The following is a 62914-nucleotide window of genomic DNA, read 5'->3' on the forward strand; positions in this document are numbered from 1 at the left end:
GGGCTTGTGCTGCAGGGAGGGAGGGGCTGGCAATGAGAAATACCAAGATGGGCCACGTCACCAGCCTTGAGGGAGCTCAGAGGCTCAGAGCCATCGAGCACCAGCTGGGAACTGAGGCGCCTCGGGGAGAGGAGGGCAAAGCCCGTCACACGAGCAGGTGGTCAGCAAGGTCAGGGAAAGACCCTCGCGGCCTGACTCGAGCCCAAGTGTCTGGGCGAACTCGGCGAGTATTCAGCGAGCCCAAGAGGTGGGGGGCAGAGGTTTGCTCTGGGGGCTCCTATCTTGTTTTCTCATTGGCCTCGTGAAGAATTCTCTGTTTCAGAAAGACCCCAGACGGGCCCGATTAGCCGGGGCCAAGGCTAGCACCGCATCCGGGTGCTGGGGACCAATGACAGCCCCAGAATCATGCCGACTCCTTCTCAGTCCCCTCAGAGGGAACCGCACGGGACGTGACCGGGAGACCTGCCAGCACCAAGCCGGAACACGGCGGCGAACAGACTGACACACAGATTTAGGGAGTGAGCGTGGAAGTGGGCGAGGGCGCCCGAGTACCAACCTGCAGCTCTCAGCCCGCTTTGCATTCTCTAACTCCTGAATCTGCCGCTCAGCCACCTGGAGCTGCTGCCTGAGCTTCTCCATTCCCAATTGACCTTCTGAACTGGCCTTCCAGAGCCCATCGAGCTGCAAGAGCTTCTGCTGGGTGGCCTCCAGCTGTGCCGTGGCATTGGCCAGGGCCTGGGCTTGCTGACTACACACGGCCCGCAACCCGTCCAGGTGCTTTACCTTAGTCTCCGCCTCCTGCAGCTTGTTCAGGGCATCCTCCATCTCCACCAGGTGCTGGTCCTCGATCTGGTCGAGCTTGTCCCATGCGGCCTCCAGGCTGTTCTTCTGCTCCTGGGCCGTCCTGAACAGCCACGACCTGAGCGTCTGCAGCTCGGAGGCGTGCGCTGCACGCTCAGCCGCATGCTGGGCCTTCAGGCTCTCTACCTCCTGCTGGTACTCGAACTGTAGGCTCTCGATCTGCATCTTGAGCTCGGCCAGCTCGGCCGCCTCGGCGCCCACGCCCTGGCTCACGGATGCCTTCGGCTCGCCCATGGCCTGTTGGTGCGGGGTGATGGCCGTCTCCAGCTTGGACTTCCACAGGGCGATCACGTCCGCATTCTCCTTGTTGGCATGGTCCAGCTTGGTCCTCAGGCACTCGTTCTCCCTGGCGAGCTTCTCAGAGGCCACCTGCAGGGACTTCACCTCCTTCTGGTGGGAAAACAAAATTTCCATGAACTTAAAACAGGAAGGAAAAGAAGCAGAAATAGAAATTTTTCTTTTCCAAACTGACTCTTTGCTTCTTCTTGTTTTAAGGAAAAGCTTCTAAAAAATGGGGTTCTAAAGGATTTGATTTGTGCTGCTCGACTGAAAATCAAAGCTGAGGCAAAGGCATAGACCCGACTGTCAGAACGAGAGAAAAACGCTCATCAAGAGCAGCCTCCAGCCCCAAGGAGCAGAGATGTGTCAGCCGGGCCCTGCCAGGTGCATGACCCCAGGTATCCCTGTCTGATTCGGAGTCTCCAGCAGAAGTGGTCCCGGCGGGGTTGGCCAGGCTGCCCCGCATCCTTGCCTGCACCCTGCAAGGCTCCGGGACCTGCCCGGGCTTTACCTCCAGGTCGCCTTTGGTGATGGACTCCTCCTCGACTCGGAACTGGAGGTCTTCCACTTTCCTGTGGGGGAGAGGGAGACGTTGTGAGGGGCGTCACTGCTGCCCCCCATGAGGGCCACCATCTTGTAGATGCGCCTGAGCCAGCCCCCGGCTCCACACACAGGAGGGCTGAGAGAGTCGGGGAGGGCCAGAGCCAGAGTACAGCAGGCAGGGCGTTTGTCTTGCACGTGGCCGACCCGGGTTCAATTCCCAGCATACCACTATGGACCCCGGAGCAATGCCTGGAGTAATTCCTGAGTGCCGAGGCAGGAGTAACCCCTGAGCATCGCTGGGTTGACCCAAAAAGAAAAAAAAAAAAGTCAGCGAGTCCCCTCAGCTTCGAGCACTGGGTGGGACCCGCAGGCTACAGGAGGAAGCTAGGCCGAGCCAACGCCATGTGAAGTGTCATATCAACCCTTTCTGCCTCGCAGCTAACAGAGGTGGTTTAAAACTGACCCGCGGCGCCTGCCAGTCCCTCCCAGCCAGCGCCTGTCTCCACATTGGGACAACAACTGAGCCCTGGGGGAGAAGCAGCCAAGGACTCGCGGGCGGGGGGCGTGGGGAAGGGGCTCCCAGTGACTGTCGAGTCAGCATGTGGAGCTGAGGCGCTGAGCCAGGCACTGGCAGTGCCCCTGGGCACCACACTGCCGGGAGCCCATCTGAAAAGGCGGTCTCGGCCAGCACCCCGTGTCCATCTGTCTGCAGCCAGGCCTCAGCCCCGCGTCCGTCTGTCTGCAGCCTGGCCTGAGCCCCATGTCTGTCTGTCTGCACCCCGGCCTGAGCACCACGTCTGTCTGTCTGCAGCCTAGCCTGAGCCCTGTCTGTCTGCTGTCGTGCCCCATGAGTACTGTGGGTTTCCTCCCGCCTGGGACTTAACCACAGGTTCTCCCACAGGGCCCCACTGGGTTAGGACAGTTCCTTGCCACCCAGCACAGGCCTCCTGAATACCAGGTCAGGTGGACACAGCAGGGAGGGCCGGGGGTGGCTTGGCTCCACTGAGCTCCCCCCCCCAGCCCTCCCGGTGAGGCCGCGCTCAGGACTGGGCACCCGTTGGTTTCTGGTTCTCACAGCCCTGGAAGGCCAGGAGTGCCCCACCCGAGGGAGCCCCCAGCTCCGGGCACGGCCTCACCTCTTCTCCTCCTCCAGCTGGTTCAGCAGCTCCACCTTCTCCCAGTCGGTCGCTTCCAGCATGGCCCGCAACTCGTCGTTCTTGGCCTCCAGCTCCAGGACGTGCTGTAGAGGCAACGGCCCGTGAGTGGCCTCGCCCGCCCCCAACAGCCCTCTGTGGGCTGGCATCGCCACCTGTCACCACGGCAAGCTGAATGCATCTCCCACCTAAGCTACGGCATTTCTGGAAGGCCAGAGGGGAACCACACCACGAAAGCACCGGCGCAGACAACTCGGCACTCCCTAAACCCCCACAGGGTGAGCAGAAGGCGCATGCGATCAAACCACGCGCTGGACGCCACCGCAACGACGGCACACGGGGACCCACGGCCTCTGCCTGCACCGCCTGCACCAAGCTCGCGCCCAGCCTCTACCGCAGGCGTCTCTCGGCCCCGGCACTGCCGTCTGCACAGAAGTCACCTGGTCGTGCCCGTTCCGGCCAGGGCCAGCTCCTGCTCTATCTCCCCCATGTGGCTCGTGGCCTTGGCCACCTCCGCCCGCTCTAGGTCCCGCTTGGCCAGCAGCTTCTCAATGTGCTGCTGCTTCTCCTTCAGCGCCTCCTGGAGGGCGGTGGTGCCAGAGATCTTGTGCGCGTAGCGGGAGGAGGTTTCCGGCAACTGCAAAGGAAAAAGAGACGTGAAGGGGATGGGGCCGGCCGACACGGGCATGCTCGCGGTGATCCTCGGCAAAGCACATGGAGCAGTGCTGCATCCTTGCATATGGGCCAGCGACTCTCAGCAGAAACGTCATGAAACCTTCCCGAAGATCCTTGGACGGGACCTGGGCTCCACTGACCTCGGGCCTCGTGGGAATCCAGAGACTCTTCTGCAGAGCCGGAGGCAGCCCCCTCCACAGCCCGCTCTGGCCTGAGCTTCCTTAAGGATGAGCCCTCGGCATGAGCTTGAGGCCAGCTCCAGCATCTTCAGCCTTGCAGGTCCGTCAGGGTCTCCCTGGGCAGCCTGTCCCTTCTCTCTTCCTCTTCCTTCCAGCTCACCTCGCTCTCCTGGGCACCCGCCCCATGCCTGAATAGCAGTAACCAGAGACTCTTGTCTCTGGGAATGGCCCCATGCCCCCGGGGGTCACTGGGTGTGACCCTATAAAAGACCCCTGTGCCATCTGCCTTCGAAAATGGGAGATGAGAGGCTAGAATGATAAAGTTGCGGGAAAGGCGCTGGCCTTGCACGCTGCTGACCCGAGCTGGATAACAGGTACCCACCCCAGAGGGTCCCGAGCCCACCAGGAGTGACTCCTGAGTGCAGAGTCCAGAGTAAGTCCTGAGTATTGCTGGGGCATGGCCAAAGTCCAGGGGGAAAAAAAGGAAAAAGTGGTGGGTTCGAATGTGTGAGGGCTCACGCCCAGTGAGCAGGACAGCAAGGGCAGCTCAGGGAAAGACCAAGCACAAAGGGAAGGAGAGAAGAGGCAAAGACAGTGAGGAGGGGAGGGGAGTGGGCTGAAGGGCTGCGGGGACCGGGGGTCCTGTCCGTTCTATCCTGGGCTCGTGGTCGCTCATGGTCTCTCTGCAGACCCAGATCCCTCTCTGCACAATGGCCCCTGCAGGAGGGGAAAAGGTGGGACCTGATCTTCATTCTTCGGGCACATGGTGGCGGGGGCTGCAGCGGCGATGGCCAGGAGTTCCGCTCCTTCTGCCCGGCCATCCCTGTTCCATCGCCCTGCTGCGGTCCAGCCGCAGGTTCTCTTGCCGCTTCCGCGCATCATCTGAACTGCTGCCAAACGCCTCCTGACCGACGGGCCCAGCAGGGCCCTGGCTGTCCACTGCTGCTTTGCCTGCTGGGAGCTCTCGAGCCACCTGGTTCTGTCCGGAGAGCGGGAACATCCTTGCCTGTGCGTAAGGACCTGGCCGTGATTTCCCGATACACTTAAAGTATATCTGGTCCGATTAAATGCCCTCCCCAGGGCCAAAGAGTCTGTTGGGGGGGGGGGGAAGGTGCTTGCAGAGGTTCAAGATCCAGCACCATCAGGAGTGACCCCACCTCCCAAGCAGAGAGCCAGGAATAAGCCCTGAGCACCCCTGGGTGTGGCCCCAAAACCAAATAATAACTAAAATTTGTAGAAGCACACGAGCTCTCGGGCCAGCCATGTGCAGTGGTCCCGGGAACTGCAGTCAACTCGGATTTCAAGGGGTGGCTGGGAAGAGCTTGCCAGTCTTGGGGGTCTAACACCAAGACCCGGGCTCAACCCCCCTCCACCGGGAGCAGCCCCCAAGCACCACGCCTGGAGTCCCTGAGCACTGCCAGGTGAACCCCAAAGAGCAAAAATAAAAACTAAGAAAGGCGGGCGGCGGTGTTCCCTGAGCCTCCTGGCCTGAGCAGGTAGGGCAGGCCAGACGCACGCGCTTCCTGGGCCCGAGACAGCTCCCTGAGGAAACCAGCACAGGAGCGATGGGCTTCTTTCAGCCAACTATGGAGACGAGACTGTGAGGTTCAGGCGCCGGAGCAGGGAGAAAGCAGCACCCCTAGCATGGGGGGAGGCGCGTGCTGAGGGACTGGGCAAGGTCGGGGCCACGAGCTGAACTCAGGATGCTGATGCCAAAGCCTCTGCCCTGCGCGTGGTTTGTGAGGCCCCAGGCTCCATCCCAGCAAGGCCAGGCCTTCTGTGGGAGCCTGGTACCTCAGAAGAGCAACTCAGCCAACAGACGAACAGGGAGGCCTCCACAGGGCACGCACGGACCCGTGTGCATGTATGTATGCGTGCATGTATGTTCCGGTGGGCATATCTACACGCACCTGTGTGCATGCGCGCGTTGTGTTTATGCATGTATGTGCCTGTGTGTGTATACACATAAGCCTGTGTATATACGGTATGCACTACGTGTACATGTATGAGTGACTGTGTGTATGAACGCTTGTGTGTGCACTTATGGAATTATGTTGTTGAGGTATACTTCTGTGAAGTCACACAGAATCTTTCTATATTCCTGTCATAGACGCTAACGGTGATGTTCAGTTTAGGAGTGAGCTCCACCCTGCATAAAGATATGCAAGGCAGGGGCCAAAGAGCTGGAGAGCGAAGCCCCAGCGCTGCCCAGGCTCAATCCCGGAGGCCCGCCAGGAATAATCCCGAGCACAGAGGTGGGAGAAAGCCCTGAGCTCTGCCAAGTGTGACCCCAAAACAGAACAAAACAAGATAGCGGGGGGAGGCTGGAGATACGTCTCAGGCGTAGGGCTCTTGCTTGGACGTGGGAGGCCCCGGCACAACCCCAGCACTGCAAACGGCCCCTTGAAGCTCTGTAGGGTATGGCCCACAGTCAAGCAGAGAAACAAAACCAAATTCCACAAATGGGCTGGTTCGCGAGGGAAGGAGAGGGGCTTCTGAGTCTGCTCCCCTCCTAAATGGTGAGGCGATGGAAGGAGGAGTCGGACGTGAGGATACAGGTGGGGCAGGGAAACCTGGTGGTGGTCGAGCAAGACAGGACTGGCCCCAGGCCTGCCCTCCTGGCTCCCCTTCCCGTGTCATCTGTTTTGTATCTTCCGTTGCACACACACTCACTCCCTCCTCTTCTGCATCGAGGGTCAATGCACGGAGCAGAGGCGGCGGCAGGAGGCGCAGCCCCCAGCAAAGCCAGCCCCCCGGGACACCCTCTCCATCGTGGGCCCGTTTCCCTTTGGACAATATCTCAGGGCACCCTTGCATATTCAGACACACTTTAGTGTTTATGACTCAGATAGACGTGAGGGGAGAAGCCACGAGGCCCCAGCTTTGAATTGCGGCACCGCAATGGACAGAAGTCGAGGCCACTCTGCATGTGGACAGCGTTGTAGAGGGACAGGAGGGAGCAGGGAGAGACGGAGAGAGCAAAGAAGCAAGATGAAGGGCCAAGCGTTCCCCAGAGTCTCTGGGCCCTGCTCTGACCCTCAGGCGCCCCCTTCAGCTACCCCACTTCATCCCTAAGGTGGCCTGAGGCCAGAGAGGAGCCCTGAGCACCCCAGGAAAGGCCCATCCCTGCTCCTGTCACTGGTGGTGGCTGGGAAGCCACTCGCCTGCCACCCGGAGCTGCTCAGCCCACGAGCTCCTGCTCCGCCTCTCGCCCCTGGGGCTGTGGGAGTCTGTGGGGGCCCGAGCACCCCGCAGTGGTAGGGGGCTGCTTACTAGTCCCTTTCGGCCGGATCTGCTGCTCTCGAATGAGGCCCCGGAGCTGACGGAGCTGAGCGAGGAGGCCGAAGGGCTGCGCTTCAGGCTGGCGGGGGTGGTGGCCATCACACGCCTCACGGCGGCCACCTTGCCCTTGGCCGGCGTCGTGGACGGGAAGCCGATCTTGGTGACTTTGTGAATGGGAGCAAACAAGCCATACTTGGGCTGACACTGGAAGTACCTGCGGACAACGAGGAGGGGGGAACAAAAACACCTTCGGCAAGAGACACAAGCGCCGGCCCAGAAGTCCACTGAGTCCCACAGTCTCACACCCCCACAAACGAACACGCTCCCACAGCCCCACATGCCCCACAGTCACACACTCACACCCCAACAAACACACTCACACACGCACCCCAAACAACACTCCCACACTCTCACACTCCCACCCCAACAAACACACTCACACTCACACCCCAACCAACACTCCCACATTTCCACAGCGCCACACTCACACTCACTCCCCAACAAACATCATACCCTCCACCAGCCCACACTCACACACACTCACAACCCAACAAACACACACACACCCCAACCAACACTCCCACACATAAACACCACAACCAACACACACTTACACTCACACCCCAACCAACACTCCCACACTTCCACACTCTCACAGCCCAACAAACACACTCACACCCCAACCAACACTCCCATACTCTCACACTCCCACCCCATCAAACACACACACTCACACCCCAACAGACACACTCACATGTCCACAGCCCCACACTCACACACACTCACTCCCCAGAAACACACATACTCACACCCAAACCAACACACACTCACACTCACACCCCACCGACACTCCCACACCCACACACACTCACACCCCAACCAACACTTCCACACACCCACAGCCCCACAGTAACACACACGCACACCCCAACCAACACTTGCACGCTCTCAAACCAACACTGACACGCTCTCATTCCCCCACAAACACGCTCACACCCCCACCAACACTCTCATGCCCACGCCCCCACCAACACTCTCACAGCCCCACACTCACACGCTCACATACACACTCCCTCATACATTCACACCCACACTCGCTCGCATGCCGCCCACCCCCACCACGCAAACCAAGGGCGATTCCAAGCAGCCTCCCTGGCATCTGAAGGGCGACAGCAGGCCCGGGGGGTTCCTGCGGCCCGAGCACAGCTGCATATGGGGGCCCCAGGCTGTCTCCACATCCCTGCAGGGTCCCCGAGTGCCACCGGAAGTGGCCCCGCCTAAGAACCAAGTGAAGTGGCCTGCAGTCTCCTCAGCGCCTCCCGGGCACCGTGCATGGCCCCAGGCTGTCTGGGGGGGCAGGGGGACCCACCTCGTTCCGGCCACGGCACCATCGTTCTTGCCCAGTGGCTTGTCCAGCTCTACGCCGCACCAATCCCCCTTGGCGAAGTCCGTCTCCCCGAGGAAGCGCACCACACCGGCCTCCATGCCTCCCACCTGCCGGAGGGATGGAGGGACGTGGGTCAGGCACCCTGGACTGCGCACAGCGCCCCCACCCCCGCAAACGAACATTCTGGCTTCAGAGTCGGGATTTCCTGAAGAAACCCCAAAGGTCAAAGTGCCATTTCCCCCCGCAACCCCTACAGGGTGAGCAGACGCTGCTGCTCAGTGTCCATGCAAGGCAGCGGCATTCACACCCACTCGCTGTCACCGGTGGCCTGGCTGACCACACCCCCGGGAATCTCTGACCCAGGCCAGCCACCTGTTGTGGTGAGGGGGTCGCTGCCCCTTGGGTGTTGGAGCGGAGCACTGGCAACCCCACCACTGGAGAACAATTAAGCCAGAAACCAGCTAAAGGAAAATGACTGTTCTCGTATCTTAGCAGAGTTCGATCTTCCAGTTCTCCTTCACTATGCCTTGGCTTGACGCTTGGCTCCCGGGACACAGAGCAAAACAATCACAGCGCTGGACACTGACGGGAATACTGACAAACAGGGCTGGAGCATCGGGGGAAGGGCACTGGCTTTGTGTGCGACCACCCTGTGACGCCCCAAGCAAAAACATCGAAAACCAGAGAAATAGAACCGATTTCCAACTTTGTTCATTGGTTTGTTTTTGAGTCACATTCAGAGTGCTCAGGGCTTACTCTTGGCTTGGTGCTCACGGATCACTCCGGGATGTGCTTGGGGGACTGTACATGGGACCAAGACTTAAACCCCGGGTCAGAGGCGTGCAAAGCATGACCCCTCCCCACGGCATGACCCCTCCACCCTGTTTTGGCTAAACTGGTAAAACTGGCAGCATCCCCGCACGCATCCATCACGCTGGAAACTGCAGGACCAGGCGTCCCGGCTGCTCGTGCTTCCACCCAAACCGCGAGTCTGGAGGAGCTGATGAACCAGACAGGCGAATGGACAGCCACCCGCGACCGCTGCCCTCGGCACTCACCAGCACCTGGTCCCCGAGCTTCAGCTCCCGCTCCCCTTTCTTGATGGAGCCGGCCTCAGAGAGGTTGGAGATGGACTCGCTGGCCGTCCTGGTCAGGCTGCTGATGTGAGGGGTGGCCGGTGCCTCCTTCGCGGGGGACTGGGGCACCTTCGTGGTGCCGGCAAAGGCCGGGGAGGCCGACAGGGGCGGTGTGGCCCAGGCGGCAGGCGCTGGCTGCCGGCAGTTGGTCTCATCGTCGGCCTGCAAGCTCCTACTCAGCTTGGACGGCCGGGTGAAGATGCCCTTCAGCGGCTCGCACTGGAAGTAGCGCACACCCGCCACCGAGCCATCGTTCTTGCCGATGGGCTCGTCCAAGACGATCCCGGCCCACTGACCAGGGGCAAACTGGGTCTCCCCGAGGAACTGGATGAATCCAGGCTTGTTCCCGTTCACCCAGACTCGTTCCCCGACCTGGAAGTCGCCCACAAACTCCTCCTGCATCTCCGAGGAGGGGGCGCTGGGGGTTTTCTCCCCAGGCACGGTCTTCTCAACGGGAGCAGCCGCTGGAACAGCAGAAACAGTCAAAAGGGTCAGAAGGGACAGGAAGGGCCTGTGCAGGTCCAGTTAAAGTGTGGTTGGGGGGGAGGGACACCCAGCAGTGCTCGTGGCTACTCCCAGCCAATGACGGGGGCTGCTTGTGGCGAAGCCTGGCCGGGCCAGCCGTGAAGCGGACGTGCTCACCTACCGCTGCATCCCAGGCCGCAGTCATACTTTGGGCAGCTCAGGGGAAATCTTTGGATACACCCCGTGTTACTACGGACCAAGCCAGGTGAAAGCTCGAACCCAGTGTCTTATTTCTGCTATGTCCACTGGCCCATCTTCTTTTTCTTTTGGGCGGGGAGCAACCCAGCCAATGCTCAGGGCCTATTTCTGGTTCTCCGCTCAGGGTTACTCATGCTGAGGTTGAGGGTGGAGAGTCACATGGGGTGCCAGTTGCCCTCCCCACTGTACTGTGGCTTTGGCCGGCAATGAGGCCCTCTAGTCCAGGTGAGTCCACCTCCCTAAGCCTGTCCCCAAGCCTGGCCAAGGAAGCTAGCAGTTAGAAGGGAGCGTGTTGGTCGCCTCAGCTGTCACCGGTTGCCGTGACACTAAACTCACAGAACGTGACACTCGTGTGTGAGAGCTGTCCCCAGAGCCATGGACTTGTCTACAGCTCAGGGAGCCCTTCCCGGGCGAGGACTCGGGATGGGGTTCCCGGGTAGGAATGAGTCTCCCCTGGCCTGGGCTGAGCGCACTTACCGGCCGAGGGTGCCTTCAGGGCCCAGCTCCCATGCTTGAGGATCTTGGTGGGGGCCTTCAGCCCGCTGGGCCTCAGCAGACTCATGGTCAGGCGGTCAGTCGCTGCCGCGGCCATTACCAGGCCCCGACCATCGAGCCCACTGTGGGGCCTTCTGAGGCACACTCGTTCTCAGGACTAAATCTCTGAAGAGCAGAGGAGAGAGTCTGTCTCAGGCGAGCGACCACAGCAGCTTCCGGAGCCCAGAGAGCTGCCAGTCTGGCACTCGCCACCCCGAGTGCGAACCCCAGTCTCCCGCACAGCCCCCTGAGCCCACCAAGTGTCATTCCTGCGCAAAAACTCAATCCAAAACAGACAAACAAACAACTGCCGATTCGGGGCCAGAGAGCAGAGGGGACAGGTACTAGCCCTGCGGGAAGCTGACCCTCACGCCCTCCCTGCCATCACTCCCACCACCAAACACATTCAGGAGCCAGAAATCATCCCTGAGCACCGAGAGTGTCACTGACCACCTCCCCGTCCAGACACTGACGAGCCGGCAGGCGACTCAGCAGTGATGGCTGGTCTTGTGTGTGCGTGTGTGCGTATGTACATGTGTGAGAGGCACGGGGTTACACGTAGAAACTAAGGCAAGCAACAGGCACACTTTTTTCTATGGGCTGAGAACTGCCAGGGAAAAGGGCCCAGCAAGACTGCGCCAAAGGGGGGCTGGAGAGCGATAGCACAGTGGGAAGGGCATTTGCCTTGCACGCGACCGACCCAGGTTCGATTCCCAGCATCCCATATGGTCCTCTAAGCACTGCCAGGAGTGATTCCCGAGTGCAGACCCAGGAGTAAACACTGTGCATCACCAGGTGTGACCCAAAAAGAAAAAAAAAATTGTGCCAAAGGGGAGCGAAGGAGTTTTCGGCATTTCCTTCATTCCTTGTGACGCTGCCCAGGTAGGATAACCACAGGCCAGTATTAACTCCATTTCTTAACCCACAGAACTGAGGCAGACAGGTAGATGGGGGAAGCGTCCCCATGGCGATGGAACTCCGAGAAAGTCAACAAAAGCTTCATGGCCACCAAAAGACTACCTGAGTGCACGCGACCCAAGGTCTTGTCAAAATTAACCCACATTATGAGGCCCAGAGCAGGCTGGACCCCCCGAGGGAATAGGAACAAAGGGCAGGAAAGGAATTTCTAAGAGGACCATGGACCACTCAACTCTACCCCGTTGGCAACCACCCTAGCAACAGACTCTAGGTAGCTAGAAACTCCCACCAGGGGCAGCCTGGGGAAATCCCTAGATTAGCCACCTTGAACCAAGGGAGGGCGCTCATGTGTGCCCGAGCCCAGGTACTGCTCTTGCCTATGAGGTCCATCATGTCACGGGCTTCTCCCCTCCTGAGGTGTGGACTTTCAGACCGAATGCAACCTAGCAACATAACATGTTCAGTGGCTTTCTGCACCTCTGGAGAAGCCGCACTGTCTCTCGAGCGTGTTACTCCCTCCCTCCTTCCCCTTCCTAAAGGCCTCCAAATAAAATGTTTCTGCTTCATGCTCATCTCCTGAAATGCTTTCCTGCGAGGAGGACAAAGGCCCGGGGGCCTGAGGAGGTCAAGGATCGACTCCCTTTCCCTGAAAAGGGCAACCCCTCACTCCGGCCCAAGACCCCGGGAAGGCCTAGTGGGCGTCATGGGGCTGGCGGGGCTCATTGCACTCAGCAGTGCCAGCGCTCCAGCCAGTCCCGGGGGAGTGATATCTTCTCCTGTGCTTCTCATCAGCCCCCCATGAGGGCCCACTGACTTCAGAGTCATTCCATATTTCAATAGAGAAGTCCACAAGGGGCAGAGAGGCAGGACAGTGGGGAGGGCACTTGCCTTATATCCAGTTGTCCTGGGCTCGATCTCCGTCAGCACAGGGACGTTAGCCGGCCAGGTCACCCCTGGGCACAGCCAGGTATGGCCACCCCACCCCACCCCGCCCGCACACCACCCAAAAATATATATATAACTAGTAAAAAAACTTAAACTAACTAAAGATTCAAAACTATCATACACTAAAGAACTGTTAGAGAAAAAAGCCGCCCGCACGCGGGCAGAAAGCCCAGACACTCAGATTCACCTGTGTCACACTGCACTCGCAGCTTCAGTACTGAGCTCTGCCAAACAGGCTCGTGCCAGTCTCGTGGAGAGACTGAAAATGGCAGTTGGAGTCTAGAATTTTCTGAGGTAGAACTAGAATTCAGCAAGGAGGAGGGCATCATGGGCCATTCTTAAAGGGGCAGGCGCCACCCTTCGTGATGTCAGTGTCTGGCTGAGGCTCCGGAGGGCTGCCCTGCAGACGTCAGCACTACATGGCCAACGAGCCTCTGGTCCCTGCGGGGCCCAGGTCTGGATCCCTGGGCCCTGTGAAAGTGGTTTCAGAAAACTTTTGACCAATATTTGTCAGTTACAGATCTCCAACTGAGGTCATTCAGCATCCCCCGAGTGGGACCTGGACCCAGTGACCCTGCCCAGGGCCCTCCTCAGGAGCCGGGCCAGGAAATCTGTGAGCCGGGGGGGGGGGGGGGCGGGCAGGGGGGCAGAGCGACAGGGCAGAGGCCCTGAGTTCGACCCTGACAGCCCTGCTCTCTGTGACCCCAGTGCTGTGAGCAACACCGGCCGCACCGTGGCCAGGGAGTGGCCCAGCCCAATAAGGCCTGAGAGCTGTACAGAGGAGTATGGCCTGGCCTGCTCCGGATGGGAGCACAAGCTGAATTAGTGCGGGTCCCCTTGAGGATGAGTGAGCGGGAACCGGGGAGTGGGGGGGAGGTGGGGAGGGCAGAGTGACCTAACCTGGGGGCTGAGGACGGGACATCTGACGGTGCTCAGGGCTGACTCTGATCCAGTCATGGGAGCTCATCCTGGCAGGACCTGGGTGGGAAGGGACGTACAGGGTGGGGTGGGGTCAGCCACAGGCAAGGCAGGCTCCTTGGCCCTGGGCTACCCTTCCAGACAAGGATACCTATTTTCTTTCTTTCCTTTTGTTTTTTGGGATACTCGGCAGTGCTCAGGGTTACTCCTGGGTCTGCACTCGGGAATCACTCCTGGCGGTGCTCAGGGTACCTATGGGGTCAGCCATGCAGCAGGCAAGCGCCAAGTCTTCATGTCAAGGTGCCCACGAAACACAGTGTGCAACAAGGGACTCTGCAGAGAACGCCAGGGCCAGCAAACGCTACTTGGAAATCAATCAATTCTGAAAAAAACACAAAAAGATGCAAAAGGAGGGGCTGGAGTGAGAGCACAGTGGGGAGGGGTTTGCCTTGCTCACGGCTGACCAAGATTCGATCACCAGTCCTGAGCACTGCCAGGAGGAATTCCTGAGTGCCACGTCCGGCGCTTCGGGGCAGAGCCAGGGGAGGGCCATCAGGGTGAAATCAGCACTCGAGTCACACAGGGTTGGTCATTCAGGAGATGGCATGAATGCGTGCGTTTATTCAGAGCATAAGTACAGACTTAAGTATGTTTCCACAGCCCACCCAAAAGAAGGAAAGGGGATGGGACGTGGGAAAGTGGATGGGACAATGAGCAGAGCCATGCACTGTTGGTCAGCCACCTGGTGACCCTTTCGGCATAATGCTATTGGTCAGAACGACCTGCTTTGATATAGCTTTGACATAACTGCAAAGATTGTGCTGTTCCTCATACACCATTTACAAATCATTTATGAGGGTGCATTTTCCCCAAACTGAAACCTCCTGTACTGGGAAGTTGCCCAGCTTTGAGCAGGACAAAGGGGGAATGAAAAATCAAGCATTCTTTTACTTGGTCAGTAGGCAACACTGAGCATCACTGAGTGTGACCCAAAAAGCCAAAAAAAAAAAAAAAGAGAGAAAAAAACAGCGCAAAAGAAAATGTGTTTGAGCCTCACTGTCTCCCTGAGACTTGAGCACTCAATGCTGTGTGTGAGCCTAGTAGAGTCTCCGGCCTGAAGAAGCCCCCACCCCCCCACCCCCATGCTCCTGTGTTTGGAACCTGACCCTAAATCCTGTTATGGGACCACGTGTGTCCATGACAAAGACGCTAGCAGGCTCACGCCCTGGAACGTCCCTGCTTCACACAGGCGTGGCACACGGGTCCTGGCCTGCTAGCGGCCGGCAGTGATTCGGCAGGAAGCAGAAGTGTGAGCCTGAACGTGGGTCAAGTCCGTTCCTTCAGCTTGGAGGGGAGGAATGTACAAGAGGGGGTTTTGAGCACTGCCTCACAAGCAGGAGGTCCTGAATCCAAGCCCCCGGGGTCAACCGTGCACCTGGCACAAAGCCGGCACAAACCCGGCAGCTCTGCTGTCCCAGCACCACGCAGGAAGGGGGGTGACCCCAGGGGGAGGGCCACCGAGAGAGGAGGGGGACACCACAGAAAGGAGGAGTGAACACAGGGCAGGAGTTGAGGGCTGCAGGGCCGGGAGCACCGGGCAGAGAGCAGCCCTGGGGAGCAGGAGGACACGCGGGCGCCCTTGTCACTGGCCACTCGAGGCAGTCGCACAAGCCGTGTGCAGACCCACGAGGCTGACAGGACGCCAGGGTCTGGGAATCCCCAGCAAGGATTTTTCTTTAAGTTTTGGGCCTTGGGGCCAGAAGTCTAGTACAGCGGGGAGGGCATTTGCCTTGCACACAACTGACCCGGGTTCAATCCCGGCATCCCATAGGGACCCCCGAGCACCTCCAGGAGTAAGTGCTGAGTGCAGAGCCAAGAGTGACCCCGGAGCACGTCCAGGTGTGACCCAAAAACAAAACTACAGCAGAGCAAGCCGAAGGGCACGGAAGCTCCGAGCCCCGGAAACGCCGAGGTTGGTGCCCACTCGCCCCTGCCCCCCGCCAGGTCAGGCCTGCCTGCGATCAAGGTGCCCGAGTGTCTCCAGACAGGATCTGCCTCAGCGGCTCGGTGCGTCATCTCAGCCTATCACCCAACTCGACTGGGATTGACTCTGGTTATCTCCTTGACTGGTTATCTTGGGCATCTCAGGGGCCAGCCGCCAATCTCCGTCCTCCCACCTGGCCAGGGCGGGATCAGGTGTCAGCAGCTGGGCCCTGAACACCCCACCTGCCCGTCCAAACACAACGCGAGCCCAAAGGCCAGGCTCGCCCCCAACTCGTAGGACACGACCAAGCTAGGGGCCCCGGAGAGCACTGGGCCCGAGGATGGGTCCCAGAGATCCCCAAATCTCCCTTGATCGACGGCCTGGCCCAGCAATCTGCATCAACCACCGGGACCAAGCTCTTTGCTTTCCTTCTGCTTGCTGAGCGAAACTTGGAGGGGAGGAACTCCAAACTTTTTTTTTTTTTTTTTTGCTTTTTGGGTCACACCTGGCGATGCACAAGGGTTATTCCTGGCTCTGCACTCACAGGGGTTACTCCTGGCTCTGCACTCAGGAGTTACTCCTGGCATTGCTCAGGGGACCATATGGATGCTGGGACTCGAACCCGGGTTGGCCACGTGAAAGGCAAACGCCCTACCCGCTGTGCTATCTCTCCAGCCCCGGAACTCCGAACCTAATATAGAAAACAATGTATTTCACAATGCCATTTCAGCCATTCTGATTGTTGGGGGGGTAAATTCTAAGCAATCATGGTGCATCTTTTGTCGAAATAATGAATGTAATCAATGTAGAGAAGAGTTAGTTAGAAATCATTTGCCTCATAGGCATTGGGTGGGTGGGAGGTGGGGTATATTGGGGTTCTTGGTGGTGAAAAATGAGTACTGGTGAAGGGTGAAGAAGACGGTGTTTGATCATTGTATGACCGAGACTTAAATCTGAAAGCTTTGTAACTTTTCCCACAGTGATTCAATAAATAAATATAAGAAGAAAAAAGAAAGAAAGAAAGAAAGAAAGAAAGAAAGAAAGAAAGAAAGAAAGAAAATTATGGAAAAAAATGTAAGGTGGAGTTCATGCCCAATTCCATCAGCTAATCAGTGGCTGAATAAATAGCAGTACTCCTACATAAAAACACAAACCATGAAACAAAAATCACTGTACCTGTGAGGCGAGTGCATCAGCAGCCTGATGGCGCCTCCACACTTCCAGATACCCCAAAATTGCTGTTGTACCTTTGGCCAGACCCCAAAAACTTGGGGCAAAGTTTACCTAGAAAGTAAATGGCCAAAAGTTAGGTATGTGGGAAACACACCCACAAATCACCTCCGGCTCAGCTAGATCATTGGGGGCATGGCCTCTCTGGGTCCTGATTGAACTGCTTAATGACCATGATCCCAGAGACTCAGAAAAAATCTCGAACCCCAGTGGCTTTTGGCAGAAATGCGTCTGGTCCCTGCAGTGCTGGGCCCACGGTTTCGTGCCTTGGCCTGTTCCCTCTGGTGGCCCGGTGGCCGCCATCCTCCAGAGGCCACTGGACAGTCAGGCTTGGGACCTCAGTAACAAAACTTGTTGGGCCTCACAGGATGGGGGTGGAGCCAGTCCTGTCCTCCCCGTCCCCAAGAGACCCCAAGTCATTGCCCACGAACGGCCTTTCTGGCTCCTGATCAAGCTGCTTAACGACCATGATCCCAGAGACTCAGGAGCAATTCTCGGGAACCCAACAGGTTTTGACAGAAATCCCTCCAGATTTAAGTGTTCAAATGTCAGAATTTCAAAATCGTGCGGCCAGTACTGCAGCCACGAAACATCATATGTTATTCATAACCAGCAATAGAAAACAAATTGTCTACTGTTGCCTTTTCAGCAGATCTGAGTGTTGGGGCAAAATCTCAAATAATAATGGTGGGTCTGGTGTCAAAATATTGAATGTGATCAAAGTAGAGAGAGAGTAATGTGGAAATCATCTGCCCCACTGGTAGGGGGAGGGTGTCGGATGGGGATATACTGGGGTTGTTGGGGGTGGAGAATGGGCACTGGTGAAGGTACGGGTGATTCATTGTATGACCGAGACTTAGACCTGAAAGCTTTGTAACTGCTCTCACGGTGATTCAATAAATAAAATCATAAAAAGTGAAAAAAAAAAATTAAGGTGGAGTTCATGCACAATTCAATCAGCTAATCAGTGGCTGGATAAATAGCAGTACTCCTACATAAAAAAAAAAAGAGAGAGAGAGAGAGAAATCCAGAAAAATGGGGCAAATCTGTACCCCAAGCACACTTCTCCCCAAACGATCCGTTTTCCCCCACCCGAGATAAAGCCGACACGCTATGGGTCACATCCTCCTGCCACTGACCCCCAAAACCCGATGCTCCCTCCTCCCACCCTAGGGACTGATGGCACAAACTCCATCTTTGTGTCACGCCATACATGACACATTTGTCACTAGCACCTGATGACTCATTTCAGAACCTCAACAGAAGCCACAAAGATGGGGAGCACTGCTCAGGGAGCACCATGCAGGGGCTTCTCAGACCTTCCCTCTACCTCTGTTCCCCGCCTGTTCTGGGGAAGATGTATAGACAAATGGCCGGGGGTTGAGAACAGAGGAACCAAGCTGGGAGGAAGCGGGTGCTTGTGTTTTGTTTTCTCTGGTGGCCTCTAACTACGGTTCCTCTTAAGAGACAAAGAAGGCCACAAATAAGCAAACACTCTGACCTCAGTTAGCACCCAACTCTGATTGAACGCCAAGATCTGCTCTAAATGAACTTTGAAAGGGCAAGCTAAATATCTTTCAGGGAAGCAAATAACCTTAGGGGATTATCTGTTCTGGTACTAAAAATGGGGGGGAAAAAAGTCTGTTTTGTATCTCTTGAAAATGTCAGCTTGACTCAAAGGCAGTTCGATTTCATCCCGCGGTACAAATGCTTCCTCCCAGCTAGAGCTTTGGCTCACGTCTGTCCAGCATTTTCTGGACAGGGAAACACCAGCCCTGGGAGCTGTGGCGTGATGGGCAGCACCACACACCGTTCTATGAGGAAGTTACATAAAAATCAGTCTTCTGGTCCAAACAAAATGTCAGGAGCTGCAGACACAGTTCAAGACTATATATAGCCTGAAGGCACAGGACATATGCAAACGGCATCTATTCAATGTCATCAGCCAGCCCAGTCACCCACCTCACACTGGCATTCAACTTCAAAATATCCAGATAGAGGAAATTGTCACATGTAAGGGGGAAAAATCAGAGTTAGCAAGAGCTCGAAGAGAAGAGCAAGCCGGCAAACAGGACTGAGAGAAGGTGACCGGAGGTGAGGCAGGTCTCTGGCCTAACCCAGGTCCTAGCCCCAGCTGCCCTGCAGAACCTGCCAGGGGCGACCTCACATGCCTCGGAAGACTCACGGGCACCCCACATGCTATAGAATCCCCCCAACGCCCACAGTCGCTCACTTCTGACTCACACCCACCCTTCCATGCAAAAGACCCGAAGGAACAAGAATCCCAGGCCGAAGCTTCTAGTATTGGGGCTGGAACGATAGTACAGCAGTGAGGGCATTTCCCTTGCATGCAGACAACCTGGGTTCGAATCCCAGCACCCCACATGGTCCCCTGAGCACCGCCAGGAGTAAATCCTGAGTGCAGAGCCAGGAGTAACCCCTGTGCATCACCGGGTGAAAAAATTAACAATAAAAATATAACACCGTGGAGATGTGCAGACTGGGGGCAGGGTGCAGAGGGAGACCTCCCAAAGAGTGGCCCAGAGTGAGCATAACATCCCCAAAGATTCCGTAGGATGGGTCTGCCAGGTCTGGGGTGCAGCCTCACACTTCAGTCTAAGCCACTCTGGTCAGGATGTCCAAAGAGTCCTCAGAAAACGACCTGAAACTCTGCAGTGGAGCAGAGCAGAGAGAATGATTCAGGGGAAGGAAAGCATTAGGGGACATCTTTCGAACTGCTCAAGGGCCCAGGTGACTATTCAGAGCGGGAACTGTGTCTGCCTGCGGACAGCTAAGCCGGCTCCTGCCCAGCCCTGCCCAGCCCCGAGCACCCAAACAAAACATTCATTTTGAAAAACGGCGTATTACTACAGAGACGCCTCTAACAACTCCCACCCGGCGAGGCTCAGGGGATACCCTGGCTCTGCACTCAGGAATTATTCTGGTGGTGCTTCGGGGACCATATGTGATGCCGGGGATTGAACCTGGGTCAGCTGCGTACAAGGCAAATGCCCTCCGAATGTATATAGCTCCAGCCCTTGCAATTCCTCTTTAAAAGCCCCTAGGGTCATATCTGGTCGTGTGTGAGTCCCTCCTGTCCTGAACCCGGGGCTCCCCAGGTGATGCTGGGCCTCTAGCCCTCTAAGCTATCTCCACACCACCCAGAAATCCGTAAGGAAAGTGAAAAAAGTAAAGGCCCTCCCGTTGTTCGTCCATTTGCTCGAGCGGGCCCAGTAACGTCTCCATTGGAGACTTTGTTGTTACTGAGTTTGGCATATCGAATACGTCACGGGGAGCTTTCCAGGCTCTGCCGGGCGGGCGAGATACGCTTGGTAGCTTGCCGGGCTCTCCGAGAGGGGTGGAGGAATTGAACTCGGGTCGGCCATGTTGGCTGCGTGCAACGCAAACGCCCTGCCACTGTAATATCGCTCCAGCCATAATTCCGTATTAAAAAAAAATTTGTTTACGTTAACCACAGGGGCCGATGGCACAGCGAGGCCCGGGTTCTTTCTCTTAAGGTGCTGCTGAGACCAACAAGCTGAGGGGAAAGGGTGCCCGGAAATCTGGTGATGCACCTGCGTTCTAGAAAGGTCGTGTCTTGAGACCAGCAGCAGCAGTACCACAAATCAACGCACACACCCAAGAAAGCAGGGAAACGCGGTCACATCTCAAACACACCTGCACAAGCTTCCAATGGCAGAGGGCGCAGAGGGCGCAGACAGGCACCGGAAGCGTTGGGGAAGTGCACGGGTTCAGGCTGACTCCCTGGCTTGGTACTGGGGGTGACACTTGGCGGGCTTGGGAGACCGTATGGGGTGCTTGGGAACGAACCCGGGTCTGCCAGGGGCAAGGCAAGTGCCCTACCCACCTTACTACCTCTCTGGCCCTGGTACGCTGTTTTTAGAAGACATTATCAAGCCGATGTGTTTCCCCCTTGCATCTTCCCCTTCATTCAGTATTTATTTTCCCTTTCCCTCCCTTTCTCGCTGAGGCTGAGGGTCGCACACTCTAGATGGTGGTTACCCACTTGGGGGGTGGGGGGTCTCACTCAGCCTGCCAGAACTCCAGCCATGCCCAATTTTCCCTATTTCCAGTGAAGAATATGCCATAGGAAAAACATCTGGTTGAAAACTCACATAAATCAATGCTTTTGGGTCTACAGATACTCTTAAGGGACTAAGCATGGAGAAACCTCACCGCACAGAAGATAGAGCCAGAGTTCTGGCCCGGGCGCCTCTAAGAGCCAAGCTGACACTTCGAATGAGAAATTTTTCAAAAGTGCTCCCTGTCATAAAGATAGTAAACAAAACATATAAAATCATATTTGTAAACAAAAATCCACCTTTCAGAAAAAGACAACATTTAAAAAAGAAAATGTCCCGGGGACCCGACAGATAGTTCAGTGCGAAGGTGCTTCCCAGGCATCAAAGAGTCAAATATGGACCCCTGGGGACCACCAAGAGTAATCCCTGAGCATCACCAGGTGAAGCCCCAAGCAAAAACCAAAGCAAAGCAAAGAAATAAATATGTGCTGAAAATAACCAGTAGGAAACAGGCTGGGACGGGCATGTGGGAGAAACAGAATTTCCCGCACACCCTGCACCCAGCCCTGAGGTCACACTGCAGAACCTCAAGTGTTTGAATGAAAAATGTAAGCAATTTTATTTCTAAAAATGAGAATGTAAGATTAGAGTCTTCAGGTCTTGCCAAGACTCGATCAAGGTGAAAGGCGGGTCACGAAAACAAAATCACTCACAAACCTACGTTTCTTCTGCAGGCACCTGGGCAGCGGCTGCCGCTCCTCGAAGTGGGGGCCCGGGAGGATGTGCAGAAATTCCTCGATTCTGCGCCAACCAGGCCGGGAGAGCAGCTGGGCCAGCCGCATGCTGAGGGAGGCATAGCCGAGATGTCCATGGGGTTCTGCGGAGGATTCGAGAGCGACACCTGGAGTCAACCAACTCCTCTCTGCCCAATGGGCCATGGGATCTCTTTTTGTTTGTTTGTTTCGGCGGAGGCCATACCCTGCGGTGCTCAGGGCTCCCTCCTGGTGCTGCACTCAGGGATCACAACCTGGGTTGGCCGCACTAAAGGCAAACGTCCTCCACGCTGCCATCCTGGATTTGACTTTGGGGAGGAACACAGTGTGCTCCAGCCTACCCTGCTCAGCCCTGCCATCTCCACCCTCTACCCAATTTCCCAATCTCTCTCTTCTCTCCTTCTCTCTCTCTCTCTCCCCCCCACCCCTACCCCTACAGCTTTATGGATCAGACCTGGTGGTGCAGAGCTGACGCATGGCTTTGCCCTCACCACTCCTGGCCCTGAGTCCTTCTGTCTCAAACCAATCTCAGAAAGTTGCTTGGTGCCCCTGTGTGCTGGAAGGTGCCAGTGCCCGGCAGCACGTGCAGAGGGCAGGTGCGTGGCCAAACCCCAGCACCGCTGGGTCTGAACATTCAACTGTCTGCCCGGGAAAGATTCCATCCGACCCCCACAGAAGAAAAACTGTTCATCAATTTGGTGAGAAACTTCTCCTATAGAAACTTGGCCCGCTGGGGGGAGGGAATGTGGAGAGCTCTAAGCCCAGCCAAGATACTCTCAGGCATTCTTCCAGGGGGCGAGGCCCCAGGGCACAGCCAAGCCCAAATCTCCCAAGGGTGAGAGTGACAGCCCCCAGCATCACAGTCACCCCCAGTCTGAAACACCCCCCCCCCCCACAGTGACTCTGAATCCAGCAGCCCCAACTGCCCACAGTGAGTCAGTTGTGTTGGTCCCCAATCCTCTTACTTGAGGCTGGCCTTTTCCCTGACCAGAGGCTTCCTTGAGTCCAGACCAGCCTCCCCCGCCCTGAGGCCTAAGTGGACAAGGGCCCCCGCTTCCCACCCCCCAGTCCCCATTTTCAAAGAGCATCCCCCAAAAAGCCCCTCTCAGTCCTGGCTTCTGCAAGGGCAGCGCCTTCCCACCAGCAGGATGCCACACCACTGGGGAAATGTGTGTGTGTATGTCTATGTATGTGTCTGTGTGTGTATGTTGGTCCGCATGCATGTGCGTGAAGGCTCAGCTCGCCTATTAGATGGCGTGCATGTGCATGCGTGTGCATGAAGACTCGACTCACCTGCTCATTCACATCGTCCATCCAGAGGCGCAGGGTCTTCCGGATGGGGGGGGTAGCTGTTCCTGGCCCACTGCTGGGGCCGCAGCAGCCCGGCCTTCTCCAGGTTCTGTAACGTCAGGATGTGCTCGTAGCCGTATGTCTGCCAGAGGAGTTGGGGAGCCTGCTAGATCTCCCACTTCCAAAGAGGGAGCGAACATTTTCATTCTCATTTTGATACTATTGTTTTTGAGTCATACCCGGCAGCATGCAAGACAAGTGCCTGACCCCTTTCTACCTCTTGGTTTGTTGGGTTTTTGTGTTTGTTTGTTTGTTTTGCTTTTCAGGTCACACCCGGCGATCCTCAGGGGTTACACCTGCCTTTGCACTCAGCAGTCACTCCTGGCAGTGCTCAGGATAACGTATGAGATGCTGGGAATCGAACCAGGGTCGGCTGCGTGCAAGGCAAACGCCCTACCCGCTGTGCTATTGCTCCAGCCCCTTTCTAGCTCTTTGGACCCCACATTTTCACTTTAAAGTCAGAATGCATGGGCCCAACATAAGGAAGATAGATGACAGTGTACTGAAATAACTGAGTAAGAAAAGGAGGGCAACCACACCTCCTGACGTGCTACTGTCCAGATGTCTCCTTTGTTTGGTTTGCTTTTGCCCGCCCCCCCCACTTCCTGTGCTCAGGGATCAGTGCTGGTGGGGCTCAGGGAACCCATATGGGTGCCGGGGATCGAGCCCAGGTGGGCACATGCAAGGCCAACTGCCTTTTTAATAAATTTCTTCCTTGGCAAATGAGTCACTTAGAAACACTGACCTGGAGAATTTCTCTTTTGTAATAATCCAGAACCTTCTGCTTGACCCCACTGTTGCACACCGACTGCAGGCAAATGAGCCTGAGCACCTTGATGAGTGGATGCTTCTGGGCGATGCAGTCCTCCATGTAACTGTTGACCTAGAGTCGTGGCAGATTCATGCGTGAGAGCCGGGTCTGGGCCTGCAGGCCTGGGCGTTCCCCGGCCCCTGAGAGGCCCAATCAAGGAGAGGCTGGAGATTGGCTCACGCTCCTGCCCACAATCCCTGAACAACCTAAGCTCCGGGGCTAAGGGCGGCGGGTGCAACTGTCCCACTTGTCAGCGACACCTGAGCAGCATCAGTAAAGTAGCAGGGACTGTGGGGAATTTGGGCGCTTGCTTGCTGCAAGTGAGAATGCGGGATTTATTGACAGGCAGACAGGAAAAGGGATCATATAACCCATGCTCTTAAATTATCCGTGATGGGCTTCAATAGTCTTGGGCTTCAGGGCTGGGTCTTGTTTCTCTGAGGACAGCGAACAGCAATGGAACACATGCACACACACACACAATGGAACACACACACACACACACATGCACGCACACACACAAAATGGAACACACACACACACACACAGATACACACCACCCCCGGTCAACAGAAACCTATCCCTTGGCAGAATCTCTTTCCGCACATTTTGCACTGCCCTGACAGGTATTTAGGCCAGACAGAGAAATCAAAGCGATTCCTTTCCTACCTCGAGTTCTGTTTGCCAATCTCATTAACTATCGGCTAAAACGGTTTTAGTGTTCACGTACCTGATCAGTGTCTATTCCAGACATAAACTCCTGCTCCACGGTTAACATATCAAAGAAGTCTTCAGACGCTGAAACATAATGAACACATGAGCAACTCAGAAGTGGGATAAATGCTCATTTCTCCCAAAGGCATGCAAAGTAGCAAGCAAGCACCAAGTTTAAGTCATCACCGGGAAGGCACATTCCAGAACAGAGAAGCTGACAGCCTGTGCCCCGAGGTGCGCCTAGACACAGAGCCCCGGGACCTGGGCCCTAGCAGCTTCCTCTTCACACTTCATCACTTAACTTCCCGTTAGTCGTTGATTTGCTCGAGCGGGCTCCAGTAACATCTCCATTTGTCCCTGTCGCGTGCTAGTGTAGCCCAATGGCATCTGTTCGCTCCGGGAACATGAAGGGCCTCAAACCGATCGTTCATGATCTTGACGAAGAAGTCTGACCATCTGGTAGGTGGGTGGCCACGCGGTCTTTTGACATCCCGTGGAATCCAATCGGTAACAGCTCTAGTCCAGCGGTCGTCTTTAAATCTCATTACGTGACCAGCCCATCTGATTTTCGACACCTTGGCAAATGAGACAGCGTCCCTGATTCTTGATCGTCGACGGATGTCAGAACTCCGGATTCTTTCTCTCATTTGAGTGAAACGTGATATTCCAAGCATAACTCTTTCTATTCTTCTTTGGGAGACGTGAATAGCGTTCTCATCTTGTTTGCGTAGGGCCCAGGTCTCTGAGGCATATGTTAATGCAGGAAGAACAGTGGAATCAAAGAGATGTGCCCGGAGCCGGAGGTTCTTCGTCCTCTTAGCTATTTCTTCAACGTTCTTGAAGGCTTCCAAGCCGCTCTCTTCCTCCTGCGCAGCTCGGGTGCCAGGTCATTTGTCATGTTGACCTCTTGACCTAGGTACACATAGCTGTTGAATTCGGAGATGGTCGTTCCATTGAGAGGGAATGGGGCGTCAGGAACGAGGCTGACCTCTTCACACTAATTAAAGCAATTTCCCAAGGGCATTTTACTTTGGTTACTTTGGGGGCCACTCCCGGTGGTGCTCAGGGATCACTCCTGGCAGGCTTCAAAGACCATATGCGACTCCGGGATCCAACCCGGGCCGGCTGTGTGCCAGGCACTGCAGTACCGCTCCAACTCCAGCTCCTTGCCACATCAGACTGAAACCAACCTCAGCAAGTATTGCCAGGTCTGGCGAAGCAGTGCTGGCGCCACCCAGAGCCTGGGAGAGTCCTGCTGCACCACCTGACCCCGCAGAACCCAACAGTCACACTCGGAACATTTCTGTGAGGACACAGCGGCTGGCACAGGGAACAATGCACAAGTGAAACAGTAGCCGGGGCCCCCCAGAAGTAGCAGGGAGCCAGTGACACACCCTGAGCCTGAGCCCGGGACAGGGCACTCACTCGTCACGTCCTTGATGAGCTCGGCGATGGAGGTGTGGTTGGCCAGGGAGCCCCGTGTCGCCTGCATGTGGGGTAGCTGGGAGACAATCTGCTTGATCTCGCCCACCGTCTTGGCGTTGTGCCTTTCCTGAGGGAGGGGAGAAGGTCACGACAGTACTGGGGACAGCACTCTGGGCCTCGCACATCTGTGCGTGTGCGCGTGTGCACACGCACGCACACACATACACGGGGTGTACCCCAGTCACAGCCACAGCAGTGCTGGGAACGGCACCCAAGGCCACACACACACACACACACACACACACACACACACACACAATGTGCCCCAGCCCCAGCCCTGGCTGCCAAGAGTGCATTTTTAAGAGTTTGGGTCTTTGGGTTGCCCAGGGCATGTTTGAATCACGTGCAAGGCAGTGCCCCGGGCTTCCTCCTGGCCTGGCACTCAGGGATCACTCCTGGCATGCACCGGACCACATGGAATGCTGGGAACTGAACCCTGGTCAGCTGCATGCAAAGTAAGCGCCTTACCCGCTGTGCTATCACTCCGGCTCCCCCAAATTAATTTTTTTCTCTTTTTTTTTTTTAGTATTAGTGAAGCACCATGAGGTACAGTTGTAGATTTACAAATCTTTGTGCTTGGGTTTCGGTCATACAATGATCAAATACCCATCCCTCCACCAGTGCCCATTTCCCCCCACCCCCCCTCCCACCCTGTCTCTGTGGCAGGGCATTCCCCTTTGTTCTCTCTCTCCTTTTGGGTGTTGTGGTCTGCAAAAGAGGCATTGAGTGGCAATCATGTTCAGTCCATAGTCTACGTTCAACATGCATTTCCCCTCCTGGGAGGATCCTCCAAACACCCTTTATTTGGTGCTCCCCTCTCTATCTGAACTGCCCTTTCCCCTAGAATACCCGGCTGGCCTTTAAGCTATGGAGTAATCCTCCTGGTGTTGATCTCAGCTATTCTTAGGTATTGATCTCATATTTTGTTGCTTTATATCCCCCAGATGAATGCAATATTTCTATGTCTATCCCTCTCTTTCTGACTCATTTCACTTAGCATGATACTTTCCATATTGTACCACTTGTATGTAAATTTCATGACTTCATCTTTTCTAAGAGCTACATAGTACTCCATTGTGTAGATGTACCAAAGTTTCTTTAACCAGTCATCTGTTCTTGGGCACTCAGGTTTCTTCCAGTTTCTGGCTATTGTAAAGAGTGCTGCAATGAACAAACAAGTGCAGATGCCCCCAACTTAATTTTTAGTGTGAGAAATGGACACAAAACGAATTAGGTTATAACCAGATCCCACAGCCACAGGAAAATAGAAAAGTCAGGTTGGTGGGTCCAGGTACTGCGACAGCCACACCCTGCAGCACTGGGAGACCATGTGGACGGGAGGGAGCCCAGGGCCCACGCAGGCCACACCTGACACTGCATAGTCCCTGCCAGGGATGTGGAGCTCAGCAAACTGTGCCTTGAAGCCACAAAAGCTAACGATCGTATAGCCTGAGACCTCAACAATAGCAAATCAAGTGTAAAACGTTTCCTGGGTCCAAGCTATACAGTGTGGGAGGCGCTTGCTCAGTGCCCGGCCTCCCCACAGAACCCCGAGGCCTGCCAGGAGCCAGCCCTGAGCACTGGCAGCGGGAAGGGAGGGAACTGGACACCATGGCGAGCTCGGAGCTGGAACAGTGAATGCCTGACACTTCTTATCCATAGCTTTATAAGTCAAGGTGAGGAAATAAAAAATTAAGGAACAAAACCCAAGTGAGACAAAAGCAACTTCAGAAATACAACAACCATGGGGTCAGAGTGACAGAACAGTGGCGAGGTGCTTGCCTTGCATGCGGCCAGCCTGGGTTCGATCCCCAGCATCCCATGTGGTTGCCTCAGCCCACCAGAAGTGATCCCTGAGCGCAGAGCCAGGAGTTAGCCCTGAGCACCTCTGGGTGTGCCTCCCCTCAAAAAAAAAAAAAACCCAAAGAAATACAAATACTAATATTGTGGAGATAACTCCTAAAAAAGATGAAATCAGGAAATCACCCTTCAAGGGAAAAAGTGATTTTTAAAAACTTCCCCCAGAGTTAAAAAATTCAGCTTCTATCGTTTTACGAATTCAGGTTTCAAAAGTGAGCTGAACCCAGAATAAACGAGCAGCAGGAGGGCGCGAGGTGCTAACGAAGCTGGGGGCCGGGGACTGTGCTCTCATTATCACTCGCTGTTTCAGCCTGCTTGGGCTGAACCCGGATTCCCTAGATGCAGGAGCTAGTGGAGATGCCGCCACCGCCAGCAGCTGGGAGGAAGGTGGGAGGGACAGGGAGTGCAGACGATGACTGGCAAAGGACCTGACAACAGGAGAGGGCCTGGCACCACCTTTTCCCGGGCGCCCACAGCCCGCCTGCTGCTTGGCCCCAGGCCCCAGTCACCTCAAAGGCGGCCAAGATGACCTTGGCCTTCTTGCAGAGCACGGCGCCCACGGCGTTGAAGTTGCAGTCTTGGATCTCAGCCTAGAGCTCCTCGGCTGAGTCCAGCGGCAGCTTCTTGGCCTCTGTGGGCAGGTCCTGCCCATAACCCTGCCTCTTCAGGGCGAATTTTTCAGGTGGCAGCTTTACATGACCTGCACGGGAGGGGACACCCAAGTGAGACTCCAGAGACTTCCTGTCAGGGGAGAGCACTAGGCTTTGAGTCACTAGATGCGCACGAGCGTAGGACGCTCACGCTTTTCACGCTCGGCTTCCCTGGCCTGGTCCGCGGGACGCCTCCTGCTACTGCCAGCCCGAACCGAACTCAGGATGGGGCCACCCGAGGAAACATGCCCCAGGGCGGCCCACTGTCTTTCCTGCTGGCGCGTGCAAGTGCATGCCGTCTATACCGACATTTCAACAAGCCAAGAGGAGACCAGGATGGGGCAGGAGTGATAGCACAGCAGGGAGGGTGTTTGCCTGGCACAGGGCAGACCCAGGTTCGATTCCCAGCATCCCATATGCCCTCCTGAGCACCGCCAGGAGTAACTCCTGAGTGCAGCGCCAGGAGTAACCCCTGTGCATTGCCAAGTGTGACCCCTGTCACTGTCCTCCCATTGTTCATTGATTTTGCTCAAGCGGGCCCAGTAACATCTCCATTTTGAGACTTTTTACTTTGTTTGCCATATAGAACACGTCACGGGTAGCTTGCCAGGCTTTGCCATGCAGGGAAGATACTCTCCGAAAAAGAAAAAGAAAAAGAAAAAGAAAAAGAAAAAAAACAAGATCCCAGGAATCATCTCAGCACGGAAGTGTGCTTGAGGGCGGGAGACAGCTCCGACCGCTTCTTTCCTTTCTGTTTCCTTTCTCTGATTTTTGGGCCAAACCTGTCAGTGCTCAAGGCTTATTCCTGGCTCTGTGCTCTGGGCTAATTCTTGGCAGTGACTGGGGGAACCATATGCGGTCCTGGGGACCAAACTCACCCTAACTGCTGCACTGCCTCTAGCTCCAAGTTGGTTCCTTTCAAAAAAACATCCCCTCCACTTTCAACACAAATCCCGACGTGTCTACACACAATCAGCTCCACTGCTCTGGGTCCAGAGAGACGGGTCATCGGGGGCAGCGCACGCTCAAGTCCCGCTGTCTGTTCCTTTGAGCACTGCCCCATGTGGGACCTGAGCACTGTGGGGTGGGTGCTGAGAATCATAAAGCAACAAGAACTCCTGCATCGGAGAATGTGGGAGAGAAAGTGAATGACGGAAGAAAAATACTTCTCGGATGCTTTCCAAATCCTAAGCCCCTCGGAACAGCCCGGGCGCCAGCGTCTGGAGACAGCACGCCACGGTGGCCGCGGGACCCGGAGCCTGAGCACATGCTGAGATACACGAGGTCGGCAAGACCTCGCATTCCAGCTCAAAGCAGAGGGGCAGCCGCTGGCCCAGGCAGCCAGCATGCAGCTCCTGCACGGACCTGCCATCGCCCTCGGTCCAGCCATAGGCGCAGACCTGGGGGGTTATGGGGAAGCCCAATTTCCCCTTGTTTTTCAGATTTCTCTTAATGGTTTCTTTTGAGGGGGTCACACCCAGCAATGTACAGGAGTTACTCCTGACTCTGCACTCAGGAATTACTCCTGGCGGTGCTCAGGGCACCATATGGGATGCTGGGAATCGAACCCGGGCTTGAGCTGTGTGCAAGGCAAACGCCCTACCCGCTGTGCTATCACTCCAGCCCTCTCCCTTAATTAAATGTTTGATCAGAAGTAAGTGTGTGATGTGAAGAGACTGTGAGTTCCCGAAACTCCTTCCCCCCGGAGGAACCCCACGAGCCCCATCTCTCACACCTCTGCACCCAAAACCCCAGCACCTCTGCCACATCCATCAAGGGACTTGCAGAAGCACCAGGAGGCGGGGACCCCTCGCATGGGGTGCTCCCGTGCCAGTGAAAGCTCGGAGCAGGAGTCTGGGGAGGGGCTGTGTGTGTGGCATCATCCCCAGCTACTGCCAGGCACAGCCCGGGTGGGCGCAGGGCCACGGACTGGCCCCACAGAGCAGAAAATCACAGAGATCAGCCCCGCAGTCCCTTTGGCACTGCTTACGACTGTCCCCACAAAAGGAAGCAACTTAAGAAGTTATCCTTCGCAACAACTGGTCTAAAACGATCGGAAAAAAACCCCATAATCCTGAAAGAGCAGGAAAACGCTTTGTTGTGTGGAAATGCCTCCATGTGTGGTCCTGTTCTGCTTCCGTGGCCGCTGTCACTGAGCCACACATTCACCACTGCAGTGACATACACACTAACACACACGAACCCCCCCCCCCCACACACACACACCATCGCAATCCACTCTGCGATAACCAGCTTGGCACACTGGACAGACAGCACTGTCTGGACTCGGCCAGCATTCAGCAGCTGCAGGGCTCTGTGTCCGCAGAGAGACCCCATGCAGTTAGCTGCATCCCTGTCCTTCCAGACCCGGGCTCTATCCCCAGGGCTGTTTCCCTAGCCCCCGGCCAGGGCCACTCCTGAAGGCACCGGAGTTACCCCTCTTGCGGCCTGGGGCTCCCTGCTCTGAAGAAAAGACACGAATCAGACTGTGGGAAACTTCTCAGACTGTATCCCAGCAGGAGCTACTCCCGGCTCAGTGCTCACTGGACATGCAGGAGCGCGGATGGAATCGAGCGCTGGCTGTGTGCCTGGCACTAGCCCCGTGAGCTTTCCTAGCCCCCACTCAGATCTGAAATGCTACAGAATCTAACATACGGGGCCAAACCCCCCTGACCTCGGACCCAGGCACCCCTCAGAAACGCTCTATTCCTCACGCCTCCTTGGGCGGCCCGAGCAGCGGGCCTACACACCGCATGGCCCTCTGCACAAGGCCTTAGCCTCGGTTTCCCCAATGGTGTCCTGGCTCGAGCTCGCTTTAACCTTGGGCTGAAAGTCAGTGCCTGACATTTTCAAGTATTCTGACTTATACACAAATGCCACACCTTTAAAAACAGACACTTTTGAGATTGATTTTACTCAGCTAACCTATTAGTAAATGATGTCGCTTCACTTACTGTTCTGGATGCCATAAATTTCATCGATGAGTCCTTCGTATGTCAGCTGAGTCGCAAGGGGTGTTAATAAATCCACATTTCAATCAAGCAACAAGGAGGTTATCAAAATCAGGAAATATTGAATTCTGACTTTCTGTAAACTCTCTCTTCATCCTGATCATCATATTGGCCACTTGCTCGGAACAAAGTACAGAATCAGGCAGAGCCTTTTTAGCAATGGGCGGATTTTAAAATGAAGCTAAAAGGTGCCCAGAAATTCAAAATTTAAAAATAAGACGGAAAAAAATGGAACAATAAAATAAAACAAGACAGGCCTGAGACAGTATGGTGGGTAGGATGCTTGCCTTGCAGGTGGCTGACACAGGTTCAATTCCTGGCACCACATATGATCCCTCAAACCCTGCCAGGAGTGAGCCCCGAGCACTGCTGGGTACGGAGAGAGTGGGAGGAGGGAGAGGGCGAGAGAGGGAGGGAGAGTAGGGATGGAAAAGAAAAGATAAAGAACAGAAAAGAGAAAAGGAAAGAGGGCTGGGAGACAGCAGAGGGGCCAGGGGTCATGCCTTGCACGCAGACAGTCTCAGTTTGGTGGCCCCAGCACAGAGCCAAGAGCACTGCGAGGTGGAGCCCCAAACCCCACCCGCAGGAGAGAGGCCTCCCTCCCCGCCCCAGCTCACCCTGGCGCACTTGCCCTTGCCGAAGATCTAGGGGATGGTCCCGTACAGGCCTGCAGCGTCATCAGGCCCTTGGTCGCGTGGTACGTGCTTGTCTGTTCGCTGTCCAGGTAGCACTCCTGTGGGAGAGGGCCAGGCGTGTGGGCACAGGCTCTGTGAGTCAGTGCCGAGGCCCCAAGGCAGCACATCTACTGGGGGTGAGCATTGCTTGGCGGGCGAGGAATTGCTGGCCTCCGCATGCCCGCGTGACCACACAGCAGAACACTCTAGGCTTGTAGAAGTGCAGGCAGCCTCTCCCACATACAGCAGCGAGTGTCACAGGGGACAGCAGGAGGGCAGCCACGGTCTCGGAGAAGGGCCACAAGATACATTTAACACACAGACAAAAAGAAACATCTTTGGCCCAGAAAGAGCAAAGAGCATGCACGCGCCACCCAGCAGGGTGGTTCAGCAGGGCTGACAGAGCACAGACGGTCCCCAGCAGGGCCTCAAGATCACTCCTGTGCCTCAATCCCTTCATCCAGCAAGTGCAGAGAGCAGAGGAGAAAAATCACGCAATGCGCTTCACCTGCTCTCCACCTGATGGGGCAGCACTGTTGGTGCCCATCGCAGGACTCTTTTTTAATTTTTTTTCTTTTTGTGTCACACCCGGCAATGTACTGGGGTTACTCCTGGCTCATGCACTCAAGAACTACTCCTAGTGGTGCTCGGGGGACCATATGGGATGCTGGGAATCGAACCCGTGTCTGCCGCATGCAAGGCAAACGCCCTACCTGCTGTGCTATTATTCCAGCTCCTCATTGTGGAATCTTTGACACTGTCTAAGGCAGCGGCCAACAGTCGTGCACCCCAACGGCATGAGGACGAGGAGGGCAGACTGAGGGCGGGGTGCAGAGAGAGACCTCCCAGAGAGCCTGGCCCAGAGTGAGCATAACATCCCCAAAGATCCCGTAGGATGTCTCTGCCAAGTTTGGGGTGCAGCCTCACACTTCAGTCCAAAACATCCTGGTCGGGATGTCCAAAGAGTCCTCAGAAAAGGACCAGAAGCTCCACATTGCAGCAGAGCAGAGAGGAAGATTCAGTGGAAGGAAAGCATTAGGGGGCCTCTTTTGAACTGCTCAGGGGCCCAGGTGACTGTTCAGAGCGGGAACTATGTCTGCCTGCGGACAGCTCAGCCGGCTCCTGCCCGGCCTGCCAAGCCCCGAGCACCCAAACAAAATATTCATTTTGAAAAACAGCGTATTACTACAGAGACACCTCTAACAACTCCCACCCGGTGAGGCTCAGGGGATACCCCTGGCTCTTCACTCAGGAATTATTCTGGTGGTGCTTCGGGGACCATATGGGATGCCGGGGATTGAACCTGGGTCAGCTGCATGCAAGGCAAATGCCCTCCGAATGTATATAGCTCCAGCCCTTGGAATTCCTCTTTAAAAGCCCCTAGGGTCATAACTGGTGGTGTGTGGGTCCCTCCTGTCCTGAACACGGGACTCCCCAGGTGATGCGGGCTCGGGGGCCTTCGTGGTTCAGGGCGGGAGAGAAGGCGTGAATGCAGCATCCACGGGCGGATGTGGGGCCCTTGGCTCTGACCTGTCTCGGGTCTGTCTGCTGGGATGGCCTTGCCCCGCCCACGCAGGGCCAGGACCAACCCTGCGTGTGACCGAGACAGCTCCTATCCTCAGCTGGGGTGACCAAGACACTTCCTCAACGCTTCTGCACTGCTGACTGGGAAAGGGAGCAGAGAAGCCGCTCCCAGACCTGCAATGGCTCAGATGGAAGGCGAAATCCTAGTCCAGTCACCACACAGGGCCGGGCAGGCCCCTGTCCTGTCACCAGACAGGGGTAGGCAGGCCCGTATCCTATTACTACATAGGGGCATGCAGGTCTGTGTCCTGTCACCACACAAGGGCATGCAAGCCCCTCCCTGCTTCATGACTGGGGTGGGGAGAGACCATTAGGGGAGCCCAGGAAAGTTCTGGATTCCACAGGCTGAAGCCCAGAGACATGAGCAAACCCACAGGGAGCTGGGTGACAGCAGCCCAGAACCCAAGCGAGACCCAGGTTCTTTCTCTTAAGGTGCTGCTGAGACCAACGTGCCGAGGGGAAATGGTGCGCGGAAATCTGGTGATGCACCTGCAATTTAGAAAGGTCATGTCTTGAGACCAGCAGCATCAGTACCACAAATCAACTCACACGCCCAAGGAATGTAGGGAAAAGCAGTCACATCTCAAACACACCTGCACAAGCTTCCAATGATAGAGGACGCAGAGGGCACAGACAGGCACCGGGAGCGTTGGGGCCGTGCATGGGTTCAGGCTGACACCCTGGCTTGGCTCTGGGGGTGATACCTGGCGGGGCTTAGGGGACCGTATGGAGTGCTTGCGAACGAACCTGGGTCTCCAAGGGACAAGGCAAGTGCCCTACCCACCTTACTATCTCTCTGGCCCTGGTATGCCGGTTTTAGAAGACATTATCAAGCTAATGTGTTTCCCCCTTGCATCTTCCCCTTCATTCCGGTATTTATTTTCCCTTTCCCTCCCTTTCTCGCTGAGGCTGAGGGTCGCACAATTTAGGTGGTGGTTACCCACTGGGGGGGTCCCCCACTCGGCCTGCCAGAACTCCAGCCATGCCCAATTTTCCCTTTTTACAGTGAAGAATATGCCATAGGAAAAACATCTGGTTGAAAACTCACGTAAATCAATGCTTTTGGGTCTACAGATTCTCTTAAGGGACTAAGCATGGAGAAACCTCACCCCACAGAAGAAAGAGACAGAGTTCTGGCCCAGGCACCCCTAAGAGCCAAGCTGGCACTTTGAAAGAGAAATTGTTCAGAAGTGCTCCCTGTCATAAAGATAGTAAACAAAACATATAAAATCATATTTGCAAACAAAAAAACAACCTTCCAGAAAAAGACAATATTTAAAAAAGAAAAACTCCGGGGGGCCAGATAGATAGTATAGTGGGAAGGTGCTTCCCTGGCATCAAAGAGTCAAATATGGACCCCTGAGGACCCACAAGAGTAAACCCTGAGCATCACCAGGTGAGGCCTCAAGCAAAAACTAAAGCAAAGCAAACAAATAAATATGTGCTGAAAATAACCAGTAGGAAACAGGCTGGGACGGGCGTGGGGGAGAAACAGAATTTCCCACACACCCTGCACCCAGCCCTGAGGTTACACTGCAGAACCTCAAGAGTTTGAATGAAAAAATGTAAGCAATTTTATTTCTAGAAAATGAGAATGTAAGAAAAGAGTCTTCAGGTCTTGCCAAGGCTCAATCAAGGGGAAAGGCGGGTCATGGAAACAAAATCACTCACAAAGGGCTAACTGGAAAAACGCAGTGACAGACTTGACTATTTCAGGCTGGAGCGGCCCTGCCTTCCACTCTCAAAGCTTCCTCCACAGCCACAGTGAATTCAGGGTGGGACGGGCACAAGGACAAACATCGAACAGCAGCAGAGAAACACCAGAAATAAACACATTTAAAGACAACTGATTTTTGAGAATTCAGTAAGGGCAACAACAATTTTAAGCAAATTTGTTGAAACAGGAGGGTCTCCATAAGCAAGAGGAGCAGCGGCCTGAGAGGCAGCACAGGGGAAGGCGCTGGTCTTGCACGCAGCCAATCTGGGTTCTAGCCCCAGCACCACATATGGTCCCCGAGCATGCGCAGGAGTGATCCTTGAGCACAGAACCAGGAGTAAACCTTGAGCACTGCTGGGTGTGGCCCAACTCCCATCTCTCCCCAAAAGGAAGAAACTGGACACTTCCAGGAATCACTAAAATGCCAGTGTGAGTGTCACCATCACAAACGAGGCAGAAACAAGTGTCAAGATCAAAGGGCAAACACTGAACTTACTCTGAAGGCGCCCTCCGACTCCATGGAAAAAAGGTCCCCGTCGAAGGGAATGAGGTCCAGGCTGTACTCCTCCCTACGGATGAAGGAGTCCAGGACGCCCAGGTCCTTCAGCCGCTGCTCACACAGCAGGCTACGCCGGGGCACAAACAAAATGTGGAAATCTCTTGTGGGGCCACGTCTGTCTTCACTGCAAGAGAAGGACCGTGCCTTGGCCCGAGGCCCCGACGCGAGGACTGCTCCCCAGGGCCCCACCTGTGCCTGACACACAGTGGGCTCTAAAGAGACCCTTATGAGCTAACCCCCACTACTGACTCGGCCCAAGTTTTTAGTTTTCCTGCTCTCTTGATGTGATGCTTTTTCTGGAAACCGCTCACCTATGCTCTGCCAAGGGGCAGTGCTGCTTTCTCTTGGGCCATTGATGGGACATGAAAACTCTCAGGGTTGGGGCTGGAGCAACAGTGCAGCGGGTAGGGCGTTTGCCTTGCATGCGGCCGACTCGGATTCGATTCCCAGTTCCCAACATCCTATATGGTCCCCTGAGCACCACCGGGGGTAATTCCTGACTACAGAGCCAGGAGTAACCCCTGTGCATTGCCGGGTGTCATCCAAAAAGAGAAAAAAAAAAAAAGAAAAACCTCTCAGGGTTATTGCAACGGACATCTGTTTCTTGCAGAAAAAAAAAATGTTTCTATTTAATCAAGCGATGTCTCTAGGAAAATAAAAGGTTGCTCTAAACCGTGCCCGATCTTGCGCAAATACCCCACATGCTTTTAAGTCCTTAGGGGCCATGTCGATCAAACGTAATGCAGACTGGGCTGGTGCACTTCCTCCATAGATGCTGCAGCATTAAATATTAATCATCTTCTCCTGACGTTGCTTATGAAATTTGAGCATATGGTATTCAGTACTTGAAAAAGAACCACTAGCTGTTTTTCTTTTTATAAAAAAATCTGGGTCCTTCTACTGAGACAGGCCGGAGCTTCCTACTGTCCTGAGAGAGTGGGTTTCTGTGGTTTGCCCTGCCTCCCCAAGCCCCAACCCACAAAGTTTCCTATTCTCTATTTATAGTTTTTGGGTCACACCTGCAGGTGCTCAGGGATAACTCCTGGCTATGCACTCAGAAGTCACTCCCAGAAGCCTTGGGGACCACACTGGGTTCCGAGGATCTATCCATGTCTGACTGCAGAGTATCCTACCCCTGACCCCCCATTCTCCTCCGACACACTCTCACATCTGTCCAAAGATCCACTTCCTAAAGCGCTGGCAAGCAAAGGTGTCCTGATGAGCACTAAAAGCACTAGACGAATGATTCCGTATAGACCATGCATCGGCTCTGAGATACCTAAGCACATTTTCAGCAATTATATCCATCAGTTCTAGCCGGGCTCTGACGAAAAAAATGATATTTTTGACATTCGCTGCTCACTAGCGGCTTCCTTTGAGTGTGAACATTTTCTCCACCTCATGTTCTTAAGAAAGCACACATACAAATGGTGAACAAAACCCCTAAAGCTTAGCAGCCGACCCAAACGCGGACATCACTGCAGGCGGCCAAACCGGGTTGGATTGCCGGCCTCCCACACCGTCCCCAAACACCACCAAGAGTCATTCCTGAGTGCAGAGCTAGGGGTAAGTCTGAGCACTGCCAGGGGTGGCCCAAACAAAACAGACCAACAACAAAAACTCAGGTGTTCTGACACTCCCACTCCAAAGCACAGTAGACTTTAGTGTTGAGTCAGAGAATGCAGGGGTTATGGTACATGCCTGACACATGACTGCCAACTTCGCCCCCTGGCACCACAAGGGTCTCAAGCATTGCCATGTGCATCCCAAGAGAGGCCACTGGAGTGGCCTGGGATATCCCTGCCACCACAGCGCCAAGCCTCATCGAAGTGCTAAGAATCACCACCAGGAGGTGCCCTGGGGCAGTGCTCAGGAGACCCGGGGCCAGGGAGATAGTACAGTGGGTAAGGTGCTTGCTTTGCATTCAGCTGACCCGGGGTTCTATCCCCAGCACCCCATACTGTCCACTGAGCACTGCCAGGAGTGATCCTAAGTGCAAAGCCAGGAGTAAGTCCTGAGCACTGCCTGGCACAAGCCCCCAAATAAAATTCAAAACCACTTTAGGATAAAAATTTAGATTCCCCAAAGCCAGGTGTATAAATTCAGGCTGAAGTAACCAATCCTGTGTCTGAAAAACTTGGAGCCACATGAAGTAACAATCAGAAGACATGCCGCTCCGTCGAGGAGAAGAGGGGGGTGCAGACCCACCCTTGAAAGGTCCACTGAAGGCTCCTATGCTGCCCGAGTCCCTGAGCTGCTTGTGCCCATGTAGCCGAGCAAATGCGGTGCCCGCAGCTCTCCTTGAGATGGGGACTTTTGTGCTTTCCGTTCTAATGTTGGGATGTGTGTAGGGGCTCTCTCTGTCTTTGGAGAAGCCCACGGTCTCTCCTGAAATGTTACTCTCTCTCCGCTCGTCCTCTTCCTAAAGGTCACCAAATAAAATGTTTTTTTTTTACTTCAAATAAATAAACAAAAGGTCCACAGAAGATAAAACATTTACCACTCATAACAGCGTCAGTGATTCTAAAAACCAGACAGCTCTGCACACCACTTACTCCAGAAGTGGAACATCATATTACTCTTGCTAGAGTCCAGAATGACAGTTTCAAAAAAAGTAATAATAATCAAAACCTGGTGCTAAGATGTCGGGGCGACCCCTGCCCGGGCAGCCCCTGGACACCGCGGGCGGGGCGTAGAACATTGGTTTTGTTTTTTTGGTTGAAATAAAATAAAGAGAAGGGTCCAGAGCGACCGCACAGCGGTTAGGAGGTTTGCCTTGCACACGGCTCACCCAGGTTCGATCCCCAGCATGCCATAGGGTCCCCCAAGCAACGCCAGGCTTAATTCCTGAGTGCAGAGCCAGGAGTAAGCCCTGAGCATCTCTCGATGTGACCCAAAAAGCAAAATAAATAAATAAAAGAAACAAAATGACTAAAGATAAAATTGGTCTTCGTCCGGCTTAACAGTCTCACCTTCAGGGGCTGGAGATAGTACAGGGATTAAGGCATTTGCCTGCGGGCGGGATATGCTTCATATGCTTCAGCCCCTGCAGCCCCCCAAAGAACGCTGATGATTAAGGCTCCGTTTGGACCAGGGAGAGGCGCCAAGCTTCGGAAGCTTCTGGAGCGTGGGAGCTGACTCCCACCACAGCTGCCCGGTGAGGCTTTGCTAGCATCGCTCACCAGCCCACTGCACTGCTGCTCGCTCAAAATTTCAAGATTGACTTAAATTTGTTTTTTCTTTTTAAAAATGTTATTTTCTTTTGAAATTTTTTTAATCCTAATGAAATACACAGAGTTGATCATGATTGGATTTCAGTCATATCATGTTCCAACACCTGTCCCTTCACCAGTGTACATTGCTCACCACCAATGTTCCCAGTCTCCCTACGCCCCCAGGCAGGGAAGGCACCTCTCTCTACTCCCTCCTTTCTGCAGTGGTCTCTCTCCACTCCCTCTCTCCCTCTTTTCTCTCTCCGCCTCTCTCTGACACATGCCTTTTGGTTTACAATACAGGGGGACCTTATGGGGTGCCGGGATTCGACCCCGAGTCTTCTGCACGCCAAGCAAGTGCCCTGTCTGCTGTAGTGTCTCTGGCTCCCAGACGCTTCTTTTAAAGAATCAAGAACTTGGGGGCAGAGAGGCAGCACAGGGGTCTGCGCCACATGGTCCCCAAGCACTGCTGCAGCTGGGATGGCCCCCGCGACTCCCCCGCCCAGACTACAGCAGGGGCTGCAGGCGGGCCCCAGACCAGAGGGCCCAGGTCACCAAGGTCTCTGTGACCCCCATGCAGAAGCAGAAGCGCCCCCAGCTCTGACCCCAGGGCCCCATGCCCCCTCATCTCCCACCGTCCCGCTAGGGGTGCCGGGGGTGCCCCACCGAGCCAGGGCACAGGCCGCCGAGACTCAGCGCTCCCCGGGGGCTGTATAGACCCCCCAGACCCCCAGCAGAGCCGGGGCACAGCGCTTCCTCTGCTCCCTTGGAGGGACCCTCCCGGGAAGCTGGGGGCGGGGGGGACGAGGGCGCCCTGGCGTCATCTCCCCTGCACTGCCAGCTGGCCTTGCGAGGGCATGTTCCCCGCCCCCCACCCCGGCTCCTGGGAACGGTCTCAGGGGGTCCTCGGGTTCCCCTGGCCATCGCCGGGTCCTGCCCAGTGAGTGATTGACCTGCAGCCCCAGCAGGCCCGTGAGCGGCTCGCGCCGCCCTCTGCTGGCCGCCGTGCGAACTGCACAGGTGCCGGGCACTGCCTGGCGCTGGGGTCCCGCCCACCCGCACCCAGCAGCGCCTCGCTCAGGCCCGCGTCCCGGGGGTTCCCTGCCCGCCCCTCGGGGGCCGGCCCGTGGCTGCGGAGCCGCAGGAGGGGGCACTGCCGGCGCAGCAGTCCCTGGGGGGCCTCCGGCCGGATGCCCGAGCTCCGTGGCGCCAGGTTGGTTGGCGGGGGCCGGAGCAGGGTCGCCGGCTCCCGGCGGGCGACCCCCGTCGCCCGTCTCCCCGCGCGGGGCGGACCCCAGCCCCCGGCGCCCAGCGAGGCGCACCCCGAGGCCACGTGACCGACTTTCCTCGGGGCGGGGGCAGCGGCGGGCGGGCCGCGGGGAACGCAGGGCGCGTGAGTCCTGGGGCGCGGGCGCGGACCCCCTCGGGGGTCTGAGTCCGGAGGCGTCTGTCCGCGGGCCCGGGCGGCGGCCAAGGCTTCCGGCCCCTCGGGCGGGGTGGGGCGGGCGGGCAGGGGCCCCTGGAGTGTGGCGCAGGGTCCGGGTCTGGCGGCAGCGTCGGGCTCAGTCTTCGGACTCCACGTCTCCCTCCTTGGGGGCGCCCGGCTCTGCGCGGTCTAGGAGATGGGGGTCAGCGGCGACCCAGGCGGCCCGCACTTGCCGGCAGGGGGCTGTCCCCGCTGCAGCGCCCCCGCCCCAGACTCACCACGCACCCCCTCGCCTGCTAGGGGGCGCCCTCCACTCCAGCTGGGAAAACCCCCAGCCAACTGAGCCTCCTAGGGCCCGCTGGCCAAGGACTGCTGGTCACAGGCCCTGAGGGTCCTCATGGCCCCTGGGGCCTCGACTTCCCTTCCTGTACCAGAAATCAACCCAGAGAGAGGCCAGTGCACAACTGCCCTAAAACCCAGGCTCAACGGCTCCCAGGACTATTGCGGGGGGAGGGGCCCAGGCTTTGATGCTTACACAAGTTTAGTGAAATTTTACTGACTGTGAGGGAGAAAAAGTTTGCCTGTGTGTACATGCCAGAACCAGCGTATCATTGTGTCCATTTGAATTTAAAGAAACAAGTTCATACCTTTGCGAGATGGAGAACAGAAAGAAAAAAAAAAGAACTTGTTGCAGCCCCACCCCACCCCCCAAAAAAGAATTCTTTTAAACACCTAATCCCAGGAAAAAGTGCTATTTCTTGAATAAATTATTACCAAGCAATGACAACAATTAAAACACACAGAAAAGGACGTGTGGTGGGTAGCACAGGGTGGGGACGGACGTTCAGTCAAGACTGGGCAATGCCACAGCCTGGAAAGGACATGAGAGGGGACAGAAGTGTGGCTCGTGGGATGCATATTTGGAGAGAGACAGAGGTGCGTGTGAAGTGGGGGATCTCATTAAAGTCTGGGGTCCAGGACAGCTGTGGATGTTCGTGTCCTACTCAGTGGTTTAAATCTGTGTGCCTTGGGGATGGAGGGAATGTGCACTCCTGGGAGAAGCTGGGAGGGCCACTGGGTATTCCCTCCAACCCACCTTGCGGCACTGGGTCATGCATGTTTAGATCACATGCTCTGGGCCATAGCACCAGTGATGCGGGCAGGTGACACATTGAATGAGGCATAACTTACAGCAACAAGCCGAGTCTCTCTGGTCCCCGGGTGAGTGGGTGAACGAAGAGCATGTTCCGAGTGTCAGATGCCTCCCAAAACTGACAGGAGGATTCGGAGACTGAGGCCCACGTTAGAAATGGCAGAATGTATGTCTGGTTAGTGAGACCCAAGATATCCGCACACACATTACAGAATTCTCATGGGTTTACGGCAAACGGGAATTCTCACAGAGATGAAAAGAGAAGTGTGTATTTCTCTCAGCGCCTGGCTCACACTTACACTCCAGATCATTAAATAGAAAGCAAAGAATCTGAGACTAACAGAGATCTCCTGAATTCAACACCCAAGGGCTGGAAATACACCGGAAAGGGTGGACTTCTGTGCAGTTAAGCTATTACATGAGCAACACCTCGCTAGGGAATAGGATCTTGTTTAGGTGGAAATAAGAGCGTTTTAGTGGAAAGGAAATCTCTGATGCGACCCTGTGGGTCAGGAATCTTGACTTTCCTATGGCATGTGTTTGGGGCTGGGCTGGGGTCTACGCTTCACAGACAGGAGAGCTGGGTTGGTCCCCAGCACTGCATGGTCTCTGGAGGCAGGAATGACTGAAGAGCACTGTGTCCCCAAAGCAAAACAAAACAAACGTACTTGGTAACTGATCCCACCATAAGATTATTTTAAGAGTTCCTTGCTCTAAATCTAACACATACTTAGAAAGTCTGATTTTAAATGTTTATTCAAAGTGAAGGGGTTTAAGGAGGATGAGCAGAGTCTCCTGCCCCCGCGCCTGGCTGTCCTCGCCGGGACCCTTTGGAGGGGAGCAGGTTGAGTTTCCCTCCCCACCCCGACCAGGGCTCCGGCAGCCGAAGACCTCCACAACCAGCCACCACCATGCTGAGACCACTCTCCACAGGCATGAAGGTACTGGCAGAGGAACAAAGGCATACGTGTCCTGGGGCTGAGATCTCCAAGCCTGCTCAGATTGGGGCTGAGCATCCTCCACTCAGATCCTCCATATTCCAGTAGGCAGGGGTTACACCCACCAACTGGCCCCCTTGTGCCCTGTAATCCCATCAACGGCCAAGACCCAGAGACTATAAAACCCAGCTCCCGGAAGCATCTTATTATCTCATTCTTTCTTTGGACAAACTGGCAGGCTACCGAATGTAACCTGCCCACACGGCAGAGTCTGGCAAACTCCCCGTGGCTTACCCAATATGCCAAATGCCAGTAACAATGATGAGGCTCGTTCTACTAACGCGGAAAGAGCCTTGAATATGGCACTTTTTAAAAAATTCTCAGGGCTAGGACAAAGGAGACATTACTGGGGCCTGTTCGAGGCAATCGACGAACAACAGGATGGTTGTGATCGTGATCGTGAGCAGATTCCAATTTTTGGGGGGGAGGAGGGGGTCATACCGAGAGATCTCAGAGGATCCTCCTGGTTGTGCACTCAGGAATTACTCCTGGCAGTGCTTGGGGGACCATATGGGATGCCAAGGATCGAACCCAATTTGGCCGTGTGCAAGGCAAACGCTCTCCACGCTGGAATGTCGCTCCAGTCCCACATTCCCATTCTTTGGTCAGGACTATCCAACTAGCCTGAGCCATCAGCTCTGAGGCAGGAGGGGAGGGCAGATTCCTTGGCGTGTTCCTGACACAAGCCTGGAACATTGCACAATCACCTGGCAGCCTTTCCTCTAGTGGGCACGTGTGGCGACCCCTACATGGACACGGCCAAACAGACCTCGGCAGCTGCTCCTGCTGACCAGTGCTCACGGCGAATTCCTTTGGTCTCTTCTCAGCTCTGACTTCTACCGTGCAATCCACAAGTGGCTGGAGGACATCGGGCCTCTTTACCGATGCCCGAGTCACAAATACATGGGCCCCTTTAAAGCCACACGCTTTAGATTTGGTGTCATGAGCAACAGCAGAGGGAGGAGAGCCGGAAGGGAGGTGTCCAGGGCCAGAAACCTTTCCCAAGGGATCACACTATCCAGATTCTTTCCTTACGACTTTCATAAGAAATAAATCTCAGTCATGATGCAAATGCCTTAAAGTGTTACTGGGCAGCCTTTCAAAATGCAAAAAACAAGAACCAAATATTAGAAACTAAAAAAAATATGAAATCTATTATAACGTGGATAGAGTTTCTTTAGTCTTTCCATCAAAGACTCACAGATAGAGCAAAGGAAGCAGGAGTGGGAGGAAAAAGAGAGGGTGAGGTGAGCACGACAGCGCGTGAGCGCAGAGACAGCCAGACATCAGCACACACAGTGAGCTCAGGACCGCGGACGCTGCCTCCCGGACCCGCAGAGTTCCTGACCAAAGCCCGAGCCTGACATTCTGGTTCTGGTATCTGTCCTTGGCCGTCAGGGAAGTGGGGTACGCCGAACAGGACCACCCCGCTCCCGTCTGCTCTGGGCTTTAGCAGTGGTCGGAGCAGGGCAGGACTGGCCCTGCCTTCCGCAGCTGGACCTGTTTTATTTTATTTATTTATTTATTTTTTAAATTTTATTTATTTATTTTTATTGAATCACCATGAGAAACTTACAATCTTTCATGTTTGGGCTACAATTACACAATGATCAAACACCCATCCTTCCACCAGTGCACATTCCCCACCACCAATCTCCCAGGTATACCGCCCCCCTTCTACACCCACCCCTTGCCTCCATGGCAGACAATATTCCCCATACTCTCTCTCTACTTTTGGACATTATGGTTTGCAATACAGACACTGAGAGGTCATCATGTTTGGTCCATTATCTACTTTCATCACAAATCTCCCATCCCGACAGATCTGGACCTGTTTTCAACCTGTCTGAAAACCTAACTTGGAGACAAGCTCCCGAAAGAAACGCTGACTTTCACAAAGTGCAGAGACACACCTTTGGCACACATCGCGTGCAGCTAAGCTGGAGATAACTACAGTCTGGGGAAAACCCGCAGCAAACCCAGGGGCTGGGTGACTGTAGGCGACGTCCTCGCTCAGAGGCAGCAGTTCTGCGCCTCCATGTGGGAGCCCAGGATGGAGAGAGCCTCCGCCATCAGGACTGCACGCCAACAAGGCCCTTGGGGGCAGGCAGCGGTTTCTGCATGAACCCAGGGAAACTGGACCTAAACCCTTCTAGGCTTTCAACCTGAGAGCAGAGCAAATTCCTTTTAGCACTTTATGTACCATCACACTCAGACCTACATCTGAATCCTTTACAATCTCTACCTGCCGATGAAGATCCTGGGATTAGCTACAATTGAGTTCTCTTCAGATTTCTGAATCAGACACAGCTTGCCATGATTAACGAGAAGAAACAGTTCAATATTTGTTTTAAAATTTTTTAATAGTTTTAAATTTTTTTACTCCCACAAAAAAAATAAAGTCATCATTTGTTCCTTAGATTCACTGAAAGTTTTTTTCCTTCGGGGTGGATGGGTGCACACCTGGCCATGCTCAGGGTTTACCATGGCTCTGGGCTCAGGGTACCACATGGGGTGCCAGGGATTGAACCCAGCTCAGCTGTGTACAAGACAAGATAGTACCAGTTCTACGACTTCCCCGGCCCCTGAAAGAATGACTTTCCATGGATGGCTGCATAAACATTCCTGGGACATAGGGGGAGAAGGGGAACAGAGGTGATGAGACAGCAGAGGGAAATGGACAAGTGGTTAAATGGGTCTTTTATTTTTTAAAATTTATTTATGTATTTATTTTTGCCGGGGGTCACGCCCGGCGATGCACAGGGTTACTCCTGGCTCTGCACTCAGGAATTACTCCTGGTGTTGCTCAGGAGACCATATGGGATGCTGGGAATCGAACCCGGGTCGGCCGCCTGCAAGGCCCTACCCTGCTGTGCTACTGCTCCAGCACTAAGTTGTATGCCAAGACGAGTGTTTTAAAAAACAAAACCAAAATGAAACAAAAAACTGCTTCCCGTTCTGACTGATGGTTCCTCTTCAAGCCAGGGGCGCCAGCCTTGATTCTGGGGGGCTGTGCGTTGTGGGGAGCGCGGGGGAGGATGGGACTCTGGTGTCTGTGTGCCCCCAACTTGGGAGTTGTCTCCTGCAAATAGCACCAGGGATGAACCGACCATTTGGGACCAGCTGTGGGGGGCTGGGAGGATGAGCAGATGGAAGGACCTGAGATGGGTGGCAACCGTGGACGCGCAGCAGTCCCCGACAATTGCCACTCAAGAGTACAGAGGAGGGGGTCTCCCCGCAACCAGAACTGACGGTGGGGGTGGGGTGGGGGAGCGCTCTGTCACAGGGAATTACAGCACATTAGATTTCATGGGAAACGCATTTCCCTTCCTTGTGTCCTCCATCTTCAGCAGCCTGGCAGTGGGCTGGCCTTGGGGATACTCCTGGCTCCTTGCTGGGGGCTGGGTGGAGGGAGGGAACTCTGCCTCCTGCAAAGCCTGTGCTCCCTGTGGCCCCAGACTTCAGAGCAAAGCTCAGATATGCTTAGGCCCGTCTGCCTTTTTCTTTTCTTTTGTTTTGGGGCCACACCTCGTGATGTGAGGGGCTTCCTCCTGGCGATGCGCTCAAGGATCACTCCAGGCGGGGGAGGGTCCAACTGGGATGCTGGGGATCAGGGATCGACCCTGGGTTGGCCTCAAACAAGGCAAGTTCCCTGCCCGCTGTGCTATCCTGCACTTCCCCTATTTGTCCTTTTCATTCTGACTTTCGTTTGCATTTCTGCAGGAAGTTCAAATTCTGGGCCTATCTGCCCCACCTCAGTTCAAGATTTTTTCCATCCTGTTGAAGTATGTCTTTTTCTCCTGATACTCTGGTTGAAGTTTTTGTTCTCCTTAGTCATAACAGTACATGCAGAAAACGAATCTGTAACAAGATAGTTCTTTTTTGTGGCACATTTGGCGGTGTTCGGGGCTTACCCCTGGCTCTGTGCTCAGAGAACACTCCTGGCGGTGCTCGGGGGACCATACAGAGTGCAGGAATTAAGCAGCACATGGGCTCCTTTGTTCAAGGTGGCCTTTATAGGGTTTCTCCAACCTGCCCCCACGTAGGGCTTCTTCCCAGGTAAAAGTCCGTTGCTAAGGAGGTTACCAGGGAGGTCCAAAAAGAGGAATTTCATGGGGAGGAGGCCTTTATCCTCAGGGTCTGCAGATGGTCTTATCGGGCCTTTGCTTTCTGTATCCACAAGGTGGCTCATTCCTAGAATTCTTCTTCCATGAAACTTTGTTTCATTGCAAAGGGCCTTTCCCCATCTACCTGCCTACATCACAACCATTATTGCCATACTGGTCCCTACTCTAAGCATCCTCTGTCCCCTACACGTGTGTTTTTTTCCAATCATTGACAAGGCCTCCTGGCCTCCATTTTTCTAGCCTTGGATATCAATCTCATGTGTGTGTGTGTGTGTGTGTGTGTGTGTGTATTATGGGCTGGAGCCATAGCACAGCGGGTAGGGCGTTTGCCTTGCACGCAGCCAACATGGCCGACCCGAGTTCGATTCCTCCGCCCCTCTCGGAGAGCCTGGCAAGCTACCGAGAGTATCTCGTCCGCAAGGCAAAGCCTGGCAAGCTACCCTTGACATATTCAATATGCCAAACACAGTAACAACAAGTCTCACGATGGAGACGTTACTGGACCCGCTCAAGCAAATCAATGAACAACGGGAGGACTGTGACCATATATATCATATTCCACAATATGGGTGCTTACTTATATTTGTGAAGGGACTTGGGAATCATATCCAGCAGTGCTGAGGCTCCTCTGGGCTCTGCTCAGGCATCACTCCTGGAGGGGATACTGGGGACCCTATGAAGTGCCAGGGAAAAGAATCTGGGTTTGCTGCTTGCTAGGCATCAGCCTTGCCCCAGGGCTCTCTCTCCAATCTACAGTTTACTTACTTACAACGTAGTATTACAGAATACTCACAGTACGATGTAATAATATTTGGATATCCTGCAAAGTAACCATGATTCATGTATAGACCGTTTGAATTCCCTACCATAGATTCTAAGGTCAAGGATTGCTATTGGGTATTATGAAGGCTGACAGTAACAGTCCTACTCAAGTTCTTTTTCCAGAAATCTCAACGTGAGGACATGTGCTTCAAACGTACAGGAGTTGGTGCTTATAAGCATATTTGGTTCTGTTCATTTTGGGTTAATAATATAGCAATGTCCAGTTCTTTCCCAGACTTTATGGATTGATGGTGTTTGTACTGCTTGGTGTCCCTTCATTTTTGTCTTGTGAAGAATCACTGAAGGCATTCATTTTAAGGTACATTGACTAGGAAGCTTTGCAATAATGCAAGAAAGGTTTTGTTTGTTTTGGGTTTTTTTTTTTTTGCTTTTAAACCTCACCCAGTGGTTTTCTTTTCATTTTTTATAATTTTATTGATTGAATCACCATGAGAGCAGTTACAAAACTTTCGCGTTTAAGTCTTGGTCATAAAATGAAACACCTGTACTTTCATCAGGTCCCATTCTCCACCACCAAAAACCCCAGTATAGACCCATCCCACACCCTCCCCCTACCTGTAGAGGAGATAATTTCCATATTACTCTCTCTGCTTTGATTACATTCAATATATTGACACCGGACCCACCATTATTATTTGGTGCTCAGATCTGCTGTAAAGGCAACAGTAGACAATTTGTTTTCTACTCCTGGTTATGAATAACATATGACATCGCGTGGCTGCTGTAGTGGCTGCGCGATTTTGAAATTCCACAATTTTAACCATTAAATCTGGAGGAATTTCTTGCCAAAACCTGCTGGGTTCCAAGATGAAATCAGCAGCCAGAGAGGCCGTTTGTGGGTGACGACTTGGGGTCTCGTTGGGGAGGAAAGGGCCAGCTCCACCCACATCCTGTGAGGCCCTACGTGTCTCGTCACTGTGAGCCCAAACCTGACTGTCCAGTGGCCTCTGGAGGATGGCGGCCAGCGGGCTGCCAGGGGGAACGGGCCAAGGCACGAAATCTATTCCCACCTGGGGTGGCCCAGTGCCTGTAACTTACTTCAGGGACTGGACACATTTCTGCCCAAAGCTGTTGGGTTTCGAGATTTGTTTCTGAGTCTCTGGGATCATGGCCGTTAAGCAGTTCAATCAGGAACCAGAGAGGCCATGCCTCCAATTATATAGCTGGACTGGAGGTGGTTTGTGTCTGTGTCTCCCACATACCTAACTTTTGCCTGTTTACTTTCTTGGTAAACTCTGCCCCACGTTTTTGGGGTCTGGCCCAAGGCACAGCAGCAAATAGGGGGTACCTGGAAGTCTGGAGGCGCCATCAGACTGCTGATGCACTCACCTCACAGGTACAGAGAGACCTGCTGGTGGCACCATACCCCCAACCCAGTGCTTCTTACGGTTTACTCCTGCCTCTGCACTTAGCGATTGCTCCTGCCGGGGCACAGATGACTGGATGGGATTCCTGCGATTCAACCCAGATCAGCCACATGCAAGATAAGAAACCTACTCACTGTACTACCTCTTTATCCCAAGATAAACACTTTTAAGAAAATGGCATACAGGCACAGAGCAATAGTTCAGCTGGTAGGGCATGTGCTTTGGCCAATCTGGCTTCAATCCCTGACGTTTCGTATAGTCTGCCCAAGCACTGTCAGGAGTGATTCCTGAGTGCAGAGCCATGAATAAGCGCTAAGACATCACCAGGTGTGGCACAAACATAAAGAAACTAAAAGAAATTGGTGTATCAGAATTCCATTGTAGAAACTCTTTGACTTCTTTGACTCTATAGTTCTTGATTGCTAGCCAAAAATCTTTTATAAATAAACCGGAGAATAATCAGTTATCACTGGCAAAAAGGAAATAATTTTATTCAAGTAGATAAAGAACATTGTTTGCTCAAATTTTAATACTGCTTTACACAGTTTGTGAAACAATTTCAATCGTGTTTATTACTCAAAATGTCAATGGATTACGATCTTTCACTGGTGAGACACTTGATAATCTCCAGAGGAAAATACATCAAAAGCATATATACAATTATAGAAGTTCTTATAATCCATGTAGCCCTGATGGTACATTATTTATCACGTTTTACAGAACTAGAAAACATTCAAATGAACATAAAGAGATTCAGACTGGATGATAAACTTCTGATGGTTCAGGTCCTTCATTTAATTTTTTCTGATAAGAAAATCCAAAATTATTAATGTTGAATTTCTCATCATACATTCATCTAAAACCACAGTGGAAAAAAATAAACTTTGTAAAGACAGTAAATTGGTTGTTTTAGGTGTTTCACAAGTAGCTTGCTATCTAATCCAGGAACTGCTGGAGATTTCTGCAGAGTGCAGAGAATGAGGTGGCCGAGCCGAAGTTTTTGTTGTCGTAATTGTTGAGGTCATCCCCGTTCCCTTTGAGAGCCGCCTCGGACATCATCTCCACTTTCATGTTGAGGTCCTGATTCTTTCTTTGGAGGTCCACAATCACGGAATTCAGGAAATCAATCTGTGTTCAAGGAGAGCGTGAGACGGTGAGCCATCTGCAGGAGCCATGGGAGCCCGCCACAGAGGAGGCTGGGCCCCGCTTCCAGTCCCTGCCCCAGGGTTGGAGGCAGCCAGAGCTCCCCTTTCCCTTCCTGAGCGCAAGCTCCCGGGTGCCCAGGGAAGACCCCAGGAAGAGATGCTGGTACCCCTCGGTTCTTCTCAGAGCAGGGAGTCAAGAGGGGTCTTCCCTCTCCTACAAAGACAAACTCACTTCTTTCAAATGAATGGGGCGGGGGGAAATCCCACTTTACAAAAGCAAGCATGACTGTAGGCACAAACATTCATGTTTCACTTGAAAACTGGCAGGCGCGTTGGGTCTGAGTGATAGCACAGCGGGAAAGGTGCTTGCCTCGCACGCAGCCAACCCAGGTTTGATTCCTGGCATCCTATAGGGGCCGCCGGAGAGCAGCCAGGAGTGATTAATGAGTTCAGAGCCAGGAGGAAGCCTGGAGTATCGCCAGGTGTGGCCCCCAAAGAAAGTGTAAATAAAACCAGAAAAACAGACTGATTCTTTTTCTCCCTCAGGGCAAGTTCTGATGGCCAGTCTCTGAGAGTGCCCAGGCCATCCCACACTAGAGCCAAGAAACGCAGATCTCTCTTCCTCCAGCTGAAAACAAAACAAAACAAAACAAAACAAAACATGGAAATGTTCAGTTCCCAACAAACCCATACAGGGTCCACCTGCACAGCCCACATGCAAAGTTCACTTCAGCCCACAAGTGCCCTTCAGGACCACCGGCTGTTAAGTACAGAAGTGCAGGAAGTGAGGGTGTGCGGGAACTCCTCAGGGCACTGGGACCCAGATGGTCCCCTTCCTTGGAGAGGATTCAAACGATAAAGCGCTGCAGACCCGGGTGGGATGGAAGGGGGGTTGGGGAAGGAGAGACATCAAGGAGGCCCCAAGGCTGACTCCTGCTGCAGGCCAGACCCGAGCCTGGTGATGGTAGGTGCAGGCACCGGACTGCAGCCAAGTGTGCCAACCCCGGAGGACCCCACCCAGCTGTCTCCCTTGACAGGAGCAAGAAGCAGGAAGGCAGCCCAGAGGACCAGACTCCCCCAGCTCTGGGACTAGAGCATGCGCAAAGAGGCTGGAAAAGCCACATGCTGGTGGGCGTTTCCATTTGCGACTGAACCTTCCTGGCAGGGAAGAAGCCCTCCAAAGTGGTGTTCGACTCTGGCAAAGTGAAGATTTGCCAATGTGATAGGAGCCCGAAGCCCAGGTTCTGGGAGAGCAGCAAGAGGAAGGGCATTGGAGGGCTCTGGCAAGGACATGACCCCTTGACTGAAGGGATGTGTCCTTGTCCAAGGGGCCTCTCACTCCTTAAGCATCATCTCTTGTGCTGGGAGCGTGTGGGGGTGGGGTTCCGGCAGCATGTGCGCGGCCCCTGGTTCTCACGGGCGCCAGGGGAGCACAGCCCCTTCTTCCTCAGCTTCCCTCTTTTTGGCTTCTGTTATTTTAATGAATCAATTAATTTGGGGAGGGGGTTTTTGGGTCACAATCCGGCGTTGCTCAGGAGTGACTCCAGGCTCTGCACCCAGGAAGTACTCCTGGCGGTGCTTCGGGGACCATATGGGATGCCGGGGATGGAACCTGGGTTGGCCATGTGCAAGGCCAACACCCTACCTGCTATGCTATTGCTCCGGCATCATTCTCGGATATTTTAAATGGTAGATATTCCCCGACTCTTTTGAAGCATACACGCATATATACATATATACATGTCTGTGTATGTATACATGCTTATCTAGAACCTTTGTGGGTAGTCAGTTTGGTTTGTTTGGGGCCACACCCGGTGGGGTAGGGAATAAACCCTAGCTCTGTGCTCAGGGATCACTCCTGGCTAGGGTGGAACAGCTCAGGCTGTCAGCCGTCACTTGAGCCCGGGAAAGTGGGGCTGTGAGTTCAGAGGGCACTGGCTCACCTACAACTGCACTCAGGAATTACTCCTGGCGGTGCTCAGGGGACCATATGGGATGCCGGGGATTGAACCTGGGAATTCGGTGTGTAAGTCAAACGCCCTCCGCGCTGTGCTATCACTATGGCCCAGGATATGGTTTCTCTCAAGGTTGAGGCCGGGCCTACACAGCCCTGGTCACTACCATCACCCACCTTACTCTGCATCATCGCATTGGTGTTCCTGGTGTCCTCCAGGGAGGCCAGGGCCTGCAGGGACACCTCCCGCTCGGCCAGCAGCTCGGTCTGCTGCGCCTCCAGCAGCGCCTGGTCTTTCAGCAGCCAGTGCAGCTGCCGCTGGAGCTTCGTGGCCTTCTGGCCCAGCAGCTCCTTCTCAGAGCCAAGGCTCTTCAGCTGCTCACGCAGGGCCGACTCCACGCGGGCGGCCTCCTCCTTCTCAGCCGTGAGCTCCTCGATCTCTTGCACAAGCGACTTCTGATCCCGAGCCAGCTCCTCGGAGGAGCACTGCAGCTTCTGGATGATGTTGTCCTTGTCCTTGGTCAGGGATAGGTTGTCCAGAACCAGCTTCTTGACATGCTCCTCCAGCTGGCCCCTCTCCTCCAGGCCCTTGTTACACTCGGCCACCAGGCTGCTCTTGCTCATCTGCAGCTCCTCCACCAGGGCCTGCAGCCCCAGCTTGGCGACCTGCAGTGCGTCCTTCTCCGCGCCCACCCTCTGGAGCTCCTCCTGCACCGCCCTGCCCTCTTCCAGCACTTTCTCTTTCACCGCCTCGAGGACTTCTCGGTCCAGCCGCTCCTGCTGGCAGAGCTTCTCCGCGGCCCACCTGGCCTCGATGACCTTCTCCTTATCCAACCGAATCGCTTGGTTCAAGAGCCAGAGCTTCCTCTGCTCTTCCCGCAGCGAAGAGTTTTTGGCCTCCGCTTCTCTGAGTTTCAATTGAAACCGCCCTCTCTCAGACTTCAGACGGAGCTTCTCCTTCGCCAGCAATTCATTCTCTGACCTCAGGGCCCTGCGATCCTCTGACATCAGCTCCATCTCTTCTTTGGCCGAGCTTAATAAGCAAGTTAAGGACTGCAGAAACAAAAAGCGGGGAAGAATGGAAACAAGAATGAGATCAAGCAGGCACAAGCTAGCCAAGCACTTCATGTGGCCTAAATACCAGAAATGAAAATGGCAGAGTAGTCTTACCTGCACGCGCGTGTATACGCGCACGCGCACACACTCACACACACACGCACACACAGACGCAGGATGGAGAGGCTCAAACACAGTTAGCTTCTTAGCGTCAACATAAATACCTGCCTATTTTGTGGATGGGGGCCCCACACCTGCTGGGGTTCGGGTCTCGCTCAGGGTTCTGTGTTCAGGGATCACTGCTGGCAAGGCCGGAGGACCATACGGGATGCTGGGGATCAACCCCGGGTTGGCCGAGTACAAGGCAGCACCCTACCATTTCTACTATCAGCCGATTAGATTTTTGAAATGCCGTCTGAAATGTTTCCTGACAGCTCCCCGGAAGGTGTAAGTACAGTTGCATCTTGATATTGGGGCGTAAGATTTTTCCCCCCACTTCAATTCTTCTATTATAAAATCCATCACTCTATCCTAGAAGGGATGCATTCAAAAACTAGTTTTCAATACAATTCAAAGAACTACAAAAAGTATTTTGTTTTGGAACTTTGTGCAGGAGGGGAAGGGAAAAGCAACCACTGCTTGTCAAACGATTTTCACAGGGACAAACAGAGGCAGGAAATGGACTTAGTCCCAAAAGTTATACACCTTATAGAAAATCCAGACGAATCCACCAAGCTTTGGAGACTGAAGTCAACAGTTTTTGCTTGCCAAACACAGTAACAAGTCTCAAAATGGAGACATTAGTGGGCCCGCTCGAGCCAATCGATGAGCAATCGGAGGGTGGTGTTTGCAGTCATTTGGGAGGGGCCCAGGGGCTCCAGGAGGACTGGCCGCACACGGGTCAGGGTCTCCCTCACCTGCTCTCCCTGCCCGGCAGCAACGGGTTGTGCGTTTTCATTTCTGAGTCTCAATGTACACCACAGTTGAACCGCCATGTACTTTCCAGAACTTTCTGCAGCAAGGGCTATCTTCTCTGTCCAGCTCAGCAGCCATGAGCCGCAGCAGGCTACTGGTGTGTGCTGGGCAGCTGACCGCTGACGGCCATGTTACCGGAATGGGACTGACCTGAGCATGCACACGAGGCTGCTGGCCACAGACCTGGGCCAGCAGGTGGTCCAGAGAGGAGACGTAGCCCTGGCTGCGGTGCGTGGTGGAAAGAGGCCGGGCACCAACACACACACGGGCCACGGCCGCCATCAGCCTCGGCGCTGCCCTGCGCCCACCCACCTTGGCCTTGTCGGCTTGCGTCTTCAGCTCGGCCACCTCCCGCAGCAGGCTCCCGTTCTCCGCCTGCACCGCCTGCAGCTTCTCCTTCGCCTGCAGCAGCAGCTGCTGAAGGGCCTGCGGCGCCACCTCGTGCTGCCCCTGGATCTCCACGCTGGCCTTGGCGTGCTCGGCCTGTAGAGCCTGGCACTGGCTGCGGCTCACGTCCACCTTCTCCTCCTGTGGGGAGCCGGGGGCCATTGTCAGCCGCCGGCCCCCTGCCCACTCCCAGCACACACGCACACACACGAACAAACATGAACACACACACACACACAACGCAAACACACAAACATACACACACACACATGCACGGCCCCTCTGCTCTGCTCACCAGCATGCACACACAAACACACATGCACACACACATGCGCGCACACACGGCCCCTCAGCTCGGATGCTTTCGTTCAAGTTCTCCTGAAGACTACGAAGCGCTAGCCCCTTCCCCTGCAGCTCTTCGGCCAGGCTATCGGCCTACCAGAGTCACAAGGATGGAGTGAATGGACCAAGGAGACAAACAGGAACGGGAAGAGGAAAACAAAACAGAAAACACGTATGAGAAGCCCATGACCCAACACAACCCCGAAGAACAGAGGCGTGAGGTGAGCGTGATTGCCTGAAGCTCACGAAGCCAAGGCCTTGGCGCCGGCAGTTCTGGTGATGACTGTCTAGTGGTTATTGAAAACGGCCCAAACAGAGGCGTTTTCTAGACCTAACTTTGGCGTGACCAGAAAATAAGAAAGCCTATGAGAAAGACTGACTTTCCAGGGGCGGGGAGACGGCACAAAGGGCGGGGAGACGGCACACCAGGCCCGAGTTGGAACTGCAGCACCACTGGACGAGACTGAGATCGGTCCACAAGCTGAAAAGCCGCACTACTGCTGGGCGGGAGGACCCCAGAGCCCAGAGCATGGCTTGGCGAGGAAGAAGGAAGTAAGCAAGGGAGGAGGGAAGCTAAGGATAGGAAGGAGGGAGGGAGGAAACAGGGAAGAAAGGGAAAGGGAGGGAAGGGAGGGAATAAAAGGTTATCTTTTTTTTTTCTTTTGGCTTTTACGGTCACCCTAAATGCTCAGGAATTTCTCCTTGGCAGTAACCCGGCCAGCTCACCGAGAGTATCTCGCCTGCAGGCAAAGCCTGCCAAGCTCCCCGTGATGTATTCGATATGACAAACACAGTAACAAGTGTCACAATGGAGACGTTACTGGGTCCCCTCGAGCTAATCGATAAACAACGGGAGGGTAGAGACAATGACAGTGACCCTATGGGATGATGGAGATCGAACCCACGTGGGCCGCGTGCAAGGCAAATGCCCTTCCCATTGTACTATCATTCCGGCCCCCAAGATTTACTATCTTGTAGTTTCTTTTCTGTGACTTTAAAAGTTTGAGGGGTTTCAATATGAAATTTAAAATGAAGAACCTCTAATCCACTAGACAGCAGTCACCCGAACTTGACGTTTGTTACATCTTGATGCGAACAAGTGGGTCAGCTATCCCCTGCTGTGTCCTAGGAATTGATTCCATTTGTTTCAGCCGATGTTTCTGGAATGCCAGCCAAGGAGTCCTGAGTCCTGAGAGGAACTCCCGGGGATCTCGGGGCCCTTCTGTTATGTCTGTCAGTCCTGTCTACAAAGCCCACAGCCCTTCCATCTTGGCCAACAGAGAAGTTTCTCCAACAAAGTGCCCAGCGCGAGGGGAGCGGGGGGGGGGGGTTGAGGGCACGTCCCTGCCACCACAATCCTATAGGAGGAAAAGGGCATCTCTCAGGGCTCCTTGGTGAGAACTGCAGCTTCCTCGGCTTGGCCCAGATCTCACTGTCTCGTCCTTCCCCAGGGTCAGGGCTACCATGAGAGTCCATGCCTGTGGCCAGCAGGGGGCCATGCTGGAAGGCGGACTTGGTCCAAGCACCCCTTAGAGGCTGAAAGGGATGAAATCTCTGCAGGGCTGCGCGGGGGCTTGTGCTGCAGGGAGGTTGGGGCTGGCAATGAGAAATACCAAGATGGGTCACGTCACCAGCCCTGAGGGAGCTCAGAGGCTCAGAGGCATTGAGCACCAGCTGGGAACTGAGGCGCCTTGGGGAGAGGAGGGCAAAGCCCGTCACACGAGCAGGTGGTCAGCAAGGTCAGGGAAATACCCTCGCGGCCTGACTCGAGCCCAAGTGTCTGGGCGGACTCGGCGAGTATGCAGCGGGCCCAAGGGGTGGGGGGCAGAGGTCTGCTCTGGGGGCTCCTATCTTGTTTTCTCACTGGCCTCGTGAAGAATTCTCTGTTTCAGAAAGACCCCAGATGGGCCCGATTAGCCAGGGCCAAGGCTAGCACGGCATCCGGGTGCTGGGGACCAATGACAGCCCCAGAATCGTGCCGACACCTTCTCAGTCCCATCAGAGGGAACCGCACGGGACGTGACCGGGAGACCTGTCAGCACCAAGCCGGAACACGGCGGCGAGCAGACTGACACACAGCATGCAGGGAGCGAGCGTGGAAGTGGGCGAGGGCGCCCGAGTACCAACCTGCAGCTCTCGGCCCGCTTTGCATTCTCTAACTCCTGAATCTGCTGCTCAGCCACCTGGAGCTGCTGCCTGAGCTTCTCCATTCCCAATTGACCTTCGGAACTGGCCTTCCAAAGCCCATCGAGCTGCAAGAGCTTCTGCTGGGTGGCCTCCAGCTGTGCTGTGGCATTGGCCAGGGCCTGGGCTTGCTGACTACACACGGCCCACAACCCGTCCAGGTGCTTTACCTTCGTCTCCGCCTCCTGCAGCTTGTTCAGGGCGTCCTCCATCTCCACCAGGTGCTGGTCCTCGATCTGCTCGAGCTTGGCCCGTGCGGCCTCCAGGCTGTTCTTCTGCTCCTGGGCCGTCCTGAACAGCCGCGACCTGAGCGTCTTCAGCTCAGAGGCATGCGCTGCATGCTCAGCCGCCTGCTGGGCCTTCAGGCTCTCCACCTCCTGCTGGTACTCGAACTGTAGCCTCTCGATCTGCATCTTGAGCTCGGCCAGCTCGGCCGCCTCAGCGCCCACGCCCTGGCTCACGGATGCCTTCGGCTCGCCCATGGCCTGTTGGTGCGGGGTGATGGCCGTCTCCAGCTTGGACTTCCACAGGGCGATCACGTCCGCATTCTCCTTGTTGGCATGGTCCAGCTTGGTCCTCAGGCACTCGTTCTCCTTGGCGAGCTTCTCAGAGGCCGCCTGCAGGGACTTCACCTCCATCTGGTGGGAAAACAAAATTTCCATGAACTTAAAACAGGAAGGAAAAGAAGCAGAAATAGAAATTTGTCTTTTTCAAACTGACTCTTTGGTTCGTCTTGTTTTAAGGAAAACCTTCTAAAAAATGGGGTTCTAAAGGATTTGATTTGTGCTGCTCGACTGAAAATCAAAGCTGAGGCAAAGGCATAGACCCGACTGTCAGAACGAGAGAAAAACGCTCATCAAGAACAGCCTCCAGCCCCAAGCAGCAGAGATGTGTCAGCCAGGCCCTGCCAGGTGCATGAACCCAGGTATCCCTGTCTGATTCGGAGTCTCCAGCAGAAGTGGTCCCGGCGGGGTTGGCCAGGCTGCCCCGCATCCTTGCCTGCACCCTGCAAGCCTCCGGGACCTGCCTGGGCTTTACCTCCAGGTCGCCTTTGGTGATGGACTCCTCCTCGACTCGGAACTGGAGGTCTTCCACTTTCCTGTGGGGGAGAGGGAGACGTTGTGAGGGGCGTCACTGCTGCGCCCCAAGAGGGCCACCATCTTGTAGATGCGCCTGACCCAGCCCCCGGCTCCACACACAGGAGGGCTGAGAGAGTCGGGGAGGGCCAGAGCGAGAGTACAGCAGGCAGGGCGTTTGTCTTGCACGTGGCCGACCCGGGTTCAATTCCCAGCATACCACTGTGGACCCCGGAGCAATGCCTGGAGTAATTCCTGAGTGCCGAGGCAGGAGTAACCCCTGAGCATCGCTGGGTTGACCCAGAAAGAAAAAAAAGAAAGTCAGCGAGTCCCCTCAGCTTCGAGCACTGGGTGGGACCCACAGGCTACAGGAGGAAGTTAGGCCGAGCCAACACCAGGTGCAGTGTCATATCAACCCTTTCTGCCTCGCAGCTAACAGAGGTGGTTAAAAACTGACCCGCGGCGCCTGCCAGTCCCTCCCAGCCAGCGCCTGTCCTCACATCAGGACAACAACTGAGCCCCTGGGGGAGAAGCAGCCAATGACTCGGGGGCGGGGGAGAGGGGGAGGCGGGGGGGGAGGGGCTCCCAGTGACTGTCGAGTTGGCATGTGGAGCTGAGGGGCTGAGCCAGGCACTCGCAGTGCCCCTGGGCACCACAATGCCGGGAGCCCACCTGAAAAGGCGGTCTCGGCCAGCACCCCGTGTCCATCTGTCTGCAGCCAGGCCTCAGCCCCGCGTCCGTCTGTCTGCAGCCTGGCCTGAGCCCCATGTCTGTCTGTCTGCACCCCGGCCTGAGCACCACATCCATCTGTCTGCAGCCTAGCCTGAGCCATGTCTGTCTGCTGTCGTGCCCCATGGGTACTGTGGGTTTCCTCCTGCCTGGGATTTCACCACAGGGACTCCCACAGGGCCCCACTGGGTTAGGACAGTTCCTTGCCACCCAGCACAGGCCTCCTGAATACCAGGCCAGGTGGACACAGCAGGGAGGGCCGGGGGTGGCTTGGCTCCACTGAGTTCCGCCCCCAGTCCTCCCGGTGAGGCCGTGCTCAGGACTGGGCACCCGTTGGTTTCTGGTTCTCACAGCCCTGGAAGGCCAGGAGTGCCCCACCCGAGGGAGCCCCCAGCTCCGGGCACGGCCTCACCTCTTCTCCTCCTCCAGCTGGTTCAGCAGCTCCACCTTCTCCCAGTCGGCCGCTTCCAGCATGGCCCGCAGCTCGTCGTTCTTGGCCTCCAGCTTCAGGACGTGCTGTAGAGGCAACGGCGCGTGAGTGGCCTCGCCCGCCCCCTACAGCCCTCTGTGGGCTGCCATCGCCATCTGTCACCACGGCAAGCTGAATGCATCTCCCACCTAAGCTACAGCGTTTCTGGAAGGCCAGAGGGGAACCACACCACGAAAGCACCGATGCGGACAACTCGGCACTCCCTAAACCCCCACAGGGCGAGCAGAAGGCGCATGCGATCAAACCACGCGCCGGATGCCACCGCAACGACGGCAGACGGGGACCCACGGCGTCTCCTTGCACCACCTGCACCAATCTCGCGCCCAGCCTCTACCGCAGGCGTCTCTCGACCCCAGCACTGCCGTCTGCACAGACGTCACCTGGTCGTGCCCGTTCCGGCCAGGGCCAGCTCCTGCTCTATCTCCCCCATGTGGCTCGTGGCCTTGGCCACCTCCGCCCGCTCCAGGTCCCGCTCGGCCAGCAGCTTCTCAATGTGCTGCTGCTTCTCCTTCAGCGCCTCCTGGAGGGCGGTGGTGCCGGAGATCTTGTGCCCGAAGCGGGAGGAGGTTTCCGGCAACTGCAAAGGAAAAAGAGACGTGAAGGGGATGGGGCCGGCCGACACGGGCATGCTCGCGGTGATCCTCGGCAAAGCACATGGAGCAGTGCTGCATCCTTGCATATGGGCCAGCGACTCTCAGCAGAAAAGTCTTGAAACCTTCCCGAAGATCCTTAGACGGGACCTGGGTTCCACTGACCTCGGGCCTCGTGGGAATCCAGAGATCTTCTGCAGAGCCGGAGGCAGCCCCCTCCACAGTCCGCTCTGGCCTGAGCTTCCTTAAGGATGAGCCCTCGGCATGAGCTTGAGGCCAGCTCCAGCATCTTCAGCCTTGCAGGTCCGTCAGGGTCTCCCTGGGCAGCCTGTCCCTTCTCTCTTCCTTTTCCTTCCAGCTCACCTCGCTCTCCCGGGCACCCGCCCCATGCCTGAATAGCAGTAACCAGAGACTCTTGTCTCTGGGAATGGCCCCGTGCCCCCGGGGGTCACTGGGTGTGACCCTATAAAAGACCCCTGTGCCATCTGCCTTCGAAAATGGGGGATGAGAGGCTAGAATGATAAAGTTGCGGGAAAGGCGCTGGCCTTGCACGCCGCTGACCCGAGCTGGATAACAGGTACCCACCCCATAGTGTCCCGAGCCCACCAGGAGTGACTCCTGAGTGCAGAGTCCAGAGTAAGTCCTGAGTATTGCTGGGGCATGGCCAAAGTCCAGGGAAAAAAAAAGGAAAAGTGGTGGGTGAGAATGAGTGAGGGCTCACGACCAGCGAGCAGGACAGCAAGGGCAGCTCAGAGAAAGACCAAGCACAAAGGGAAGGAGAGAAGAGGCAAAGACAGTGAGGAGGGGAGGGGAGTGGGCTGAAGGGCTGCGGGGACCGGGGGTCCTGTCCGTTCTATCCTGGGCTCGTGGTTGCTCATGGTCGCTCTGCAGACCCAGATCCCTCTCTGCACAACGGCCCCTGCAGGAGGGGACAAGGCGGGACCTGATCTTCATTCTTCGGGCACATGGTGGCGGGGGCTGCGGCGGGGGTGGCCAGGACTTCCGCTCCTTCTGCCCGGCCATCCCTGTTCCATCGCCCTGCTGCGGTCCAGCCGCAGGTTCTCTTGCCGCTTTCCCGCATCATCTGAGCTGCTGCCAAACGCCTCCTGACCGACTGGCCCAGCAGGGCCCAGGCTGTCCACTGCTGCTTTGCCTGCTGGGAGCTCTTGAGCCACCTGGTTCTGTCCGGAGAGCGGGATCATCCTTGCCTGTGCGTAAGGACATGGCCGTGATTTCCCGATACACTTAAAGTATATCTGGTCCGATTAAATGCCCTCCCCAGGGCCAAAGAGTCTGTTGGGGGGGGGAAGGTGCTTGCAGAGGTTCAAGATCCAGCACCATCAGGAGTGACCCCACCCCCCAAGCAGAGAGCCAGGAATAAGCCCTGAGCACCCCTGGGTGTGGCCCCAAAACCAAATAATAACTAAAATTTCTAGGAGCACACGAGCTCTCGGGCCAGCCATGCGCAGTGCTCCCGGGAACTGCGGTCAACTCGGATTTCAAGGGGTGGCTGGGAAGAGCTTGCCAGCCTTGGGGGTCTAACACCAAGACCCGGGCTCAACCCCCCTCCACCGGGAGCAGCCCCCAAGCACCACGCCTGGAGTCCCTGAGCACTGCCAGGTGAACCCCAAAGAGCAAAAAATAAAAACAAGGAAAGGCGGGCGGCGGTGTTCCCTGAGCCTCCTGGCTTGAGCGGGTGGGGCAGGCCAGATGCACGCGCTTCCTGGGCCCGAGACAGCTCCCTGAGGAAACCAGCACAGGAGCGATGGTCTTCTTTCAGCCAACTATGGAGACGAGACTGTGAGGTTCAGGCACCGGAGCAGGGAGAAAGCAGCACCCCTAGCATGGGGGGAGGCGCGTGCTGAGGGGCTGGGTAAGGTCGGGGCCAAGAGCTGAACTCAGGATGCTGATGCCAAAGCCTCTGCCCTGCGCGTGGTTTGTGAGGCCCCAGGCTCCATCCCAGCAAGGCCAGGCCTTCTGTGGGAACCTGGTACCTCAGAAGAGCAACTCAGCCAACAGACGAACAGGGAGGCCTCCACAGGGCACGCACGGACCCGTGTGCATGTATGTATGCATGCATGTATGTTCTGGTGGGCATATCTACACGCACCTGTGTGCATGTGCACGTTGTGTTTATGCATGTATGTGCCTGTGTGTGTATACCCATAAGCCTGTGTATATACGGTATGCACTACGTGTACATGTATGAGTGACTGTGTGTATGAACGCTTGTGTGTGCACTTATGGAATTATGTTGTCGAGGTATACTTCCGTGAAGCCACACAGAATCTTTCTATATTCCTGTCATAGACGCTAACGGTGATGTTCAGTTTAGGAGTGAGCTCCACCCTGCATAAAGATATGCAAGGCAGGGGCCAAAGAGCTGGAGAGCGAAGCCCCAGCGCTGCCCAGGCTCAATCCCGGAGGCCCGCCAGGAATAATCCCGAGCACAGAGGTGGGAGAAAGCCCTGAGCTCTGCCAAGTGTGACCCCAAAACAGAACAAAACAAGATAGCGGGGGGAGGCTGGAGATACGTCTCAGGCGTAGGGCTCTTGCTTGGACGTGGGAGGCCCCGGCACAACCCCAGCACTGCAAACGGCCCCTTGAAGCACTGTAGGGTATGGCCCACAGTCAAGCAGAGAAACAAAACCAAATTCCACAAATGGGCTGGTTCGCGAGGGAAGGAGAGGGGCTTCTGAGTCTGCTCCCCTCCTAAATGGTGAGGCGAAGGGAAGGAGGAGTCGGACGTGAGGATGCAGGTGGGTCAGGGAAACCTAGTGGTGGTCGAGCAAGACAGGACTGGCCCCAGGCCTGTGCCCACGGCGCGTGGCCTCCTGGCTCCCGTTCCCGTGTCATCTGTTTTGTATCTTCCGTTGCACAC

The 62914-nt window shown here is 55.2% G+C and overlaps 1 protein-coding gene and 2 pseudogenes across 1 annotated transcript; all 3 read right to left on the bottom strand.

Annotated features, from left to right (window-relative positions):
• Positions 1–588: 588 nt before the first annotated feature.
• LOC130024556 (CAP-Gly domain-containing linker protein 1-like) lies at positions 589–10781 on the bottom strand (the record flags this gene model as incomplete). The annotated part of the gene is given in 8 exon segments (XM_056115274.1): positions 589–1245; positions 2828–2923; positions 3278–3297; positions 3300–3474; positions 6965–7187; positions 8343–8467; positions 9419–9960; positions 10697–10781. Coding segments are annotated over 8 exon segments (1923 nt in total), but the record flags the coding sequence as incomplete, so codon positions are not given.
• Positions 10782–21465: 10684 nt separating this feature from the next.
• Positions 21466–41016, bottom strand: LOC130024557 (vacuolar protein sorting-associated protein 33A-like; annotated as a pseudogene).
• A 16107-nt stretch (positions 41017–57123) lies between these two features.
• LOC130024558 (CAP-Gly domain-containing linker protein 1-like) overlaps positions 57124–62914 on the bottom strand; it is a 10195-nt pseudogene continuing 4404 nt past the window's right edge.

The sequence above is a fragment of the Sorex fumeus genome, unplaced genomic scaffold (genome assembly GCF_029834395.1).
Source record: "Sorex fumeus unplaced genomic scaffold, SorFum_2.1 ptg000029l, whole genome shotgun sequence".
Lineage (NCBI taxonomy): Eukaryota > Metazoa > Chordata > Mammalia > Eulipotyphla > Soricidae > Sorex > Sorex fumeus.